The 72089-nt window shown below is 38.4% G+C and overlaps 5 protein-coding genes across 7 annotated transcripts; 3 read left to right on the forward strand and 2 right to left on the reverse strand.

Annotated features, from left to right (window-relative positions):
* The first annotated feature begins 1030 nt into the window (after positions 1–1030).
* LOC131437379 (uncharacterized) lies at positions 1031–4332 on the forward strand. 3 transcript variants are annotated; one of them, XM_058606680.1, is made up of 3 exons: positions 1031–1284; positions 1342–2792; positions 2853–4332. In XM_058606680.1, exons 2-3 carry the CDS (start codon positions 1355–1357, stop codon positions 4085–4087), a joined length of 2673 nt encoding a protein of 890 aa, XP_058462663.1. In that variant the 5' UTR covers positions 1031–1284; positions 1342–1354; the 3' UTR covers positions 4088–4332. The 3 variants fall into 3 exon arrangements, with proteins under 3 accessions (XP_058462663.1, XP_058462662.1, XP_058462661.1); XM_058606679.1 differs by having other exon boundaries at positions 1031–1276; XM_058606678.1 differs by having other exon boundaries at positions 1031–2792.
* Positions 4333–7365: 3033 nt separating this feature from the next.
* Positions 7366–10545, reverse strand: LOC131437419 (uncharacterized). The gene is made up of 2 exons (XM_058606746.1): positions 8872–10545; positions 7366–8807 (listed from the first exon to the last, which is right to left on the reverse strand). Exons 1-2 carry the CDS (start codon positions 10214–10216, stop codon positions 7645–7647), a joined length of 2508 nt encoding a protein of 835 aa, XP_058462729.1. The 5' UTR covers positions 10217–10545; the 3' UTR covers positions 7366–7644.
* Positions 10546–16335: 5790 nt separating this feature from the next.
* On the reverse strand, positions 16336–21666 carry LOC131434233 (uncharacterized). The gene is made up of 2 exons (XM_058600886.1): positions 16706–21666; positions 16336–16643 (listed from the first exon to the last, which is right to left on the reverse strand). The coding sequence occupies exon 1, from the start codon at positions 21664–21666 to the stop codon at positions 16861–16863; it is 4806 nt and encodes a 1601-aa protein (XP_058456869.1). The 3' UTR covers positions 16336–16643; positions 16706–16860.
* A 2036-nt stretch (positions 21667–23702) lies between these two features.
* Positions 23703–28782, forward strand: LOC131435685 (tectonin beta-propeller repeat-containing protein). The gene is made up of 6 exons (XM_058603827.1): positions 23703–26112; positions 26182–26543; positions 26608–26871; positions 26927–27734; positions 27806–28261; positions 28319–28782. The coding sequence occupies exons 1-6, from the start codon at positions 24064–24066 to the stop codon at positions 28358–28360; spliced, it is 3981 nt and encodes a 1326-aa protein (XP_058459810.1). The 5' UTR covers positions 23703–24063; the 3' UTR covers positions 28361–28782.
* A 6220-nt stretch (positions 28783–35002) lies between these two features.
* Positions 35003–36644, forward strand: LOC131437701 (ankyrin repeat and MYND domain-containing protein 2). Its single transcript, XM_058607204.1, has 2 exons — positions 35003–35994; positions 36054–36644. Exons 1-2 carry the CDS (start codon positions 35133–35135, stop codon positions 36461–36463), a joined length of 1272 nt encoding a protein of 423 aa, XP_058463187.1. The 5' UTR covers positions 35003–35132; the 3' UTR covers positions 36464–36644.
* The last annotated feature ends 35445 nt before the right edge of the window (positions 36645–72089 follow it).

Consider the following 72089-nt stretch of genomic DNA (forward strand, 5'->3'; position numbering starts at 1 on the left):
GAAATAATTGTTAAAGTATCTCCACTGGAGCAAATTGACACAAAAATCAATATTACAGTAAAAAGCTCTTTAGAAGGAATGGCAGGAAGCAAACACAATTCTAGTTTAGTACAACTACGACAGGCTACACTATTTACTATGAACGGTAAATATAAAGGTAGACCAAAACTTTTTACGGATGCATCAAGAGGACATGGAACATGTGGCGTTGGTGTATTTAACGAATACACGAACTCGAGGATTACGTTGAGACTTGAAACACAGACGTCTATAACAACAGCTGAAATCATAGCAATAGATATAGCACTCGATGATATTGATAGAAATGAAATTAGAAACGCAGTCATATACACTGATTCAAAATCGGCATGTGAAATGATAAACAATACATTAATTGATGGTGTTGGCAGTAGATTAACTACACAAATTATTATAAAAGCACTACGATGGTCAGTAGCAATTCAATGGATACCTAGTCACATACAGATTAATGGCAATGAAATCGCAGATGCACTGGCAAAAAATGGTTTAAATGAAACTAATATCATATCTAATGTAATTCTTCTAAAAGATTCATATTTATGCATAGAACGTCGAATCACACAAGAAACCAACTCGTGGTATCATGATTATGCTGTAGTAAGAGGAAAAGGAAACAATTTTTTTGAATTTCAAAAATCAATAGAAAAGAAACCGTGGTTCTACGACAAAGGATTGACTAATGAAGAAACAAGGCTGCTGAATAGATTGCTTGCTGGTCATGATTACTCAAAATATTGGCTGACTAAAATGAAAATCGAACTAGATGAAAACTGCGAAATTTGTCAAGAGGCGGAAACCTCGCAACATACAATTCTATTCTGTAACAAGTTCACTCGCGTTCGCTCTAAATATTCGTTTGATTGCAAGTTCCCATCTTTAATTGAATTGTTTAAATCGAAAAACATCAATATTTTTAAAGAAGTAGTCAACTTTATCAAAGAAATCAAATTAGATCTATAACACATATCAATTGTATTAACAATATTCACTGCCACAACATTTTCTCCTAGCACTTTCGTTTCAGGTATATCTTCAACACTATTAATACTGTCCTTGAGACAATAAAAAGTTCAACAGGGCAATATAGTCACAGTCACTCAGCCCTAAATCCGAGTAGCCAACAGACTACTCACACAGAATGAAGAAGAAGAAGAAGAAGTGTAGGTAGAGTATGTGTAATGTTGCGAAATTATACGACTTGGAAGATACATATTTAAAGCCGGCCAACGTTTTGGTAAAATAGTACAACACACAATCCTGCCGGGACAGGAAGTACGAGTAAATAATTCTTAATTTTAGAATAATCAACAAAATGGAATCGATTTGTGATTTTGGATTCTTCGACGATTTTCCCGACAACGCAATACATCCGTTGCAAATTGATATTGAAGAAAGTGAACAAGATATTCAGCAGAAATTAATTGATAACAAAACGAATATATACAAACCGGCAAAAGGCGAAACGTTGCTTCACCGCGCCATTCGAAGTGACGATAAAACACAAATCAATGCCTTGATAGGTGCATATTGCAACGATTACGATAAAGTGCGCGATTATCTGGTGCTCAATTATCAGTGGGACCCTAGTGATAAAATTTGGCTCAGAAAAAGTATTTTGGTAGCAGTTCGTGAGGAGCATTGTAAATCGGCTAAACAGTTGGAAAACCGTCTGCTTTCGAAAGATGACATTAGAAAAGCAGTTTTCATTTTACTACAATCACCAGTACAAGGGGACCAAGTGGCTGTGATTCATCCAGATAAGAATAATAGGCTAGCAGTATTTCGATTGATTTCAAACCTGATAGGTAATGGGTTTCTGTCATTCAATAATGTATCCCCAGAGGTGGATAATCATCAGACGTTCATGGAAATCGCTGCTTCATATGGTCGTACCAATATTATTGATCGTTTGTTTGAGCTGGGTGTGGATATCGCTATTCCTGAGCATAATGCACTTTTGGCAGCCTTCAAACGTTCTCAGGAAAATACCATACGTTGGTTACTAACTAAGCATTTCGACCATTTCGACTGTACTATTAGGGACAATCAGCAATATAATGCATTGACTTTTTTATTACAAATGCGGAAACACAAATTAATAGAATTTGTCTTACACAAGATGATTGCCTATAGAGTGAAATTCTACAATGAAACAGAAAGTGAAGCATTTAATGAGATCTTCCGTTTTGAGAATAAAGAGTTGTCTTGTCTCTCGATACTGACATTTGTTGGAAAGGGGCATTTTTTGGAAAGTATCGAACAGTTTATCGTAAAGTACAAACTGAACTTGTCCTACCAGTGGGAGAATGTTACGATACTACAACAATTGCTGAGTCGCAAAATAGCTCTGCAGTATTGTTTGGATGAAATTCGTAAGAATCCACAGTTGCTAGGTTTAGTTATCTATGGAAATACAATTTTGCAAGATTTTTTCCACTGGGGATACATCGACTTTCTGATGGAGATTTACAAACTAACACCGGAAGTGAAGAAATACTTCGAAACCGACGGTGCCTTTACCACCATGCGGCAAGTAATCTATGCGGCAAACGAAGATGCGTTGAAGTTTATGTTGGAAAACCATTGCACGTTTCTAAAAAGTAACACCGAAAAATTGAGTAACGAGATAGGAAGAGGCCTATCGAATATTTCTGATAATTTACGCGGAATCCTAATGCAATACTTTCCCGAACTTCAAACGTGTATTGAGGAAGCATATGAAACAAAATCCAATTGCTATTACAAAGACGGTTAGTAATGAAACAAAAATAAACACATTTTTTATCAATATTAAAAAGTTACCATTTCAGATATCAAAACCGCATTTCCCAATGTGAATATAGATTTTTCTGCAACTCCTATCAAAGTGGAAAGCACAAAACCTATGTGCGACATTCGGGGAGTAAATGGAGAAACTCTGATTCATTTGGCTGTCGAGAAGAATGATGCAATTTTTTTCTCTCAACTGCTGGAAACTGGCTGCGATCTGGATGCTGTGGATAACGACGGAAACCATGCCGTGCACTACATCTCATGTATCGCCATGCTCGATCTATTAACCGAGCGTCATCCGGAAGGGAAACAATTAATCCTCCGGAAGAACTACAAAGGATGTTCTGTTCTGCATAGAATTAGTTCTCGTTATATAGAACGCAAAACTGCGCTGTTAGAAAGAGTGATAAATGATGGAGTGGATGTAAATCAAGTAGACGAAAACGGCGAATCCGCTCTTTTTGTGGCTTCAAGCTGTAACGTTTTGAATGTATTTTTGGAGCATGGTGTCGAGTTGGACATTGTGAACCACAAAGGCGAAACTGCCTTTCTCCGACAAGTACGCACTAGACATTGCTGTATGGTACGTGCGCTTCTATCTCTAGTTCGAGAGTTTCCTAGTTTCAAAGAACATGCTCACGAGTATCTACCTTTCATGATGACGTCAAGAAGTCGAGACTCATTTTATTGCGATTACCAGTGGTTTCTGGAGAAATATCCCGACACAACTAAACTTCTTTTCGATTCAGTATTCGAACACTCGCGGGAAGAAGCTTCTCGGTTATTTGCCACAGCATGTTACAAATCGATTAATTTTGTAGTGGAAAAGTTCTTAGATTATGACTACGATCTGGATTACAATTTCAAAGATGACGACGAGTACTCCCCTATTATCGGGCTGCTGAGCTACATGGAAGAAAAAAATGATCATTTGGTGAAACGCTTGTTAGAAAAAGGGGTCGACCTGGAAATGCGCAATAACTGGGGACGCAACGCATTACTGACACTAGTGTGGGGTTTCCGATCTGCCAAATGGTACGGACACAGTGTAGCCTCAGTGCAACTCTTGGTGGACCACGGAGCAAACGTCAATGCTGCGGATAACGAACAACAAAATACGGCGCTTCATTACGCTTTTTCACAAGGTGAACTGGAACTAGTAGAAATATTAGTTGAAAATGGAGCCAATTTGAAGGCTAGGAATAATGATGGCAAAATGCCGTATCAGATGGGATCGCGATTGAATGAAGAGTTGTTTTATTTTATGGATTGAACGCGTTGAGTTCTGTGGGTTCGATGCATTCTTGAAAAATTTATAGATAGTATTATTCCATTTAGGAAATTTAAAAGATCCAATGAATATTTTTTATGAAACGATGTTATGCAAGCAATATCGTTATTGCACTTTATTTGAAGGCAATTGCCTTTTCTGTGATATGTTCTTTAGAACCGAATTTAAGAAAACCAGACAGAATAAATTCGCGTGCCTAAATGTACTTAATGGCACAATATCGAGAATTGTCGATTATCTTCAAGATGACATTCCAGATAATCATTTTGTTCCTATATCGCATTATCTTGATTTTTTAAAGTACTCTTGCATTTACTCCAAAGCACGATCGGACTGTTCTAAATTTTTCATGCAAGCACAAAAAAAAAAGATATCCCCTCCTCTTCCCCTAAATGGGATTCACTTCCATCTACCCCTTTTCTTCATTCATCTGGTGGCGTCACTTGAGATGACACACCACTCCCCCTTTTTTTTCTTGTACCTGTCGGATTAGATTCAACAACCATATTCACTGGGTTGTCGTTCGGCATCCTGATGACATTGGGCATCATCAGCCCATCGCAGTCGTTCGATGTTTCATCTGTATTCTGTCATAGATGGTTCACAGCCCATTTTTTCGAAAAAAATTAAGGGTATGGTAATCTTCAAAATCCAAGTCTCGTTACTTCAGAGAACAACCGGTCTAATGAGCGTTTTGTAGATGGTCAGTTTCTGCGAAGGTGTACTTTTCTCGAACGAAATGTTTTCTTAATTCTAAGTAAGCACGATTTCTCTGTTGGTATCATTGTCAATGGTCACCAGTGAGCCCAAATACACGAATACACCTCTATATCGTAACCGTATATTAATCCTTGTGGCAAGAGGCGTCGTTTTTCTTCTTTGGGGCAGCTTTCTCTCATGTACTTTGTTTCCGACGCATTTATTGCCCGTCGAATCTACCTATCTTCGGTCTTTCAGTCCGATGTATGATTCCATCATCATCTCAAAGTTACGTGTCACAATATATCGATGTCGTCAATCTCCGTTTGTTTAATCACACCTTCCAAACACTAACCAAGAGACGTGATAATCCATCACCTTTCCGTAGCCCTCTCCGAGACTCGAAAGGACTGAAGCACGCCCCAGATACTCGGACGATACACATTACTCTATCCATCGTTCCTTTGAAAAATCGCGTGAGTTACTCTGGAAAAACTCGTTTTTGGGCATAATCTGTCTTCTGGATAGATTTGAGTTTGCTATATTCGCGGCATCAGTAAATCCCGCTCGGTCCTCAATTTGTCATGATATATAACGGCAAAAAAATTGTGAGAGAACGTGGTGGGCGCAGCAGTCTAAAGACTGTCCCAGAAAGTATGGACGCAACCCAAAACCGCTGCCATTTCGCAATGGTTCAGAATCTGTCATTTTTTATGGCTGCGTCCTGTTGTTTACACTCTTCTCTAACCATTTGTGCAGTTGTTTATTCGTTTTCATTAGTTTGTTTCGAAATGCGTGGACTTTCAGCAGAACAACGTCGAAAAATTGTGTACAAATGGTGCACAGAACGCGGACTGTCACTGAGAAAGATAGCTAAATGGAAGGAGTAAGTGAAAAAGCCGTGCAAAATGCAATCAGGAAGTTTGGTGAGGATTTGAGGATAAACCGAAAACGGGTCGAAAAAAAGGTCCTGCTAACCCTCAGTTGGATAAACGTATACTGAAGGCGATCGAGCAAAAGAAGGAGGTTTCAGCCTGGATGTGACCATAAAAGTGGGCACTTCGAAGTCAAATGTTCTTCGTCCTAAAGAACGTTTGAATCTTCGAACCTATTAAAAGCAGAAACAACCAAAACACGTAGTCCGAAACAAGAAGCATCGATCAGGCCGAGGGTTCAAAAGCTGTACAATACGATCCCTGCTGGAAATTTGAACTGCATAATCATGGACGACGAAACCTACGTGAAACTCGATTACAAATCCTAGCCGGGACCACAATATTATACGGTGCGAGAAGGGCAAGTGTTAAACCAGTCCGAGACATCGATTGAAGTCGAAAAGTTTGGTAAGAAAGCTATGGTAAAAGACATGAATCCACCAAATTGCCCACAACTTCGACCAATTAAAGAATTTTGGGCATTAACGAAGGCACATCTTAGGAAACATGTCTCGGCAGCCGAAACCATTCAACAGTTCGAAAAAGATTGGAAAAAAGTGTCAAAACTTGTCGCTAAGAAGTCTGTACGGAATTTAATAAGGAACGTTCGCAAGAATGATGTTATTAAAACATCATTAATATGCATCTTAACGATGTGTTGATTGGACTGTTCAGTAACATTGAATTTTGTCGAACCGTATCGGTCCGATCATCGTCCCGATCGTAGCGCTGCAGTTGGGCCGTTGTTGGACGATTCGGCACCATTTGAAGCAACCGGATCTAGTCATCTGACACCGATATCTTAGCACCAGCCATTTGAAAGTACACCGATTACGTTGAGCCCCTCGCGTTTCGGGCCCCAAACACTGCGATGTTTTGATACTCATAGCGACTCTCAAATTGTGAAAATTGCTTTTACTTGATGTCCCAAAACACGATCTGCTGTATTTTAGGGAAACCGACAAGTTATTGTGAGAGAATCGTTCCAAAAATCTCTAATTTTCGTGCAATAAACAAGGTAAACCATAAAATGATTGCATTACTGATTGTTTATTTGCGTTGCAATCATTTGATTTTGAAATTCCGATTTAGATCTCATGAAGATGGCGTCGTGACAGGATGCCGGCCGAGTCAATCTAAGGTAAAGCTTTACGTTTACATTATGCATCGCTAGCGCAGAAGAGTGAAAAGATATCAAACGAGGTATTATCGAGCCGATGCCACCCCGATTCCCGATAGCGTCTGACCCTATGCTCATCGGTCCGATTATCGGACCGATTGAGCACGATATCCCAGTTAACCCATATGGAATTTGATTCTGAATTGATTTTAAAATGGATTCCAAATGAGATGCAACAACAGATTCCGAACCGATCTGAGTCGGAATCGGTTGTTGCATCTGATTTGAAATTCATACTGAATTCCGAATCAAATTTCAGACGCGTTAACTGGGATCGGTCCGATCGTAGCTCTTCAATCGACTTTATCGGACAATTCTGCACCATTTCGCCCAGAGATACGCGAATCTTCTTTATGCTATAGAACTGCTATGCGATTGAGCAACCCTGAAGATGTCGAAAAATCGCACTGCACCATGTACACTCAGCACAATTGACGAAGATCAGTTTTTATATTCTAACTTCAAGTTACAAGTTATATAACTGTTACATTTTGTACACATTAATTGACCAAATCGCCAGGTAGAGAATTTTGAAATTTATTTGACTTTTATGGCGTTTTTCATTGAAAAACACTGGTGGGGTGGATTGTTATGGTATTGTACTTTCGAGCAGAAATGGCAAATGAAACACCGTCGAAAAATTGCACTTAAGTCTTATTTCCATTTAATCTCTGTCTCCAAATTGAAGTAACCCATTTCTTTCTCTGCAAAATTCAACAAATTTGTCAGCTCATAAAGCTGAACAGCTCTTGATTTATTCGAGGTCCTAGCTGATACGGTAACTTGTCGTCGTTGTTTCGTACCCTTAAGTCACCCCCATTACGCACCAATAGTTCCAGCAGCTCCCATTCATTGCGGGCGAAGGCAAAATGTAACGCCGTATTTCCATCAGTATCCCTGGCATTGACAGATGCTCCTCGATCTAACAACACCTGAAAAACTCCGGTCCCAAGTCCATATTGCTTTACGGAAGCAAAGGATAACGCAAAACTTAGCAAGGCATCCCTTCCGAAACTATCCCGGATCTGTACATCGACATTTTTTTCGAGCAACCTTTCCACGAGACGGACATTGCGTTCCTGTGCGTAACTCAACAGCCCAATCAGTGGCGTACATCCGTAGTTAGTTTTACAATTGTAATCCAGATTGAAATCAAAGTCGAGAAATTTTTCCACAATGAAGTTTAGTGATCCATAACAAGCCTTGGCAAAAAGCCGTGATGCGTCCTCCCGAGAGTGGTGATAAACTGCACCGAGTAGTTGCTCTAGTACATCTGGGTATTTAACAAACATTGGTTGATAATCCTTACTAAATGATATTCGATCGTTATTCAACAATTGATTTAGATATTCGGGTGCGTGTTGATTAAACCAGTTTGATTTGTACACTAATGGAAGCAGCATAGTAACCAATGAAGCATTCCGATTCAAGAGGTACCGCAGTAGAGCTGTCTCTCCCTTGCAATTAACAGTGCATAGTTTGATATTATATTTCATAAACAGTTCTAGAATCATGCAATTTCCAGTCATAAAAGCAGCAGATTCGCCAGCTTTTGTAACCTGATTCACATCAGCTCCACGTGCCAATATCTTTTCCAATAGCTGCAACTTTTCTTCGGGATCCATTTCGGCGGAACTTACTTTATGAAGAAGTGTATACCCGTCATTATTGGTACGATGAACTAGATTAATGCCTTTTGGATGAAGCCCAACTAGAAAATCAAACATACTCAAGCTTCTGACATAGTGGATAGAGTGGTTTCCTTTGCTATCTAGTGCGTCGATATCCCAACCGTTTTGCAAACATTGTAGAAAAAATTCGGTATTGTTTTTTTCAATCGCTACGTGCAGCAGAACATTAGTGTTTGATTCCTCACCAGGCTCTAAATCTAAAACAGACGAAATAATGTGTTTTGACGATCATGTTTTTGTTTTGTTAAAATACATCCATACTTTCGTTTGATTGTTGTTCCGAGTAACTTTGATCAGTAATGGTTTCGATATTTGGAAATGAATTAATCAATAACTTAAGTTTTTCAAGGAGCGCCTGATCCGGACGTTCTTCACACAATACTTTTTGTTTGAATCCATCGAAATCTCTTCTTAAATAATCAATGTGGTGAGTAAGAATGAACTCAATCGCGACATAATCTTTTTCCAAAATAGCATTCTGAAGATCAATGAATCCATGATCGGTTTGAAAGTATGTTTTAATCACCGGATATTTGTCATACATTTCTTTCAGGAAATCAAAGTGACCCCAAACGATTAAATTATGTAATGCGGAAACATTTTTAGTTATAATGCCAAGTAATTGATAGTTTTGACGAATTACATCGAAGCAGTAATTCAATGCCAAACGTCGGCACATGACACATACCAGCATAGAACCGCCTTCCCATTGATAGGCTAAATCCAGCTTGTATTTGATGATAAATTCTTCAATTTTGTTTCGTATCGGACCCATTCTAAGATGTTTAAATACAAAAGGATGGAATTTATATTGAATTATTTTTGCTAGTGCCTTCGAATCATGTTCTTTATATCGTATTCGGCGATAGACAATTATCTTATCAAGAACAAACTCAAACATCGCGGTATTTCGTTTCTTCAAAAGTATAAGTAGAGCTTGTTGTTGATCGGTATCCCGCAGAACGCGCTCTAAATGCTCGTTTAACAACCATCGAATAGTGTCTATTTGAAGTGTATTACAAGCTGCCAATAATGCGCTGTGATCTGGAATGGCAAGTTCAACTCCCACCGAAAGTAATCGCTGGATACTATCTATGTTACCACAGGAGGCGGCCTGTTCCATATAGGTTTGCCTGTAGCCTTCGCCTACGTAGTTCCACGTGAGGAATCCATTTGGCAACAGAGAGGTGAGCAATCGAAACAGTATCAACTGATTATCCCATGAGGGAAGAATTATGGCTACCTCCTCCCCTTCTACAGGAATTTGTAACAAAATAAATATAGCCTGACGTATTTCGTCAGCAGTCAGTAAGTTTTTCTCCAGATCTTTCACAGCTCGACACTGGTCTAGATTGATTGCTACTAAGATGGTTTTATTGTGCCATATGGTATCTTCTTGGTTCCATTGATATTTAGATTCCAAATAGTAACGAAACTTGCAGAAATCGTTTTGATATTGTAATAAAAGATCGTCGACACAAATTTGGTCTCCGTTCTGTATTGCAACATGAAGTGCAGTGTCACCTCCATTCACCGGCCCGTATATGTTTGAAACAGAGTTTAACAACTTGTTGCATGTGTCTACTTCCTTTACCTCACATAACATGTCTATCAATATGCGCTCGTAGAAAATTTTTGTCGTATTTTATTGTAAGTTGAGCTTGCCGTTCTCACGGTAAGATATCAATAAACACTTACTGAACTCAATCACGAGTCGTACTGACTGCCATTAGTGTTAAATTACGTTTCATAAACCCTACAAAATTTATCAATTTCACAACTTCGTGAAAATGAAAATTGGCTCTTATATGCTTCTGTTTTGTTCGCATTTAACATCCAAAGTATACGAAACGTTTCTATGAAGTAATAAAAGCCAGAACGACAGAAAATATTGCAAAAATTACGAATATTTACACCCACTATTCTATATTGGAAAACAGCAAAAACATAAAATTTATTATGAACAGAGATGCCAGGTAAAATTTTCAGATATGTTCGAGAAGGGTTGAAAATGTTGAAAAAGTCTGTAATCTCGAAAAAAAAAGTTAGTGAACCCAAGCTCTATAAAGATTGGAGATCAAAATTAGTTTAGCGATCAAAATAAAGGATTTTATAGATCTGAAAATCCTCCGACCTGTCTGTAAAAATCTTTATTCTCAAAAGTCAGGAATAAATCTCCAGATTACTATAGAAATTTGCAGACCTGGCATCTCTGAATATGACATCAGAATGCAGTGCGGTCAACTGTTTTTTTCAAAAATCTGTATTTGGCGGAACAATCTATCTGTACAATATCTTTCTCGAAAAATCAAACATCCATTTAGAGCGGAAACTGATTTTGCGACCAAAAAAAAAAGAAAAAAGGTCACTCGAACTGGCTAACCCCTATGGAATCCAACACAAAAACTAAAAATCGGTATTTATCTGTATGAAAATTGAAATATCGGCATTTTGAGAGCGCATATCTGTATTCCTGTATCGAGTCCAAAAATCGGTATAAATACTGAGAAATCGGTATAGTTGGCAGCGCTGACAGAATGAGGGTTGAAAGCAGAGATGCCATTTATACAGATTTATCTGTATTATACAGATTTTTACATGCACATACAGATTTCATACAGAATACAGATTTTATACAGATTTCCTAAACTCAATACAGATTTATACAGATTTTTCAAAAAAAGGAAAGAATAAAATAATTTTGTTCGCCTGAGCTCTCTTTCGTAGTAGTGACGAGACGAAAGTTTAGTAATCAATCGACGAATCACAAATTGATCTAAAAATCTTTAAATGGTATTGATAGTTTAGGTTGAGCGCTGAGATCAGCTCGGTGGCAAGGGTAAAGCGCTTTAGCCAGTGCTATCGTAACCAACATCTCGGTTCTTCGTGGTTTTCTAGCTGAGAGCTAGATAAACAAATTGAAGAAAAATACAACACATCATCGATTTTGAAAGTCAGTATTACAATTTGGCACCGCACGTTTCATAACGATATCACATTTCTCGATGAACATTAGAAAAGGTCCCAAGTGCAAGTGACAGTTTCTCTTGGTTTACTTTCTCTTTCAATTATTACGGCAAATTCCAGTAATTTCCAACAAATTCTACACTGCATATCGAAAGTTCATGGCTTTTGCTATAATCCTATGTGAAGTATTAGATAAAAAGATTGCTGATTGGACCGTAATACTCGAAAGAGGAAGTAAACAAAGAGAAACTGTCATTTGCACTTAGGACCTTTTCTCGTGTTTGTCTTCATTTATAATCAAGCATATAAAAATCAACTTTGTTTCAACCAAAGACATCATATTAACAAGATATCCAGCTCTCACATTTCCCGAACAAATCATTGGCAACAACATTTTTTTGCGAGCATGGCGTCCTCAGGCGAGTTCGCATCGAATCTCGTACATAGAAGTAGGGAAGAGAAATGTCAAATTCGTGCGCGCCAAAATAGCAGCACTGCGCACCCATACAATTGACATGATATGTTGAATGTGACAACGTGCGATGGCGTTGGTGAACTGAAGATTGATTTCGCTCCAAGCTGACAGGGTCTGGTTTCAACAAATCACAGGTATCAAAGACATCATATTAACAAGATATCCAGCTCTCACATATCCCGAACAAATCATTGGCAACATCCTTTTTTTGTGAGCATGGTGCCCTCAGGTGAGTCCGCATTGAATCTCTTGCATATAAAAAGAGGAGAGAAATGTCAAACTCGTACGCACCAAAATAGCAGCACTGCGCACCCATACAATTGACATGATATGTTGAATGTGATGCCGTGCGATGGCGTGGCTGAACTGAAGATTGATTTCGCTCTAAGCTGACAGTTTGCCATAGCTTAATATATTGTCATCAAACTAGGAATTTCGTGCCAGTCTGCACGAAACAAATGAAGAAATTTATTCTTTGAATGTATCCGATATTCTTGACATTCGACTACTTCAACAGGTTCCAGACACCTTACGGGAAATCGTAGTTACTGACTATTTCCTGCTTGAGAATAAATTATCAAATTATTTGAAGGAAACTTGTTTTTACGGGTGGTTTACAATGTGCACTTAAGAACCTATAATTTTGATCAGAGGAGCTTGATTCCCGCACTTTTCAAGTGTCTTTCATGTTCATCAAATTCAACAAACGCTTTGCGAAGGTCTTCAAATAACAGAACAGAAGTAGATGAGTTTCTCGAATATCTAAAATATGACCGCGTATTGTGTTACAACATTTACGCTGATCAGCAACGAGGGTTGAACGATTTGGAACAAACAAATGGCAAATATACAAAGATTTGTGGAACAATTGAAATAGTTGTACTTTCAAAAGTCATTAGAAAAGAGCAAATATGAATTCGGTGTATTTGTAACTGTATATGAAGTGCGATTCTAAATGGATTAAAAAATAAAGCTGAAATTTTTAAGTATCTTTGATTTGCTGCACTTGAATTTCATGCATCTCGTAGAATAGTACGAATATACCGGATCGATTCAGTTTGATCATTCATATTTTGATAATGAATTTCGATGATTGGACTGATAAAAAGATTCGCAACAGAGGTACTGCATACAAAAGATCTTGGTCACATACGGAAACCTGATTGCGCTGGTCTTACAAGAAACTTTTCATATGTTCGAGCCCCAGCTGAACTAATCGATCCACTGTCCTGACGTCTAATGATGCTGCAGAACTTGTAACTTGCCGCGGAATAAGGATTTTTCACTCGAGGCAGTTAGTTTTGTTTACATTCCTCAAGTCTTCAATAAGCGGTAATACTATGTTCACACTATGAGTTAAAACGTGTTTTAACTCCGATATCATGTTTTAAGCGAAATAACATGTTTTACTTTTGCGTTATTTCATATTCATAAACGTCACATTAAAATATGTTTTCCCGAAATAACATGATATAATCGTGAGTAAAGCACAACCCTGCTAGCATCTTCCTTCACTTTTCGACTACACGACTACATTTCACTCAAAATTTGAGTGATAGTTACTCTATTTTTGGTACATGTTCAAATAAAATATTACTCAGTAAATGAGTAGATTTTACCCAAATATCGTTTCCAGTGGAAGAACTCAAATTTGAGTAACTTCGGAGTTACTCTAAATTAGAGTTGTTCCACTTTTTCTGTAGATGAGTGAGATCTTACTCATTTTTGAGTAACTATTTTTAAGCGTGTATGTCAATTGACAAGCTGTCTAACAACAGCAGTTTTCCATCGAAGTAGCCATGTAATCATAATAAAACAAAACTGGAAACTGGTACAACCATTTTTGTTTTTTTGTATTAAGAGATGTCTTTTTCGGTCATTTGTTGCTCAAAAATATTTATTTCTCTCAAATGGCCAACGTTTTGAAGCAATAAACCGACGACACGACCAGGCACTCAGAAGAAAAATCAGCATTAAAACTGTTCGCTAACGATTCACCGCCAGTTACCACAAATCTAGCGACCCCTTGTAAATGATAAAAATAATCTTCTCGAGCAACACTGTTTAAGTTGCTATGTACTGGTTACCAAGGAACCCCAAAACAAATAAACATGTTTTGAAAGCGGTGGAATATTAGTGTTAAACCGACGACACGACCAGGCACTTCGAAGAAAAATCAGCATTAAAACTGTTCGCTAACGATTCACCGCCAGTTACCACAAATCTAGCGACCCCTTGTAAATGATAAAAATAATCTTCTCGAGCAACACTGTTTAAGTTGCTATGGACTAGTTACCAAGGAACCCCAAAACAAATAAACATGTTTTGAAAGCGGTGGAATAGTTCTATTAGTGTTACTTTGTTCAAATTAAGCAGAAATGCATTTAAATGAACCCGATTTTCGGAATTTAATCGAAACTAAGGATGAAACCAACGAACGAGGACAATGATCTGCTTCCAGCGATTCATCCGTACACTTCAACTGCTAGCTTTTCTGGGCAGTAGGATTCGGTGTAATATACCGGTGTCAAAACTGTTTTGTGTCGGTTGATTGCGCAGAAGTGGAAACAGTATTTCACCTTGTTAGCCACTATTCGAGGATTACTAGTGGAATTCCACAAAGAAATCATTTTACCGTACGTTATGTAGGTACCGCAGAGCACTAGCCTCGCTCAGCTCGTTGTCGGTCATTTCCATGTCTTCCTTCTCACACAACGGTTTCAAGTCAAGACCTGTATTTTGAACTTGGCTTTATAAAAGACATAACTCATACTCCTCATTTTTTACATTCCGCTCGAGTCAGGTAAATCCATTAAAATGTTCCGTAATATAATAACCTATTTGAAATTTATTTTGTTTACATTCATCTTGCCTTCGATATGCAGTAACCAAGGTTATGGTGACTGTTATTCAAAATCAATAAATATATCAACTTGTGCTGCCAGTTTAAAAAAAATCATTAGCGTTTTCGATTTGACATTTCCAGTTACTGAGGGATAGTTAAATTTACGATACAGTTTTGATAGACGAGTGGCAGGTCGTGTCGTCGGTTAAACTTTGTCCAAATTAAGCAGAGATGCATTTTCGGAATTTAATCGAAACTATGGATAAAACCAACGAACGAGGACAATGATCTACTTCCAGCGATTCATCCGTACACTTCCACTGCTAGCTTTTCTGGGCAGTAGGATTCGGTGTAATATGCCGGTGTCAAAATTGTTTTGTGTCGGTTGATTGCGCAGCAGTGGAAACAGTATTTCTCCTTGTTGGCCACTATTCGAGGATTAGGGTAACAGAGGTATTTTGGCCACTTCATATATTTTGGCCCACCTAACAAACTATATGGATTCAATCGATCTTAGGTAACCCATGATGCATCAGTTTGAAGCTAATCACATTAAATTACCTATTGCGGAAGGATTTTTCAAAGATATTAAAACATTTGGTGGATATTTTTACAAAGTGGGCCAAAATAAAATCGATCCTAAAGCGGGCCAAAATACCTCTGTTACCCTACTAGTGGAATTCCACAAAGAAATCATTTTACCGTACGTTATGCAGGTACCGCAGAGCACAAGCCTCGCTCAGCTCGTTGTCGGTCATTTCCATGTCTTCTTTCTCACACAACGGTTTCAAGTCAAGACCTGAATTTTGAACTTGGCTTTATAAAAGACATAACTCATACTCCAAAATTTTTACATTCCGCTCGAGTCAGGTAAATCCATTAAAATGTTCCGTAATATAATAACCGATCTGAAATTTATTTTGTTTACATTCATCTTGCCTTCGATATGCAGTAACCAAGGTTATGGTGACTGTTATTCAATATCAATAAATAAATCAACTTGTGCTGCCAGTTTAAAAAAATTCACTAACGTTTCCGATTTGACATTTCCAGTTACTGAGGGGTAGTTAAATTTACGATACAGTTTTGATAGACGAGTGGCAGGTCGTGTCGTCGAATAAACCTTCGAAACGTTGCCAATTAGCGTGAAAAGGTAGCATCATCCATAGCTAGGAGAAGTACCTGGCTTGTTTCTTATTTTTAGTACGATTAAAGAGTTCGGTTATTTATTACTTTATAATGTGTGTCTAGGGATTGATCGTTGTTTCAAAAATAAGGCTTCAAGTTTCGACGTTCATAAATTCTTAGTATCAATAGAATTATGCTGACCATTGAGAACTAGTAGTGAAAGCTTCCATAGTTTAGTTTGCCCATTACACTGCGATACTGATAAAAAAACACTCATTTTTACCTACTGATGTCCAAGTCTGTCTGTTGTTCCAGCAACGAGAAAGGGAAACTATTTCCGTAATTTAAATTCTTTATTCGCGGTGAATTAAATTTTCCTGTAACATAGTGTAATAATGAATTCATTCTAGGTTATGACACACTTAAGACTCACGTTTTGTAAGTTTCTATATCTTGTCGTCCAGGACAAGAAAGGCTATCGGAGAGCCTCGATGTTGTTAGCCTACATTTAATTAATTCCTTAGAATGATATAATTCAACTCAATATTTAATATACCTTAACGTAGTAGCGCACTGTATTGTAGCGCACGTAGCTAAACCGGTTACAACTGCAGCTTTCTACCGTTATAAACGAATATAATCAAATTAGTCAGTCCAATTTAGTTTTCTTGCTAACTTACTTCGCGGTTTGAGCACGAGTTAATTACCAAAGATAAATTAATATTATTAGAGGTATTGGTACCGTCAATCTTAGATGGTATCAGCACACTTAATTTCCTTTTTTAACGTTTCCGCTTAGTGACGTTTCTCTCGCTTGTCAGTAGTCACCATCAGATCAGGGTTGCTCTTCGTTCGGCGCGTTGTCGCACGAGGGGTGCGCACAACAGTCCCCCCTAGTAGTTGGGCCCTGGTTCAAGTTACTCCTGTTTGCGCCGACGTCGAGTACCGCCAATTTCACCGCCGGCCTTTCGTATATGCCCGTTGCTGTTTGTACTGTTGCGGATCGCACCTGACCATCTTTCGATGGTTTCACAGAAATAATTCTGCCTTTAGGCCAGCAGTTTCGGGGTGAATTTGGGTCCACGATAATGACGATATCGCCAACGGCGATCGGTTTAACGTGATCGAACCATTTAGTTCGCCGGGTGATCGTTGGTAGGTAATCCACTACCCACCTTTTCCAAAACGCGTTTGCCAATATTTGCGACACCTTCCAGCTCTGTCGTAAAGCTGAAGCACTGTCATCATGTGGAACGAGCGGTTTTGATCCGCTAGAGGAGCCGACAAGAAAATGGTTGGGAGTTAGAGCCGGAGATGACTCATGATCGATCGGGACCTGTGTTAATGGTCTACTATTGATGATATTTTCTATTTCCAGCATTGTGTTTCTCAGGACTTCGTCCGAGGGAGGTCGCGTTGGTCTAATTTCTGCTAACACCCTTTTCACCGATTGGATAAGCCGCTCCCAGCAGCCGCCCATGTGTGGTGACGCGGGTGGGTTGAAGGTCCACGAGGTTTCGGGCGTCGTCAACTCTGCAATCATTCTTTCTTGATCCAAGCCAGCTAGTCCCTTTTTCAATTCCTTATCAGCTTTAATGAAGTTTGTGCCCCGATCGCTTACTATTTGGACTGGAGTACCTCTTCGGGATATACAGTTTCTGATCGCCATTATACACGAATCTGCTGAGAGCGAGTGGGCTATCTCAATATGGATGGCACGGGTGGTCAGGCAGGTGATTAAGACACCCCAGCGCTTTTCCGACCGGCGACCGATAACCACTGTCATGGGGCCGAAGTAGTCTACGCCTATGTAGGAGAATGGACGAACGTATGCTGCTAAGCGAGCTTTCGGTAGATTTCCCATTGCTGGTGGCTGAGGACGCGCGGACCGAATCTTGCAGCGTTGACACTCGCGTCGGATTCTCCAGCATGCAACATGAACTCGCGCGATGTAGAATTTTCTGCTGACTTCATTAATAAATGTTTTGTGACATTGATGGTGGTAACGATTATGTATTTCTTGCAGGATTAGGTTGGTAGCCGGATGATCTCGCGGTAGAACAATAGGATGCCTCGTATATTTTCCGGCGTAATCACTTTCATCAATACGACTGTGAATGCGTAAGATACCGTCATTATCCGCAAATGGACAGACTTTATAAAGGACGCTACGTTTGGATAAGTTTTTTTCTCCTGTTTCCTTTTTAGGCGAAGACAAAATTTTCATTTCTGCACTGAAACACTGCTGTTGGATTCGCTTGTAGTGGAACTTCTCAGCGTCCGATAGTTCATCGCTGGTGAGAGGACCTGTTACCGGATACTTTCCTATCTTTCTCCGCCTGACGTTCAACGGGAATCGACGGACAAAGGCAGTTAATCGAATTAAGTGTTTCCAGCTGGAATAATTTTTTGGCTCCAATATATCGCTAATCGGGCTCTCAGAATGATGCAACAGGTTTGTTCGAATCTCCTCTGTCGATGTCCACTCGTTAACCGACGATACGGGCCAGTCGGCGTGCGGCTTCCAAAGAAACGGTGGTGCTCGAAACCAGCGATTACTGTCGTCGAATGATGGTAAATGCTGCCATTTCGTAGCTTCGTCTGCAACGTTCAGTTTGCCGGGCAGCCATCTCCATTCCGTCGTGTTTGAGGATTCTAAGATTTCTCCCACACGAAAACCAACGAATTGTGAATAGCGCCGGTGATCAGACTTCAGCCAGCATATGACGTCACGTGCGTCAGTCCAATAATAACGGTGGGCAATTTCGTAGGTGTGATTCTGTAGGATGCTTTGAGCTAGTCTCACACCAATGACGGCTGCTTGAAGTTCAAGACGAGGAATTGAGACAAATTTTAACGGTGCCACTCGAGTTTTGGAGCCAACTAGTACGCAGTATATTTGATTCTCTGTTACAAAGCGGAAGTACGACACTGCTGCCATTCCGGACTCGCTGGCGTCTACAAACGTATGTAGCTCGATTATCTGTCGGCTGTTGTTAGCGTTAGGGGTATAGTAGCACCTAGGAATTCGCACTGATTCAATGTACGGCAACATGTTCAACCATGAATTCCACTTTGCAAATTCTCTGTCACCAATTCGCTCGTCCCAGCCCGTGCCGGCCCTCCAAATTTCTTGGAGAAGTATCTTCAAAGGCATCATGTAGTTTGCGATCAGACCGAGGGGGTCGTAGGTACACATTAACGTTCTGAGAACTTCGCGTTTGGTCGGTATTTCCTTTCCAGAGAGCAGTTCGCGGTTACGATCAGTTGACAGTTTATATCGAAAAACGTCATTCTCGGTGTTCCACCACATTCCTAGCACTTTCTCAAAGCATGGGCTGGAATCCATGTCCATGTTCTTATCATTTCTTCGTGCAGTACCAAGTGCTCTTAGAACCGTTGATGAATTTGACATCCAGTTTCGCATCTCGAAGCCTCCTTGCTGATGAATGAAACGAACGTTTGACGCGAGCAGAATCGCTTCATTTTCGGTGTCGACGCTTGCAAGCATGTCGTCAACATAATGCCTACGTCTGATCGCATCAACCGCTAACGGAAATTGTTGCTCGAATCGTGTCGCGTTCTCGTTCATGATGAACTGAGCGCTGCTGGGCGAGCACGTAGCCCCGAAGGTCATTACTTTCATGATGTACTCGCTAGGCTCCCCTGCCTCGTCATCCTCGCACCACATGAATCGTTGACAGTGCTGATCACCATCGTTTATAACGACTTGGTGATACATTTCGCGTATATCACCGGATATCGCGACTCGCCGCTCCCGAAATTTGTGCAGTACTGATAGTAAGGATGTTAAGAGGTCTGGGCCTTTTAGAAGGACTGAGTTCAACGAGACGCCTCCTGTCGAAGCCGCAGCGTCCCATACTATGCGTACTTTGCCCGGTTTATTTCGATTAAATACGGGAAATATGGGTAGATACCATATACGATCGTTGTTCATCATGGATTCTTCGCTTGAGAGCTTGCGAATATATCCCTTTTCCAGATAATCATTCATTTTTAACTTCAGTATATTCAACAGTTCGGGGTCGCGTTGCAGCTTTTTCATCAGGCAACGGTGTCGTCGCTCGGCTAGTGGTTTGCTATTCGGTAGCCTTACATCGTCGTATTTCCACAGGAGGCCCGTTTGGTAACGACCATGGCAGAGACTCGTTGTAGAACGGAGAATTTTCAGAGCTCTTTCGTCTTCGGTCGAAAGCATTGCCTTTTGCGACTTTGTAATTCCCAGACTTTCTAATGCAAAGTATTTCTTTACGGCATCGTCGAGAGCGTCATCATTTGACGAATTGCCTCCGTAAGAGTGTGAGCATAAATGAAAGTTAACTATGGGATCGCTACTACGGGCAGTATGCGTCAGACTGGTACCGTAGATAATCCATCCAAGCCGAGTTTTGGTCGCTATCGGTTCGTGCTCGTTCCCTTCGCGACTGTCTAGTGAATGCACGACATGGGTGTTATTTACACCGATTAGTATTCGAGGTTGTATGTCAACGTATGAGTCGACCGGTATTCCCTTAAGGTGAGCATGACTTCTGGCAAGCCTCTCCACTGGTAAGGTTTGAAGAGGCAGCTTCAGCTCCTTTACTGTATAAACATCGGAGAGACGATACTTCTTATCTGCGCTTCGTATTCCGGATACATCAACGGAGGTCTTGATCGCTGAATCTTCATAGCGACACGTATCGGCAGTCCACCGAAGGCATAGAGGGTGCCTTTCTCCTTGAAGATTTAAATCGGATGCTAGACTCTCTTCTAGTAACGTAAGTGAGGATCCACTATCTAAGAAGGCGTACGTATTAATGGATCGCCCTTGATTGTATAGTATTACTGGAATGTATTTAAACAACACTGACTTTTCGCACGTACGATGAGTATTGCAATTGAAGTTGTTTGAACCTAACTCGGTTGAGCTATGCATAATCGATTGTGTTTCAGTCGGTTGGGCATCACTGCGGTTGTGTTGATTCGACTTGTCCTTGGCATCGTTATGAAGCAGCTGGTGATGCTTGTATGGGCACCCGTCTTTCCCGCATTGTTTACTGAATTTGCACAGTCCTTTATGCAACTTTAGACAACAACGACACAATTTGTGGTTCCTTAGAAGAGCCCAACGAGAAGAGTGGTCTTGTCTTAAGAACTGCTTACAGTGACCTACTGTCGGGCAACTACCCTGACAGATTATGCAATTTGTGCCATCGAATTCTTGTGAAGACGGCCCCGTCTCGGTTACCGTATGTGCATGTACGAATCCGTCGTCATTTCTTCCCCGTCGATGATTAGCTTCGGTAGTATTAATCAAGGGAGGCACTGTCACCGCACTTGCTGCTTCTGCTAGCGCATATAACCAGTCGCTGAATTCGATTAGAGTGACTCGTTTCATGTTTTGACGATGAGTCGCCCAGTTGAGCTTTATCATTGAAGGCAATCTATCTACTAAGCTCTGCAACAGGGTAATGTTGCAAAGATGTTCTTCTAGATTGCATGCCTGTATTGTGGCTACCATGTTTCGCACAGCTAGCGCAAAATCGACGATCGAGTTTAGCTTATCTGCTCGTGGCGATGGAATATGATTGATTTTCTGAACCAGTGAATAGACAATAATTTCTGGTCGTCCGAATAACATTTTGAGTGTCGACAAGACGTGCCCCAAATTTGAAGGGTGCAGGAGCTGACAGCGGACGGCGTCTAGTGCTTTACCTCTGAGGCATCGTTGCAATCGCGCCATGTTTTCCTCAGGAGTGTATCCACAAAGCTTTGTTGTGTTTTCGAAGGTCGCGAAAAATAGTGGCCATTCTTCAGGGTTGCCGTTATAGACTGGTAGCTCTTTTGATACGGCGTGACGTGCAGCAATTTGGCTTTGGTTGAGCAATGCTGTATCATTCACTGTGGCTGTATCGAGTAACGGATTCACGGGATTGAGAAAAGGCGCTATTAGCCGCGGCGGTAGAGGAGATGACTGATGCCGCGGTGGCAAGATGGTGCTGTCTGTTCCTAAATTCCCTGTTTTGGTCGTCATTAAAAGTTCATACTTCCTTTGTAAGAACTTTCGCTCGAGCGCGTACTCTTCTTCTAGCAGTTGTAATTGTAATTCGGCTAATTGTACCTTCGATGTACCTGATAACGATGGGTTTGGCATAGGTTGCGGGTCAGTGCTATTGTTTGCCGTCGAATCGTCACCTGTGTCGTGTTCATCTTTCTTGGAATCATTTGCGCACTTCGAGCAACTCCAACTATGATCCTCGATTTCTTGAGTAACACCGACACAGGTAAAGTGAAACCACGCATGGCATTCGTCACAGCTCACCATTCTACTGTCGTCAGGTAAATCACAAGCACCACAGTTTTGATCCGGTACTGCTGATCGTTGGTTTTGTCCGGGCATCATGTAACGGCTTGTCCAAAAACGAAAATTTAAGATGTTGTTCCAGCAACGAGAAAGGGAAACTATTTCCGTAATTTAAATTCTTTATTCGCGGTGAATTAAATTTTCCTGTAACATAGTGTAATAATGAATTCATTCTAGGTTATGACACACTTAAGACTCACGTTTTGTAAGTTTCTATATCTTGTCGTCCAGGACAAGAAAGGCTATCGGAGAGCCTCGATGTTGTTAGCCTACATTTAATTAATTCCTTAGAATGATATAATTCAACTCAATATTTAATATACCTTAACGTAGTAGCGCACTGTATTGTAGCGCACGTAGCTAAACCGGTTACAACTGCAGCTTTCTACCGTTATAAACGAATATAATCAAATTAGTCAGTCCAATTTAGTTTTCTTGCTAACTTACTTCGCGGTTTGAGCACGAGTTAATTACCAAAGATAAATTAATATTATTAGAGGTATTGGTACCGTCAATCTTAGATGGTATCAGCACACTTAATTTCCTTTTTTAACGTTTCCGCTTAGTGACGTTTCTCTCGCTTGTCAGTAGTCACCATCAGATCAGGGTTGCTCTTCGTTCGGCGCGTTGTCGCACGAGGGGTGCGCACAACACTGTCAAAGGTAATATCCTCCATAGCTAGAAAAAGAAACGGTTTATATCTCATTTTTCGAATGTTGCCAATGTACATTATCTTTTTCGCATCAGATCACGGATCGAATAGCAGGAAAGTTGGAGCACTGAATCGTTTATTAATAAAGAAAACGCAGCACAACATTATCTCTGTGACATAGACATGTTTGCACTTTGTTTCTAATCAATTTCAATAACAAACAGTATGTCATGTGTATAACACGTAATCCGAGTGTGAACTGTTCGGTTTTAACTTTATATTACTTTCGTTAAAACGTGTTATTTTCTGATAGTGTGAACATAGTATAACCAAGGTTTCGATAATTGTTATTCAAAATCAATAAGTTTTCAGGTGATTTCATTTTGACATTACCAGTTACTGAGTGGTACTTAAATTTGCGATACAGTTTCGATAGACGAGTCGTCGGTAAGGCGTCAAAGATAAAATCGTTCCGCTAAATCGTGAAAGAAAAAGCAAACAAAGAGAAACTGTCTTTTGACTTTGATAATATATCCGATTCATCATCCTTTTATTGAAGAAATTTTATACAGAGCAATGAAAATTTTATATGAAAATATCTGGCATCTCTGCATCCGACCAAAGCCGATTCAGACTGATGGAAATCAGGGAACATTTTCATAGGGTAAAACTGAACTGTCAAATAACGATGATCCTGGAGAATTTAATCAAAATGAGTAACAATTTTTGTTGTTTAGGTATTGTGGGTTTGGCAATTTTTGCCAATAAAATTTAATATATTGTGCACAAACCGGTGAAAAGTGATGAATGATGTGATAGTTATTTAACGTATGTAGAAGGTATTATGAACTTTGTACAAAGGCCAAAGAAATAAAAGCTGACAATAATGGTTGGCATGTGATTCAGATTATCGATCGGTTTGGGTTGTCTAACGAGAAGAGAATTCACCTCCGAAGAAATATTACCTTTACATACCAGACGACTCATTGCGTATTCTGCTAGCAGCATTTAATCGTATTAAAATGCCGAGCACGTTACTGTTTGCAAATAGTAATGAAGGACGAGTATATGCTTTATCCACAAATGGATCTGCCTGGCGTGAGTTTCTCTATCTGGGCCTGGAGTTCAAGCGAATATCTGTGGTTCCGCACTTCATGTGGGCCATCGGAGGTGATCGTCAGGTTTATGTGCATGTACATGGTCTCGACATTCCAATCCGTGTTAAAGAGGAAGCATACGAGAATGAGCGATGGTTACCCATCGAAGGGTTTTCCAGTAGATTGCTACCAACGGATAGGTATCATTTTTCCAACGTCGACGGCACTGTGGATAGGAATATTGACAAGATTCGTCTTCCTTCAATGGCTTGGCAGTGGGATGGCGAGTGGCAGCTTGACCTTACACTGGACGGTCAACCACTGGATCATGACGGTTGGACATATGCCGTTGACTTTCCGGCTACTTATCACCCGCAAAAAAATTGGAAGTCTTGTGTGAGACGTCGTAAATGGGTCCGTTTTCGAAGATATTGCGCATTGAATTCGTGGTGTGCGGTAGCTCCCTTACATAAAGACCCAACGCAGGAACCATTTATTGACGTTGCGATTAATGGCAGCAATGTGCCGGGTGCAGCTCCTGGATTGCTACTCGTTTGGGCAGTTACCGCCCACGGGCGGATTATGTTTCGTTCTGGCGTAAGTACAACCTCTCCGGAAGGTCTTCGTTGGACTTTGATTAACACTCCGTCTGGTTGTGAGGTGTCTCAAATTGCTGTTGGTCCGACTGGGCTGGTTTGGGCTTCGCTTTATAATGGAAGAGCCATTGTTCGTGCCGGTGTCACTCGGGATGCTCTCATGGGAACAACCTGGTTAGAAGTGAAACCCCCGGGAACCAATCTGAAGATTACTCAAGTTTCGGTAGGAACTAACTCGGTTTGGTGCGTTACCAATGACAACCATGTTTGGTTTCGACGGGGAGTTCATGGCGAAGCATCCGGTATTAGTGAGGATGCCGCGATAGGAAGCGGTTGGGTTGAAATGGTTGGAAATATTTCCTACATTTCGGTGACACCGAACGATCAGGTATTTGCTGTGGGATCGGAAGATCGTGCACTTTATTTCCGCTCTGGAGTATCCAATTCGGACCTCACCGGGAAAAAGTGGCGACTGATTCAATTGCCGTTGCAGATGAGTCGAACTTCTAGCAACTTTTCGCTGTGTAGCAAACGAAGTGGAAGCAATTCTCCATCGACCAAGCACCGAAGTTTGAATAGTTTGTACCGGGAAAAGCTACAGCAAGAGAACATGTCGTTACTTGAAAATCACGATGAAACTTCTCGGTCCGCTCCGACCGCCAACCCTAAGAATAGGCCAGAGTTATGGCATAAGCCAGATATTTCTCCGGATGCGATAGCCGGCGGGAAAATAGAATCGCAGCACGTGGGCAGTTTGGTGGAGAAAAAGGTAACAAGAAATCTTTCGAGTGAAACCGTCGTCGCTTCCAGTGCACCGTTGAACGAAGTATACGAGATTTCCGGGAAGCAGTTGAAAAATTCGCGTGCCTGGAGTCCTGTCAGAAGTGTCGGCTCAGTAGTTGGTACGGAGGCACACCCAGAATCCGACTCCAGTGTGTTCGAAGGGGAAAGTTCTCGGGACTCCGGTGTATTCGGTGAATACGAAGATCATGGCGGTTCGCAGAACTGGGCAGAGTATGAAGTTTTGTGGGTAGGATGTGCCGCAGGAGCAGTCACAGTTGACCCTAACCAACTCCCGAATTGGTTCAACGATAGTTTCGGTAATGCTTCCCAGGAAGAGCTGACACAACCGTGGCGTTTGAAAATTTTAGATGATCTAAAGCTACGACCTCCTGGACCGTTGGAGTGCAGTGAGTTTGCGACCTACGAAAAAGCGATTGAACTTTCATCTTGGGTGAAATCCGGTGAAGCCCGTGCTGCTAAATCGGGTCATCCGTTTGAAGATTGTCTAATCGAGCTGGAATGGGTCAATAACCAGGGCTCTGGGCCCGATTCCGGAACGCTTACGATCTTGAATCCGGACGGAATAACTACTAAGGTTTCTTGTCGTATGGGAGGACTCTTTTGCTAGCATTAGTACAAGAAGATTTTTTGATTTTGTTTTCAGATGCAGTTTTCACTTTCGGAAATTACCAGTATTATGTGCTGCAGTGAACCTGGCTCACCAAGGCTAGCCATTCATGCCCCTAGGCTGCCGCCGGGATCATCTCCGATAAAAGTTCAATTTAGTGGCGATACGGATCTGGAGGACTGGATATCCCACCTAACATCTGTTTGCTGTCAAATCAACGAAGTACACGGCAAACCATCGCCGCGGTCGGTTTGGATTACCTCGAACATGGGTGACGTGTTTGTGTTCGACCCAACTAATCTGGAGGCCGCTCAGTGGCGTTCGGAGTCGAACGTCTTCCAGCAAACTATTGACGTTTCGGCAGCTGAAACGCCTTATCTGACATCGTTGTACAATGGGTTAGAGATTACTAGATTTAGTTTTATCACTTGAGCACTTGAAATGACGTCCTACTTCTTTCAGGATGGTTGTCGGATCTCGACTGGTGATATCTGGTTTCGTCTACGATGACGCCGATCAAATCCGGTTCGATTTACAGAGTCATCCAACGGTGCGGCTGCGGCATAAGATGGAATCACAACGGAATATTCCAATGCACATCAATCCACGTTTCAATGAAAAAATTATTGTGTTTAATTCGATGGAGGCTTCCCATTGGAACGAAGACGAGAAGCGTGAAAGCAGGATGCTGTTTTCACCGGGAGCGGAATTTTCGTTGGAAATAAGGTAGGGGTTTGATTATTTTATTGTCACGCCTTCATTTTTTTCTATCACGTCGCAGAAGTGAACGCGACGGCTTTCTAGTTAATGTCAATGGGGAAGCATACCCCAAATTCCGATACCGTTCCGGATTGACCCCGGACGCGATCTACAGTTTGTACAGCAGTGGACGGGTTAAGATATTCAGCATCATGTACGAAAGTCCCAAGCTGATCCTTCCGTTGAGGGATGTCTTCTGGCGTCAAATTGGTGGTCACTTACGCCGGGTTCAGACCTGTAAGGCGGGCGTCGTGTGGGGAATCGGCTACGATAACACGGCATGGGTTTACACCGGTGGGTGGGGTGGAGCATTTCTCAAAGGGTTGGAAACCAATAATCAGGGTATCAACCCAATGACGGATACGCATAACTACTACATCTACGAGAACCAACGGTGGAATCCGCTGTCCGGATTTTCGACAACGGGATTGCCAACCGATCGGCACATGTGGAGCGATATTACCGGGAAACACAAACGCAGCAAGGAGCATACAAAGCTATTGTCGATGCACTGGCAGTGGGTCAGTGATTGGTTGGTGGACTTCCACAATCCGGGTGGCGTTGATCGCGATGGGTGGCAATATGCGGTCGATTTCCCGGCTAGCTATCATGCTAAGAAACAATTTACGGACTACGTTCGTCGGAGGCGGTGGTACAGAAAGTGTAGACTGACGACAACCGGGCCATGGTTGGAGGTAGGAAATGCAAAAATAATTGACGTTTCGCTACAGCCTGACAGCGACGAAGTAGATTGCAGTATTACCGTGTGGGCTGTGGCTGCCAATGGCGATGTACTCTATCGACGGGGTGTTAGTTTGTCACAACCGGCGGTAAGTGCTCAAATCAGTGTATTTTTCTAGGAGTTCCCCAAACTCATTGTGATGTTGTCTCTCACTCGCAGGGTGCCGGTTGGGAACACGTGACCTGTGATCAACCTTTAGTTAGTGTAAGTTGCTACAAGAACAAGGTTTGGGCAATCGGCAAGAATGGGTCTTCTTATTGGCGCTGTGGAATTTCTAGTGATAATCCGCTGGGTAGCAAGTGGCAACCAATAGAACCTCCCGGTGGTGTCATTTTCAAACAAATCTCTGTCGGCAAAGCCGGCATTTGGACTTTGGACACAGCAGGACGCTTATCAGTGCGGAAGGAGATTACCGCTACCTTTCCCGAGGGAAGTCACTGGCAGCTGTTACCAAACATCCAAAACGATCCTCCCCACTATGAGGGTAACGTTGGCTTCAAAAACGTTTCTGTTGGGGAACACGTTTTTGCCGTTTCGCAATCGGGGTACGTTTGCAAAAGAAGCGGTGTCGGTGCGGAAAATCCTGCCGGAACCGGCTGGACTCTTGGCATACAGGTGTGTACTGTGAATGTTTATATATGACGAAATTTTCATGAGTTCCGATGTTTTCAGGGTAACTGGCATTATGTGAACGTGAATGGGTTTTACAATTAGAAAAAAAAGTCATTCAGCCCAAATCTATGTGTTACAAGTCTACTGGATATGGCATACTACGATTACAACTATTTAACATCGATGCAGTATTTGAACAAATATTCATAAAGCATGCTTCAAATGTTCGTCTACAAATTAAAAATCAATCACAGAATGTTTAACCTAAAAACTCAATGAAGATTGCATTTTGTTTTGTCTTCATCATCTGGCATTCTGTTCTCTATTTGATTAATTTTAAACCAAAAAGAAACCATTTTAGAATTTATTTTATCTAGTAGTTAATTAATGAGAGAACCCAATCTCGGCGTAAATTATAGTTAGTTTTGCGAGTCAAAACATTCATTTAAAAAAAAAATGTGATCAAATATTCCTAGTTTTCAGTTGTTAGACTTCTCGTGATGGTTTAATAAAATAAAACCAAACATCAACTCATTTTCTTAATCCGAATAATAAACAATCCAGCTCTCCCCTGAACTGTGTAAGTTTAACCTGTCCCGAGCCTCACTGTATGGCAGCGCTTTACAGAAAAAAAGGTTTTTCCATGTGTGTGTGTGTTTTTTTTTGTACACGCAAATAATTTTAGTCCAGGAATCAGAGAGGTGTTAACTCAATCAAATTTTAGTGACCTACACCCCTATTCTGCAATCCGACGGATTTATGATACGAACGAATCTACACTTTCGTTCGAGTTCGAAAATTGCATTCATATTCCGTTCGACTTGTATAATTCGTTCGGGAACACTTGAAATTTCGAACACTAACCATCAAAGCTGTCAACACGTTCTAAATTATTTACATACTTTTCTTAGTAAACGAAACCGTCACACTTGTATAAACAAATTAGAACGATTCCAAACCGAACAGAATTAATACGTACGCAAGTCGATCAAGTAATGTCAAGTCGATTCGAACATTGAACAACTCGAACCAATGATATTCGAGTTCATACCCAACTCGAACGGAATGCAGAATGGAATTTGCACATTCGATCGGAATATTTCGAATCGATCGACGTACAGAATAGGGGTGCTATTTTGATCGACCAGCCCCTTCTCACTGCAATGTTTGCATCAAATGGATTCAAGCATTAAATAAAGACTTCCGATCTCTCGCAAATGGTAAGCAATCGACGCATATTCAGTAGTTTTTTTCCGTTTTGTATACACGATTAACATTTGTCGAACTTACCAAAACTACAGTTTGCATCCAATGTCCTATTTCTTACCAATCGTATCCAAATGTTCAGTCTTCGGAATCAGTCAATCTCACTCTTGGGACATAGTATGATCACAGACTAACAGACATGACAGTATGAGTAAATTCTTATAAAAATAATTTTTCGTGATGCACTAGTTCCACCTATATTGTACTGCGCGAACTATTTACTATCTGTACACCCCTTGTGTTATGTAAAAGTTTTTTTACTAGTTGGTTTCCCCTCGTTTGTCAACACCGATCAGCTGCTTGCAGGGATGCCTGATTTCATCAAAATATTTGAAAATGAATCGTCACAATAAATTATTTAATTACGTTGATAATATATTTAACTTTTTCGCGATGTTGGAAGGTAACCATTTATTTGACTCAACGTTGTTCTTCTAGACTATTTTTTATTGTGTTGGTAGTTTTCACCCGAAATTAAGTGGCGGCAGATCAGAAGCAAGTAAATATTGTAACAAAACGGGTTCGATTTTGTATTGCGTTGGAGGATGAGAAGTAGCACAATTCTGTTTTTAGTTTTAGCAACATGTATTAAATCTGTATCTTGAATGAAATTCGCATGGACGTATACAAATCAATACATTACAGGTAATTCTGTATGAATGGCAACTCTGTTGGTAAATGAAAAAAATAAACACAGTCTAGATGACAGATAGGATGTTTTTGATCAGGTAACGTGGCGCCATCATGACACATGTGAGTACTGTCCCAAATAAAGGAATATTCGAAATGACCGTTAAAATGATTAAAGAATCTAATTTGAGTGTCCTGTCTGTTAGTCTGTGGTAGAATCTCCTCCTGTCAAGTCATAGAAATCGCTCTAGCCAGTGTCTCCCCTCCATGTTTAAGCAGCTCGCCTGGCAACTGGTCATTACCCGCGGCTTTGTTGTTCCTCAGCTTGCCGATCTTCTCACTTATCTCCGACAGATCAGGTGCTGGGAATCTGTCGTCGGCTGAGCGTGCACCAGATTGATTCCTGAGTCGGTCTCTGTATCTTGTGCTTCGCCATTTCCAACAACAGTTACTCTTATGTTTAAAACGCATTTTGTTTATTCGTCGAATTATTTACGGATGAGATGTAATATGCTAAATGAATGCAAGGATTGTAACAAACGGTTTTTATCGTAACAAGTTGGTTAGAAGTGTATTATGGATAAATTGATGACCACATTAAGGGGTATAAACACTTCAGAAATAGGACGTCAAGTCGAAATAGTTGACCTATTTTAATGTAGTTTAATATTTTTTGACATTATCGATTTACAACCCAGATAATCGGCAGAAATTTATTCGATTAGTTTCAAACTAATATTCGATTAATAAACTAATCGTATAATTCGAACAATCCAATAATCAAAAAAGAATATATAATCGAGAAATCGATTAGTTTTAAAATTACGATCTATTATGCACGCTAATTCTTGTTTTCGTCCCTATCGGCCATACGACGGACGGACACTTTTGAATGAATACGAATAAATCATTCTTGCTTCCACTCGAATGAATTCGAACGAGACTCGTTTGTCACAAAATATTGAAATATTAGTAAACCTTTTTAGAATAAATGCTAAGCCATGATGAAATCACTTCTTGAACTACCAATGAACTGCCAATGAATCAAGTTCACCTTTTGACAGCTATCAGTGGTTTGTTTACATATCTATTAACACTTATTCAAATCAGAATGAACGCAATGAACACATAAACAAACCACTGATAGCTGTCAAAATTGATTTATTTTGTTCATTTTTTTGAGGTTATGTTATGTTCGTGCAAAACCTAATACAATCGAATATACAATCCGCTAGTTCTATTAATCACGATATGAATTACCATCACAGTGCATTGGTGTAATTAGTAATAAACAGAAAACTAGTCTCGTTTTTGTATATCTTCATTTTACCCCAGTTTCAACTGTAGAAGTCGTTCACCTAGGTATGAGATCTATTTATTCCGTGCGGCTCCTTCTTTTGAAACATGGAGACGCATGGTATACAACAACAAAAAACACAACGCCCGTTACAATGATTCATGATCAACCACGAGGCTCCTCCTATAATTAATGTGCGAACGCAGAGTGTTAAATATATTTACCAGTTCGTTTCAACCTAAAATATTCATGATGGCTTAACCATTCTAGATTATTGTTTAATTCACATTTCGCTTGTAATCTTGATTATCAGATAAAAACTGTTTGTTTATTTTTTTTTCACTATAACAAACAGTAACTATGGTAAACTTGTGCTTATCCTTCAGCTTTGCTAGTTTTATAGAAAAATCGTTAAAGTACATTGTCATTCTGACAGTGTATCACAACTCATACACAACCTGACAGAAATGAGCCTGTTTCATATGTGTTCCACTGAATTCAGGACGGCGCTAGTGTAACTAAACAATACGGGTGCAATGAATTACGAAACAAAATGTTTACAAGCGAAACCAATACTTCATTTCGTTATTTACGGGTACTGTGTATGGTTCCCGCAATATATTTAAAAGGAGCATAATTTTCATATTGTGACTCACGAAAGAATTCCTGAATGAAATGAAAATATGGCGATTTTTTCTAACAGCGCTGCTTAACAACAAACTCATCCATAACAACCCATAATAAATCTACAAACATGCGTATTTTGTAATTTCACTCTGCCCAACGTTTTCGCTTTGTTCTGAAAAGATAACTATTAATAGTAATTGATAGAATTAGAAATGAAGTGTTTTTTGAAATGTGGTGTGTTACTAAAGAGTACCTAACGTATTTAGTCTTATCAATGAACACGCAAAGAATTAGTAGCCATTTGTAGAAGTGTTTGTTATCACTGGATGATCTTCTAACGACTCGGATAAAGATAAGGGAACCATAGATTTAATCTTGGTTTGCAAATTAGTAGTATTGTTCTTCAAGATTCAGTAGAATAAAATACCTCACGTTCATTGTTCATTGAAATTGTGATGAACTACTTTTAAACCTTCTATTGATGAATTATACTTATACTTATACCTTCTATTGATGAATTATACTTATAGAAAAATTATACTTATACTAAACCATAGTAACTTATTATCATAATTATTTAATTAATGTCAAAAAATGCTAGCAAAATTTGTATTACTTATTTTAATATAAAAATTTAAACCGCAGATTGTCGAAAAACAGATGCGTTATTTCCAAATGTTATTCCATTTACGACGCCATTGTGGAACCAGAGAACCAAAACTTTTACTTATATTCTCGATGTATGGGAGCAGTCAAGTTGTCCACGGGTTGGTGTATCATGACAGTGTACCACAGACTAACAGACAGGACACTCAAATTAGATTCTTTAACCATATAAACGGTCATTTCGAATATTCCTTTATTTGGGACAGTACTCGCATTTGTCATGATGGCGCTACGTTACCCTATCAAATACATCCTGTCTGTCATCTAGACTGCGTTTTTTTTTCATTTACCAACCGAGTTGCCATTCATACAGAATTATCTGTAATGTATTGATTTGTATACCTCCATGCGATTTTCATGCAGGATACAGATTAGTTACATATTGCCAAAACTATATACAGATTTGTGCCTACTTCTCATCCTACAACGCAATACAAACCCGTTTTGTTACAATATTTACTTGCTTCTGGTCTGCCGTCACTTAATTTCGGGTGAAAATCACCAACACAATCAAAAATAGTCTAGAAGAACAACGTTGAGTAAAATAAATGTTTACCTTCCAACATCGCTAAAAAAGTGAAATATATTATCAACGTAATCCAATAACTTATTGTGACGATTCATTATCAAATATTTTGATGAAATCAGGCAACCCTGCAAGCAGCTGATCGGTGTTGACAAACGAGGGGAAATCAACTTATAAAAAAACTTTTACGTAACACAAGGGGTGTACCGATAGTAAATAGTTCGCGCAGTACAATATAGGTGGAACTAGTGCATCACGAAAAATGATTTTCATAAGAATTTACTCATACTGTCATGTCTGTTAGTCTGTGAGTGTACCGCACGATGCAAAATGTGTCCTTGAAAATTTGTTTAAGCATTCCGTATTATATTTTTTTTGGATTCTTCAGTTTAATATTGCGAATCAACCGTTGAATACATTGAAAACAGTTTAACTAATTTCCAACAAATTTCTCTTCGAATGTAAAGGTGATTTGAAATCAAATGATAAATTTGATTTTGAGTAAAATATATAGTAAGTATAGCAGTCTTATGTCGTTTTTCATTGATCCTACTCACTCGGTTGTTTCGCCCTGAAAGTCGATCAATGAAACGGTTTTTTATAGTTTGGTTTGCACGCTTCTTGCTCGGAAAATTGAACGGGAGCAAACTAGTTGCCTGCTAATTGCCCCGAAAGTGCATTTTTTTCGTGCGGGACTAATCAATGAAACACAGTGCACCTGTTTTGATTGCTCGGCTGCACGAATCGAGCAAAACACGAGTATTTTCAATGAAAAACGACATTAGTAAGTTGTTTGTTTAGTTCTAGTGAGCCTTCGAATATATGCGAAGATCCAAATTTTTACGCATAAAATTTTATCATATCTATTAAGTACTTTATGGTACGCAGAAATATTTTTTTAAATACATATGAAAACTTAAGCCAATTATAAACTTGAATGGAAAGGTGTTTAAAAGCTAGAGATGCTCAATAAATTTTAAATCGTCATAACTATTTTGAATGTCATATACAAGTGAGGCGAAAAGTCAATGAAATTTAATCCAATAGTGTTTAATCGTGCTCTCACTAGAAAAACGTAGTAGTAATCACTTTCAAATCGATTTTATTGCCCTCCGAGCTAACTTTTAATTCTGATATTCATTTGTATTAATGAATAAACGAAAAAAAAATCGTCGCAAACCAAAACTGCCGATATGAAAATATGTCGGATGAAATTATTATGTTTATGCGGTTTGCTTTACGTACACTCAGGCAAATTGAGTAGTGAAAATCATAAGGCAAATCTTATGATGCATCAAAAATCACCAAAATCGAAATTTCATAAGATAAATATGAAAAATATACCTCTGCAATATACATCTTATCTATCACTATTATAGTTTTCATACGAACAACTTATGAACTTCACAATATATGAGAGAAGTTATGTTTATCATAGAATTTTCGCACAATGTTCCTAAAAATTTCGTATAAATTTCATAAGGCGTTTTATTGGAATTCCTGTTTTCGGGATTTCATAAGGCGATCTTATGATTCGCTTACGATATTCTTGTGGCTAAAAATCATACGAAATCATTATGAAATTCCATATATTTTTTGCCTGAGTGTATAGTCCAATTATTTCTTTTGCCATTTTGAAAAATCATCATTCAAAACTATTACCCTGCCCTATAATCTGGTACTCCCTTTATATTGACAAGATTCAAAACCAGTCATTAGCTGTCAATTTTTCCTCTCGTTATGAACTGAAAAGCGCATGTTTACTTTCTTGCTTGGTGCGTTTCAGATAGAAAATAACTTAGTTTTCTTCGCATTTCGATTCAGTTTACAGTGATATCGCACAACAATAACTGACGCTAAAAATGTCCGCTAAGGATGTCGCTCAGGAACAATCGGAGAGCCTTGCCGCCGACCGGGTGAGGAATGCTGCTCCAGAGGTACCGAAAGTGATACTTTCCGCGGAACAGAAAGCTATTTTCGATTGCATCTCAAAGAATGAAATCAGTGAGCTTAAGCTGGCGTTGGCTCAGTTCAAACAGAGTGTGGATTATGTGGACGAGAACGGAATGACCCCGTTACAGCATGCTGCCTACAAGGGTAACAAAGAAGCAGTTCAACTGTTGCTGGATCAGGGCGCGGATGTGAATTCCGGCAAACATGAGTACAAGTACACAGCACTGCATTTCGGAGCCCTATCGGGCAATGTTGATGTCTGCCTAAAACTACTATTGGCGGGAGCTAATGCACACGCTACCAATTCCGTTGGAAGGACAGCTGCTCAAATGGCCGCCTTCGTTGCTAATCATCAAGTCGTTGCCACGATTAATAATTTCGTTCCTATTAAAGAAATAGAATGCTACACAAAGCTTCAGGGTTCCCAAACGGAACCAATGCTTCCGGTGGTGCACCTTGATGGATTCCACAAGTTTGTAATGCAAACCAATATTCACCCGGTGCGGATTGCGTTAAACTTACAAAAGTATGGTCTGTTTATCGACGATTTAAAGCGCATCAAAAAGGTTTTGGAAGAGATGGTAGAGCGAGAGATGAAACGAAGAACCGAGGTCAACGAGGTGATGGCGTTCAAGTATCACTATTTGGGATATTTTGTGAACGAGATTGGAAAGTGTCGTGACTACTTTTTAGCACGGAAAGACGGCAATAGTACCAAGGATCAAAAAAGCGATTTTGTTGAACTTTTTGCCAGGAGAGTTCTGAAGCCGGGTATTTTGATTTTTCGTATTATTATTTCGACTCAAATATATAGGTTTGATTTGTTTTAGGGAAAGACGGTTCTCTGGAGTATATCGAAGCCACGATTCGCGAGTGCGTACGAGAGTTTCCCTTTCGAGAATGTACAGTGTTTCGACAGGTTGTTACTCAACTGGCCAGCAAGGAGAATGTAGCCAGCGCATTGGAAGTGATCAAATCGGCCATCAATGGACAGCGTGGATTCGTGGATACTATTTCCTACTGTAGTTCATGCGGGGAAGAAAAGCCAGACAAAAAGTGTTCCAAATGCAAAGAGGTGCAGTATTGTGATCGAGAGTGCCAACGATTACACTGGTTCATGCACAAGAAGGTTTGCGCTCGACCTTCGTCTACGGCCACTTCTAGTGGAATCAAAGATGCCAAAAAAGACATCGATTCCGCGGAAATAAGTCAACAGTTGAAAAATCTGGTATCGAGCTAAGTGGGGTAGCGAGTATAGACAAAGATACTAGATTTACCCAGAAAAATACATTAATCTTATGCTAAGAGGAGAGAACAGAAACATAATGTACTAATCAAGTGACAGTAAAACTTTCTGTGTTTTGTAGCATTCATGTCATTTGCTATCTTTTAGATGTCAATAAATCTAATGACTTAAACAACTGTTTCATATCGCCCAGAATTTTGGGTATTTACAAAATTTGGCAAAGCAAAGTTTTTGCATTACATTCCTTTTGTGGAATTTGGTCTTTTTGTTTTAACAGACTTTGTGGCCGATTCTTAGCGCACAGAATCATTGCATGGCTAACCTTTTCTGATTTATAGTATTACCGACTTCTTATTCCTAGACCAAATTCTAGACAATGGAAACTCAACGATTCTCAAACGTTATCGAACATTTTGTGCCCAAACGAACTATTCTACGTTCCTAGAACATTTTTTGACACAAATTTGCCGATTCTATAAAGGAACAACGAAGCGTTCCAGTTCAGTCGACATAACATAACACATGGATCAATAAGTCCCGAGACTAAAGCAGAGATGGCGCTCGTAGTAAACCAGTAACCACGCCTCTCTAGAGTACTAACCTTTGCTTGAAACGGGTCAAAATTTCAAGTCGATCCGACCAGAAACAGCTGAGTTATCGAGGTTAGAGTAAAGTCGTTTTGTAGTTTGTTTAAAAAATGGAAAAAACATTGTTTTTTAATGGGTAAAAACACCGTGCAAGTGAAACAATGGATTGAAAAATGTTATCCGGACTCTTGTTCATCAAAAGCAACGATTTGTCGGTGGTTCGACGCGTTTAAACGTGGTCGTACCGACACAAATGACGCGGAACGCTCGGGTAGACCTGTGGAAGCCGTTACACCGGAAAATGTGAGTGAAGTGACAAAAATTATAATGAAAGATGGTAAAGTGAAGCTCCGTGAGATTGCTGAGATGACACAGATATCATATGGAAGTGTATTTACTATCCTTCATGAAAAATTGAGCATGAAAAAGGTTTTTTCCAAGTGGGTGCCGCGATTGCTTTCGATGGAACAAAAACAGCAAATTTAAACAGCAGTTTAAATTGAACGAATTAGGCTTTGATCTACTTCCCCACCTCCCATACTCGCCAGATTTAGCCCTCAGTGACTACTGGCTCTTTGCTGATCTTTAAAAAATGGTCCAGGAAAAAAGATTTGGCTCAAATGAGGAGGTCATCGCTGAAACTGAAGCTTATTTTGAGACGAAAGATAATTTTTTTTTTATAAACATGGTATTGAAAAATTGGAAAAACGTTGGAACCATTGTATCACCCTAAAAGGTGATGTTGATGAATAAAAAAAAATTTTGCAAAAAAAATGTTGTTTCCATTGTTAGTCTCGGGACTTATTGATCCAAGTGTTAACTGTCGCGGAATACCTTCACTTTGCGCTGTCTCAAAGTTATTTGAAAAAATTGTTCTTGACTTTTTAACCCATAATTGCAACTACATATCTGAAACGCAACGCGGATTTATGCCTAAACGATCTACATCTACAAATTTAGTATCCGATCCTTACAATCACGCAAGCAGGTCGACGCAATTTATACTGATTTCACGGTAGTGTTTGATAAAATACACCATCAAATAGTAATAGCCAAACTTTACAGACTTGGCTTTAATGGCGGTTTACTGGAATGGATGCAGTCATATCTAACTGGTCGTGAGATGTCTGTGAAAATAGGAAACAGGATAACAACACCATTTGCTGCTAGTTCTGGAGTTCCTCAAGGAAGTCATTTAGGACCGTTCATATTTTTACTCTATCTCAACGATCTCAACTTCACTGTAAAATGTTTCAAGCTCAACTTGATGCATTTGAAAAATGGTGTCATGTGAAAGCGCTAAACAATTTTGTATGACTACAACCTATCGCAAAGCATTCTCAAACGTAAATCGTTTGTCTTCCACCATCTTTTTGATGACAAATTAGATCTACATGCTGATTCTAATCCCGTTCGTAAAGTTCGTTCGTTTAGCACCCCCTCCACCAACCCTTGTATACCATTTACCTAACCACTTTTCTCCACTCTCTCACCTTTTTAGTAAGAGCACTATTACTGACCTGTTATGCTTGGTGTTTTCAACTAGTTATAGTGCTATAAATTTAGTTTTGATTGTAGTGTTAAGCCTAAATGCATCTGTTGGATCATTGTAATCTGTTGATATAAATAATGAGGAGGTTATATGCCTGCTGGAGAGAGAGAATGCAAAATTTCATCTAAATTGGGCTTTTCACTGCTACCAAATAAATCTGCATGCTGATTCTAATCCCGTTCGTAAAGTTCGTTCGTTTAGCACCCCCTCCGCCAACCCTTATATAACATTTACCTATCCACTTTTCTCCACTCTCTCATCTTTTTAGTAAGAACACTATTACTGACCTGTTATGCTTGCTGTTTTCAACTAGTTATAGTGCTATAAATTTAGTTTTAATTGTAGTGTTAAGCCTAAATGTATCTGTTGGATCATTGTAATCTGTTGATATAAATAATGAAGTTTTATGCCTGCTGGAGAGAGAGAATTCCAAATTTCATCTAAACTGGGCTTTTCCCTGCTACCAAATAAAAAAAAACTAAACCAGTGTAGACAACTTTTGTGAGGTTAGGCGCTAGGCATAGTTGTTTGAGGTCATTTACAACCGGATAGAATTTTCAACCATGGTCAGTAGTTAGTTTTTGTGCTGACAGTGTTCAAATGGCTAACGAAGTCCCGTTCGTCTAATATGAAATATATCTCACTTTTGCAGTAGTTAATTTCAAAACCCGTTGAAAGACCGCTATATGGTTAAAACCGGGTATAAATAAACGATAAATTAATAATAATGAGGTCTTATGATTCTATTTGGCAATCCTTAATTTTACCCGGTTCCGAAATTACAGGGTTATGGGTGTCACAAGTTTCAAAACTTCAAATAAAACTCACCGGTATGTACACTCGCTGCTACGGAAGAAGAAAATACAACACCGCCTCTACGGACGAAGCACGCTGTGTGCGGAATTCGATTTCGTCCACACGAAAAGGAAACGAAAAACTACATCGAAGCGCGGTTTAGAAATCACATGCGAGTCCATCTGCACCGACCATACATGATCACGAGTTTTCAACCGTTTTGAAGAAATCAGAATCACGGTGCTGGGACAAATGTCTGTTACCGGTGTGTGATGTATGTTGAATATGGTACAGACAAATGTTAATGAGAAAGGCAAATGTTAATGAGACAAATGTTAATGAGAAAGGCCTACAGAGATGGCATTTCACTAGAGTGATACATCAGGGCGTAGGTTTCAATTATACACTGCGGATACATTTGCTCCGCTCCACACAAAGAGGAAAGCGTACTTCTTCTCAGTGTCCAGACAGACAGACTTTGAGTGTGTGATTGTGTTGAAAGAAGCTATTGTGAGAGAATAACATTCTCTTCGCACGAATCGCTCTCACGTGCTCTCGCCTAAATACACCCAAGTGATCACTGGCGCGTGATGGTGAGCGAACACTTCTGTGAACTTCAATTAATAGAGAGTAGATCTGGCCTTGTTATGAAAAATTTGCAAGGAAAACCGAAAATTTAACGATAAATTGCAAACGCTTCTTCTACGCAAACCATACACCAAAGTGCTCACCGGTGTGTACACCTCTGTGAAAGTATCTGCATCCACCTCAGAGAATTTATTAGTTAATGCTCTAGCACTTTGGTGCGATTCAGTGGAGGAGGTAAAAGGAAATAAACAAACGCACTCATGATGCGTGCACACTTTATACAACAGTTGTGTATATATGTGAAAGAGAAGAGCTCTCGATGAAGTTGTCAGTGCGAGGGGAGAAATTTTGCTTGCTCTTCGTCATAGGAGATGGACATCTCTGCACACCTAGTGGATTAAAATAGGTTGTTAAGTTAAGCAGCAATAAAGTGGATGTTTTAAGTAATTGTTGAACCTCTGGTTGCTTGGGTACACAGCATTGTAAGATCGTTTAAATGCAAAAATCAAGGAAATACGACCTCATATATCGAAGAAAACAACACTGTTTCACCAAAACAATGCACCGATTCTCAAGTCGATGGTAAATCCTTATTCGCAGTACCTATAGTGAAGCACACCTTATTCACGTCAAACTTATTCTATCATTCAATTGAATAAGACTTGGCGGAAGAAATTAAAAATCTGGCCACCGAACTGTACACAGAGAGGATCACATTACTCTTAGATTTTTTATCGTGACGTCACAAATGAACAATCATTTATCCTTGACAGTTCAGCGGTACTGTTTACAAACAACCTTAAACCAAATCGAGGAACACATATCAAACAATCATCTTTAAACTTCACAACTAGCCACTTTTATTTGATAAATCTCTGAAACGGACCGTATCGAATCGTTAACAAATGTTTTGCAACTTTATTCAGGCGATATGGACCGTGAACGATCTCATCCGTTTGTCAATAGACAAAAAAAAATCTGTTTACAAACAGTACCGCTGAACTGTCAAAATGTGCTCATCCGATGAAGGTTAACAGTGACGGTAAAAAACCTAATTAGGCTCTCTGACAGCTCACTTACAACCACAAATGCAAATGAGATTGGTTCGTTTTCATCAGGAAACGAATGCATTAAACACAGTTCAGACGATCAATCAACTTCGGTCGACGTCCAGATTGGTTTATTAATTTTATTTAGCCGAATATTGCTCACGTATCCGACGTTGAAAAGTTCCGTGAACTTGACGTAGTGTCCTTTCATATGAATTGCTTACAATTAATGTTGTTGTTCCGTAATCGTTCCATTCAGGTGATAGCCGCTTGATGCTGCGTGTGACTCGCTTTTACATATTGTTTTGTTTTCATCAGGAAACGTGTTGGTCACCAATTTTTCAGTAGAGCCACCGTTCATTTTTCATCGGGCATAGAAACCTCAATTGACACTACTCTCTTACCAGCCGCTATCTAATTTTAGGTCAAAACCTGCCCTAAATCAATCAAAATGCCAATCTACCCAATTTGAGGTAACGAGTAATGACCTCAAAATTTAGGTAAATGTAAATAAACCCAAAGTGTTATGCCATAAAAAAGCACGCAAGTCAAAGTTTGAATAGATAACGACCTAATTTTGGGTAGCTTATAGAAGAGCTCGACAATTAGTGGTTTCTCCGCAAAAAATAGATAAAAATGATTTTCAGTGTAGCATTTCTATTAAAGAACATATCAGCTGTTTTTCAAAGAAGGACGTATCTTATAAAAGTAAACAAATCGAGGTTCTCTCTCCTACCAATAAATGCTTCAAAATCCTACAATGTTGTCTGAAAAATCGTATTCTACAAAAATTTCAATCTTAGTAATACAAAGAACTATAAAAGGCGAAACTGCCATTCCATTTGTTTACGCAAGTTTCGCCCTCCGTGTTCCATGCCAACAAAAAGGGCGATACTTAAATTGCTAGTAAGGAAGGGCGAAACTATTTATTTTTTTTATTTTAGATGGTTACCGAACCTTTTATTACTGGAAATAGTAAAAGAAAAAATAAAACTGCTCACAGATTTGTCTTAGTAGCGAAAACCAGCCAATTTCATGAAAAATGCGCAAGGGCGTATCTTCATAATTCACACAGGAAGTATAAAAGTAAACAAATCGAAAAAGGGCGAAACTCTTTTTATGTTGATTTATTCAGTGGATATAGAAGGAAAGTGGTAACATTTGCGTGCCTTTTGAAGATAAACTAACAATTCATCGACAAATCATAAATTGATTAGAAAATATACGATAATTCCTAAACACGATTTGAAACCAAAGTCGAAACATTCGTCGATGATTTTCTCCATTTGCTGTCAATGTTAGATTCGCCGTTCTTTGAAAAACAGCTGATATCAAATATTTTTCTGGATCGATTTTTGAATCTTTAAGAACCGAATTGTTGAATTTTCTTGAATAAGTACGTGTATAAGTGGAATGCAGAGCTTATGTTGCTGAAAATGGTTGAAGATATTTGTCACTTTTCGGGACGAAAGCAAATCGGACAACAAACCACGAATTTGTGCGAAGGGCAAGCAAGCGTGATGAGCTTTCCTCATTGATTGCAAAAGTTCAAGACATTCCTGATTATCTCACACTGTAGATAATTTAATCATAAATTGCTGATTATATTTCAGATGGAAGATCATTACTACCAATAAGTAAAATTTCAAGGCCAACGATTTACTCTTAGTTACACAGCAAAAAAAGAATTGTGACAATCTCGATGTGATGATCAGTTGATGTGCAAAAAATTTAGACGCACTGAACATCAAATGCAATAATTTTCTGTATGGTAGAATACTGTATTTTTTCTGATATTAAATTATGCATCTTTTCGTGTAATATTACTACCTTTAGAGCGACACCGAGATTGTTGTGATATTAAATCGTAATCGCTGCACATCAGTACTAACACAGAAAGAAATTATGAATTTTACAGGTGACATAATTCTACAAAGGATACAATTCATAACTACTTAACTTTTCAAATGACGCAATTTACTGGTTCCGAGTGTAATTTGTACTCGGCTAGCAAGTGAGACTGTATCAACTTTTATGCACGATTTACCAGCCAAGCAGATATGTGCTTATGTGGCTCAGTCGACTAACTGATGTGCTTTGTGATCTAATGTTTTTCGGTTCAGGTCGCGTTGTTGCTGTCGATCTTTTGATTTTTATTCCATTCGTTTTGAAGCCATGTAATTTTCAAATTACACAATTTTTCAGCTTCTTGAATATAAATTTGTGTAAAATATGACGCTCTATTTATGTGCATCTGATAAGATGTAAAATCACAAGAATTTTTCGAACTGTGAAGTAGTGATGTCTGATGTGCAGCAATTTTGATGTAATATCACAAATGTGTTGGTGTCGTTCTAAAGGTTGTAATATTACAAGAAAAGATGCATAAATTCCTGTTAGAATCGTATACAGTATTCAGTCAAGCTGATGTAATCTACTCAATACGTTGTTTCGACGTAATAACGTGTGATTTACTTGCAATATTTATCGAAAATAGACAATTCTTGCATTTGATGTTCAGTACGTCTAATTTTTTAACATCAATTGATAATCACATAGAGATTGTTACAATTCCTTTTTTCCGGTGTGTTTGTTTTTATCAATTTCTTTTATTAGAATGTACCAGTTCGTTGGTGACCCTGGGGAAATTGATACTGTGAATATAGCACGAATTTTGAACCTTCACATTCAATCATTTCCATGAGTAATTTTTGCTAAGGATTGAAATTGTAATTTCAACATTCGTACAATTTAATGAAAAAAGCTATGATCATGTAAAACACCTTGTATATCTTATAAATTTCCGTCCACAATTATAGATCAATTTGATGCATTTAGAAAAGTCTCATACTAATCTGTAAAAGAACATGTGTGATTTACGATTTTTCGGTATCTTTTGAGGTAAAGCAAAATTTGAAAACGTTCCTTCTGGAATTAGCTCTCACGACCTACGTTGACCTAGCGTTACTTCAAGGCGGCTCTTTACATATTCATTCCGAATATGATTCGGCTAATAAGCACTAATTTGTGGTTTCGTCTAGTGATGCTCTTCACTGCGGTATAATGTCTTTGACAATTTTCCCAGCTATCTTCTAATGGTGTTTGTGAGAAAAAAATAACATGTTTCTCAAAAAGTTCACTTAAAATTCAATTACCGCTAGGAAACACCAATTTCAAGTGACGAACATTTGAAAAACACACCAGAAAATGTCTCAAGGACCTCAAAAAGGAATCATGCAAAAAAAAATGTATTTCGATCGAGTAGCAACTTCCGACTTCACCGTGTTTTCCATTCTCTTCGCTTCTTGCGTGGCCTGCGGGTAACTTCTGCTCGAATTTTGTTTGTTTTATTGACTGCATTCTTCTGGTACAGAATCGAAACGGCCTATTGATCTGAGCCTTCATCAATCACTTGGTTTCGTCCCGCAATGGACGGCAATGACGAAAGTGTTGTTAGTTTTTCGATTCTCTACCGTCGTTGTTTCCCCGGCTATGTCTGGATAGCCGATAGTGCCTTTTTTTTCGCAAAGTCATAATTATAATCTTTTCCGGGATCAGCCCACCGACCACCGCCTAGAAAGGAATTGTTGGTACGGCGCCCCGGTGCCATGTTCAACCGCTTGTTTGACGAAACTCATTTCCTCCATTGAAAAGACATTGCTGTCGGATGGTGGTCACATGGCACCGGAATCGACGACCGTGGCGTCATTTAGTTCAAACTCAGCGAGGCTCCGAAAATCAACAGCCGAGGAGAGGATTCTAACAATCGTTGGATAATAAACTAATTTCCAGTCGTGAAAGATATTTATGAAGTGCCCCTGGGGAACTTTTTTGCCACGTTTTGTTTGCTTTCGTTCAAGTTTACCTTGTTTAAATGTTTTGTCCCTTTTGTTATACGGATGGGATAGAGTTTTTGAACATCCATCCCAAATGACCATGTACCAAAGCGATGCGAAATGTATTGACAAGTTATTATGCAATTTGGCATGCAGATTAAGTATGTCACGTGACAAATGAGCTTACCTCTCCGAGCTTATAATTATAAGCTCATTGATAAAGATCTTGGTTTTCTTTTTCAATAATATAGACAAAGCGGCCAATATTTTGTCGGTGATATCTTTTAGCATGCATGATGTTTGATTTGTGTGTGTCTACACGGAACCACCCGCGATCCCATTTTAACCAGAATATTAGTTGATTTTCTGAATTCGATTGGTTAAAATTTGGTACAACTAATCGATTGTTGTTTTAATTAAACTGTCATTTTTGTTTTTCGATTAGCAGAAACGATGGTTGAAACCTAAAACAAGACCTGACAACTGGGGGGACTGCTTTTGTTCCAAAATGGACCAGTTTCTGATTTTGATGTTGCTACCTGCACATTGTGAAAAGAAAAAACTTTTGCAGGGTACGCGAGCAATGATGCCAAGTATAAAGAAAATCAAAAAACAAGTTTATGAAAATGTATAATTTTAGCTCACCAATGAAAATGAAAATTTTCAGAAGATGTTTCACTTTTTTCCAATCTCATTTGTAATAAATGTTTACAGTGGCAGCACTGTGTAATTAAAATCAGCATCAAGCCGTTTTTCTTTTTAGTGAATTAAAGTGTAACCAAAAAAGATTTGTTAAATTAGTGTAAACTCGAAAGTGTGTTTAGTTTTACGAGAAGAATGAACTGTTGTGGTCCACACTGTGGTCACACTAAGCTTTTCTATCCCAACTTGACTTTTTCCGGTTTCCAAAAGATCCGGTAATACGTCATCAATGGATTCGATTTTGCGTTCAACATGAGATATTTCGTGTTTTGTCATCAAAGCTCGAATGATTGTTTTTAAGCATTAATATATAATAATATAATGCATTCACAAAACCATTTTTCATGTTTATTTCAAATCAGAAACCGAGTCTAAAAATTTAAATTTAATAAATAGTTTTTTCCTAGCATAAAGTTATTAAAAAATCTGTAAATATGGCTACACTGTAGCCGATACGTTGGTATTTATTCTACAGGGCGAAAATGACGAGAAGGATGATTCGGAAGGAAGAATAAGAAGCCAGTTGTCAGGTCTTGTCTTAGGTTGAGACAACTAATTTAACTGTTTGAAAAAAAAATGCTGTCAATTAGTGAGGACACATACCTTTCAATTTCAACAAATATTTTATTTGAAATAACTGGTGTTGTTATTAAAACAAAATTCTGTTAGTTGAAAAATAAATCGGTTTTATTTGTTTTAGACATTGCAAAAAGTTGAATCAACTCGAACAATGTTATTGATTTGCGAAAATAATCAAAATATACTTACTGATATACGTCATGATCTATTTGAAATAAGTTCGGTATGTTGAGATTCATGAAATAAATATCGTTGTTAAAATATAAACAGTATTTTACATTGACAAGTAATATCATTATTGCTGGGAAAACCACCGATCACTGCTGATTTCAAGTGATCTGAACCAAGGAATAAATTATCATTACGGAATCAGAATTGATCTGATCCCTAAGTGATTTTGATTTTTGTATGATCATGATCATGTCAAGTTGAGATCAGTAAAGATCTAAATTCAAAAAAAAATACTTCTGATTCGATCGGAAATGATTGATGTAGAAAAACGTTTTTAATCAGCAAAAGTGCCCGGAGGGGCGCGTAAATAAGCGAAATTATTAATTTACCTAAAAAATGAGTATTGAAAGATGATGCTTTCAAACGGTTGAACTAAAGTTATGCACTGATAATTTAAGTCAATTTATATGAGCTTGGGTGCATCAACCGCTGGGAATTGGAATTTTGCGACGGCAATTCAAACGCGCCATTCAATCGCAGCGCGTTCTGTGTGTTTGAAACCCTTCGCTCCTGTTACTTTTATAAATTAAATTCATGTCGAAAGCGTTTCATTGCTAATGCATGAACATCATCATCGGTATCAAACAGCTGAAAGTAAAACAGTCTGCTGGAAGTAAATCAATGATCGAATTTGAAGCATACAATTTTTGCGCTTACCTGAAAGATCTCGTAATGATCATTCATTAACATTTTCTAATTTGTCACCAAATCTTTTTCATCTTAAACAAGGTTAACTTTACACAACACCGCTATTAGATAAACACTTGTTATGGAATCATAAATTTCTCAAATCGAATGAACACAATTTCACCAAACGCTAGATGTTGTTTTTATGACTTTTTGAAGCGACGCGAACAGATTTCAAATAAAAAAGTTTATGATTTTGCATTGCGATTATTGTTTTGCTTTCAACTGTCTCCGGCATTTGACAGCATTCAAAGCAACATATTTTTCAACTACATGAATATATTCAAATCAAAAACCATATTGGTTGAATCAAAAAGAAATTAGTTAAATCAACTATCTCAAAAATCAAAAACTGTGATATCGCAATTTTATGATCGAAAGGTTCTCCGTGTACCAACTATTGTAGCAGAACTACCGCCCATAGCACTGGATCGTCTTCAAGCACTACCGACTAACCTTGATCAGTATGTCACTGTATGAAGGATCAAAACGGGATGTGGTCGACAAGCATTTGAGTATAAACGTGTGACATTTGATTTATTTGGGGACGGGCGTAGACTGATGAGTAAATCTATGCCCCTTTCACGCAGCCTGCCTGGGCTCGATTCCCAACCCCGCACTGATTCGAATGGTATATGGCTGTAAGAAGTGATGTTCTTTCAGAAATTATTGTTAAATCAATATAAATGTGAAATTGTTGTGAATTCGAAAATACTGCCATCTTTCAATCGCAAGGAACAAAAATAGAAAACGTCTTTCACTTTGCTCCCAAGCATCGCTTTTAAATACAGTGATCAAAACTCTTACTGCTGGAATAGAGAAAAAAGTCGCTTACTCAAATATATTCATATCTGCGTTAAAATAGACCTATTTTAACAATTTATGGCTTGTTACAAAGTCATTCGTGACAGATATTGTCAAAATTCCAATCTCAGAAACATTCAATAGCGTTCAGGCCGCCGAAGAGCCCTTTCATTTGTGTCTAGTGTGACAGAAATCGGTCCAGTCATCTTTGAGATCTCGACCTTTTTGTCAACAATTCAGATGCAGATAAACACAAATACCCACAAACATACACACACGGGCATTTGCTCAGTTCGTCGAGCTGAGTCGATTGGTGTACGATACCTCCAGATTTAGAAATTCGCTATTTAACTTTGCCATCCTCGTAATTTCAATGTTGCATGACTTCATAATTAGTAATGTTCACTTTTTACTTGTTTAATCAATGAAAACCTTCAAAAATGTGAGATGAAAATTTTCACTTAATTCACTTGATTGTGCTTTGATTTCATCTCATTTCGTATCGGAAGGTTGCCAAATTTGCTCATAATGTCATGAAAAAAAAACATATGTTTTCTTCTTTTGATTACAATCAACAAGTATTTTTTTTGGGATCCGTGATATTAGTGCAGTTATATTATTGATATTTGAATTTTAATAACACTGTTTCCGCTTCAAATATTACTAGAAAGTTCGTGTTAAATTCTAATGAAATAACCATTATGGCAAACCTAGTCGCACTGGTTTCATTCCGATACATGTCAACATAACCCTGTTATGTGTGCGTGTGTTTCATCAGCCGTGCACCAGATATTTTCATATTTTTTAATGGGCCAACCCAGTCTAACATTACAGTGAAACTTAAAATGTAAAACGAAAGGAAAGTAAAACAACGCAATAATTTTGAAAAGTTTGATTGATTCTAATGTGAAACAATTCTTAATGTGGAGTAAGTCGAATTAAGCAGAAATATGAAGTAATAATATCCGGGTCCTTACAAATAAGATGAAATGGGGAGCCCTTACCCTAAATAAAACGTGGCGAAATTTTCAGCGCTGAAGGAGGAAACATTTCAAAACAAACTGCTGTTGAAACATTTCAGATCCGGCAACAGTAAAATAAACAGTCGGTCGCTATTGGCACATTGTCGCAAAGCTGATTTACCGGTAGCGACACCAGACAATGAAAAATGGAACCAAGAAAAGGAGGATTCTTTCGGGAGTTTTTATATCGGCAGTAGTGATTTGTAACATTTTTATCGTTTATTCAATAGTACAAATAGATATCAGCAATAAAAGTACACTCGGAGTAGAAGAAAATCGATTTCAAAATGATTACTATTACTTTTATTAGTGTAAACTGTTACGATTGAACATGGAAAATCTTCAGAAATGTTGAAATTGGGTTAGGTTTTTTCGGATCAACAAAAAACAAATATTCCAAATAAATGTAATCTTAGCAATAGTCTTTACCCCTCACAAACATCATCAAGTTGTTTATCGATAGTTTTGCATCATGATTTGCTCGATCGCATTCGTTCGCTGAAAGAAGTGTGACCATCTTTCTTTCTGCTTTATGTATTTCTGCACACGTTCCCTCGGGACCGACGATCAGTGCACGCATCCCAATTCCCCACAAGACGTCCTATGGGTGGGTTAGGCGGCTGACATTAGCTCTCTTGATGATGATGGGAAGAACAAACATTCTATTGTCTGCGCACAGCATGCGGCATGGCGCCTCGGAGCTACTTTTCATTAGACGAAAGGAAGTTTTCTTTTTTCTTCCAGTTTCAGGTTTGTCCTGTCCAGACTCCGAACTATATCATTCCGGAGCAGAGAGGGAGGAGTCGATCGAGATGTGATCATTTCTGGCGACCTGCATATTTTTACGGTTTCAATAACCACTTTTTGACTTCTCTGACATTTCTGATCGCAACGGGAATATTTTTTGATGCGGATGAAAAGTTAGGTGATGCGTGGGAAATTCTAATCACTGGAATCGTTTTTTTTCTTCGAGGAGCAAATTGCCCTTTACGGCTGCATCAACCACAAAGCATCGATCGGTTAATCAGTTTGTTAAGAACAATTCCAGATCGACAGATAGAGGCCTCGGTAAGGTCGATGTGACAATAAATCTATGACCAAAATTCTGTCAAGTTGTCACCGCTTGGGCTCTTGCTCTATCCATCGGCGGTAGCATTGGTAAACGTGGTTCAGATGACTGATGGATCGTAAAAACATGGAATTGAAAAATTCGAATAATTTAAGATTCTTCTATATCTTTATTCTGATATTGACTGCCATCATTTATGTTCAATTTTATAGTTCCCGAAATATTTACAACTTTCCTTTATTTTCACTTAGGCATCTTGGGATGATCAAAAATATAAATATAAGAGTGAAGAGTGAAGAGTGAAAAGTGAAAAGTGAAGAGTGAAGAGTGAAGAGTGAAGAGTGAAGAGTGAAGAGTGAAGAGTGAAGAGTGAAGAGTGAAGACTGAAGAGTTAAGAGTGAAGAGTGAAGAGTGAAGAGTGAAGAGTGAAGAGTGAAGAGTGAAGAGTGAAGAGTGAAGAGTGAAGAGTGATGAGTGAAGAGTGAAGAGTGAAGAGTGAAGAGTGAAGAGTGAAGAGTGAAGAGTGAAGAGTGAAGAGTGAAGAGTGAAGAGTGAAGAGTGAATGTATATCAAAAGATGAGTTGCGAGTAATGAGTGATGAGTGGTGAAGCAAAATGCACAGGAAGTAGAAATGAGTAACGAATGTAGAGTGTCGAAAGATGAGTGGAGAGTTTCTGGTGATGAATGAAATTCCTATTTTTCAGTTATTATAAGGTCGTTTTCATTAAAATCATTCGCAGGATAAGAACATTTCAGAATTCTGCTTTCAATTATATGACACCCGAAAACAGTTTTCATCTCATCGATCTTAAGGGAATGAGAGTCCCTACGTCGGGATCAACTCGCGCAAATAACGTAGTGACAATCCCCCAATCGATAGAAGAATTCCAAAGCAAAAAAGATCGACTGCATCTGGGCTCTGTTGAAATGCCCGGTTGTCAGCGCTGCCATAGTCAAACTAATTCATGGATCACGGATCCCGGATCTTATCGATGAGCTTTTTTACGACCCATCGAAACAGACGACGAAACAATCAAGACCTGGTCCACTGTTAGCACGAACTGATAAGGAAGGCGTTAAAATCAATTTTATGACGTATATTATTTTGGTTTTATACGCGCATTTTTTTCTGTTATATGACACCTTAGTTCGATTCTAGGAAGCAGCCTCCGGAATTTTTTATGTTCGCCACCGAGTCTTGTGTGGATCTCATGGCACCCCATAAGCTGCAATACATATGGAGAAAATCGAGAAAAGCTACTGATGAAGAAAGTTAGATAAGATTATATTACCTTTCATTGAGTGTTGTGAGAGAATATTGATTTTATAGTTGATTTTTTATAGTCTAACGTCTAACGCTTGTATGGTGATGAATGCAAGAGATTTCCACTTTATTTCGGTATGAATCATTGTTTCACGGCATAAATTGAAACCGCCAGAGTGAAACTGTTCACGTTCCAGCTGACATTCTTGAGTCAGTAGAATTGTCTTCGAGTCTTTGCTTAGATCAAAATCTGATGCTTTTTTCGATGAAGTGCTCGATCTGCTATAAATTCAAAACGCCAGACTGTGGAAAAATGGTAGCCAGCATATTTATCTAATAAGCTCGATTTCCTCTAAAGTATCAAATATCAACGAATTTTTTCTCACTTTTGAAATCAGCAAAAAAAAGAAGCTCTCTGATTGCAGCAGAAGGAAGAAAACCTTCTCTCGGCATACCCACGGAGTAACATCCACTTTGTGGCTTTAGATTCGACCTTTCTGATAAGTGGAACCCACGGGCAACACTTTTCCCCGTCATGCTGTGCGCACCTTCGATAGTCAGCCGAAATCCCGAGCCGAAGAGAAAAAAAAAAGCGAAAAGCAGCACAGATGACTCCGAGACGAGAGTATCATTTTATGGTCTTAATTTATTGGCTGTTGGCTGACAACGACGGCAGTAATAACGGCGATGAGCGCAACGAATGCCTTCTGTCTCGTTCCCGGCCGAAGTCATGAATCTAGCCGACGATTCAAAAAGCCGCAGGTCAATGAGAACTTCCCGTCTAACAAACCATTTACACCTTGGACAAGAGAAATGGGACACTTTCGGCAGAAAAGGAATCGTCGTACTTCGGCTCCGAGGCAACGCAGACGCAGGGATCGAAACGACAACGACCATTGAAAAGATACTGTTTTATCACTTTCCGCACAGTCAGAAGCTGATTCCAATTGGTACCGTTTACGTATCGGTTCTGGAGGATTGGGTTTCATGGGAGAGCAGATCGGTCCTTTGAATGTTACAGTATTTCACATCCCGCATGATACGATCGTATCCGAGCAACGAGCCGACTATAGATTTATCATTAAACATGTCGTTTCAGTTGGGTCCCCTGATGAGAAGGACTTTAATCAGACCGATGAGGCATCTCATTGGTGACAAGAGTTTGGTTGAATTTATTGTTTGAGAACAGGTGACTGTGAGATCTCACATACAACCGCATAGGTGAATGCTTCCAGCTTTGAGAGGAACTATTTTATACCTCTATATGAGATGTGTACGGAATTTTTATGCCAATGATTAATACTTATTAACAACATTAGTAAGAAAATGCGGTCGGTTACAACTTTTCGAAAAATCCAACATCTGTAACACACCCAGAGAAAAAAAAATGGTAAAAGTAATCAAATTTGGGTTTCACACGATTTATATATAGATATATAGTTTGATATAGAAAATATTGCTGCTTGAAACTAAAATACAATGTTATTAATTTTCCTCAATGGATTAGTTTGTTTCAATCAATATTTTGATAAAAAAAACAAATATTTCAAAAATAAAAAAAAAAAACAAATATTTCAAAAACAAATCAGTTTTCGGTGACCGAACTTTAAATAAAGTTCATAATTATAGTGCTTAGAATTTACAAACTTTTAAGTTGAAATAAATTTAAACTATCAGTTAGTTCAACTAATGACTGTGTATACGAATTACAAAGCCTACGATCGCAAAACAACTAAAATGTTAATGTTTTTAAATTTTTGTTGAATAATATTTTTTTTCTAAACCGTCATTTTTTATTTATCGTGCTTGCAGTTTAGCAAGGACACGCACCACGAATGGGTATGGAAACGTTATAGTTGAGCGATGACATACACCCTCAATGAAAAATGAAACTTTTCAATGAGGTGTCATTCGTGCAACTAAGCAATGATGAGACACTTTCAGCAAAGTTACCTGTATGCATGTGAGTAAACTATGATTCAGTTTTTTCAATCAATTATGCAGTTATTTGAAATAACGTCTATTACAATAAATACCTTTTCACTGTTAGTCTCTTCGGAATGTGTCGAAATGTGATGTAATAGGATACAATTAGAGACTATACAATTCTGGAGTGATCAAATGTTTAAAGAAATATTGCCCAAGTAGCTGCTTATAGGGTCATATCGCCGGAAGCCATTTCGCCGAATGCCATTTCGCCGAAAGTCGTTTCGCCGAATGCCATTTCGCCGAAAGTCGTTTCGTCGAATAGGTCATTTCGCCGAAAGGGTAATTTCGGCGAAAGGGTCATTTCGGCGAAAGGGTCATTTTGCCGAAAGGGTTATATCTCCTGCATGTTACGTCTCCTGTATGACTGATGTGGCGCAGCCACATCACCGAAGTCAAGATGGCTTTGCAGCACAAAGCGGCGACCACTTGCATACAAACCTTTAACCGCCTTGTTTGTCTACTCAAAGCTAGGTTTCTTTGCTTTAGTTAGGTCCGAACGAGCAGTGGCGAGGTCGGACAGCACATGAACCAAAATGATGTGGCGTAACCGCATTAGATATTTTTTTATTTTCACTTAATAAACGAAAAATACCACCTACATTTTCCTGGTAGATACACCTACGCAATTGCTTTGATGCTTAGTAGCTAATAGTCAACAAGTTTTCTTGGGAATTACTTTCTGAGGTTCATGAATCAATCTTCATTCAAGAGTACAACAATCAATCATTATTCAAGAAGTACAATGGTAGGTCAACGAAACGGGCGTTAACGCTATCATCTTTCGTTTGTCTTTAATTTAAATCAATTCTTATTACGATTTCAGGATTCGGCGAAATGTCATTCGGCGAAATGGCATTCGGCGAATCGGCATTCGGCGAAGTGACCCATTCGGCGAAGTGTCATTCGGCGAAATAGCCCTTTCGGCGAAATGGCTTTCGGAGAAACGGCTTTCGGCGAAATGGCCCTGATCCGCTTATAGCTTTAACACTAAACTTACAGATGATATAGAAATGTAACAATAGATTCTAATTCCGAAGATGGAATTAACCAGCAAAATGTTAATAGGGCATTAAAAATATTTTACTTCATTTGCAGAATGGCTCGTTGGAAAAGCATTTCTAATTTCGTTTCCTAGAATGTTGCTGATAAGCTGAATGCTGGATATGCACTTTTAAGAAAATACAACTTCCGGTGAAACCCTCAACGAGTGAACACATTGTTTCGTGTAGTTTGGAAAACCCGTTTAAGTGTCCAGTTCTTGAAGAAAACATGCTTTTAAACGATTCTTGCGTTGCAAAATCCATGTCCGGTTTCTGCTCTCAATGTTTTTATCCGATCTTTACATTCAAAAATACTTAAACGGGTTTTCCAAAATAAGTTGCACTGATCCGATTTTTTCTTTCAGCCGTTCATAAATTGTTGATACTATTATTATTATTATTATTATTATTATTATTATTATTATTATTATTATTATTATTATTATTATTATTATTATTATTATTATTATTATTATTATTGTTATTATTAAAAACGAAATATTATATTTCCTGCAGAACTACGACGAAAGAAGAGCATAACTTACACTGCGGTTCAACTGTTATGCATTGTATCATAGCATATTATTTCATATATTATCTTCTGTTATGCTATATTATGTTGTATGGTATTATACTGCATTGCATTACAAATTTGACAACCACAGTGAAATTCCAGTGTTGAAGTTTTATCGGGTGAACAATGTGATTAAATAACGACTACATTTTGTGAGTTAATTAATGGAAACACAAAATTTACTGCTTGCTTGTCTTGAAAAACGAAGCGATGATTTACAAAGCATACGCAAGAATATTTCAGAATTTAGTGCAAATTTTATAACTACTTCGAAACAAGATATTGATATTGATCAAGATATTATGATTGTCCAACACATATTGAAATTAGGGTTATTATTTCTGAGTTATCCAAACAAAATAATACATTCTTAATTAACAATAGCAATAAGATAGTCCCGGGTTGGCGGTTCAATGCATGGTTGTCGTATGTTCGAGCCCCGACCTGGAAGGATTCGTAGTGTCAGTAGAATCGTAGCACCAGCTATGCACTGGTTCTGTACACTCTGAATCGGCTGCGAAGTCTGTTGAAACAGAAGGTCAAATTCCACTACAGGAATGTAATACCAAGGCTTTGCTATGATACTCAAGTACGTCTCGAATATCAAGTATTACAACACAACGATTTTATGATACTTGCGGAGTTGGAAGGAATGTTGAGAATGCAATGCTCTTCAATTGCATAATCTTTTTTCTCCTAATTAAATTACTGCCTGGCGAGAAACGCATCCGAGGTGGTACCCAACAGATATTCATAACGAAAGCACGGCCCAAACACAATGTTTTGATGCTGTCTTATACACTCAGGTCCTATTTACGAGGGCAACGTACCGCATAAAAAAAACGCGTAAAAAACGCGTTACTTCGGAAATCTGTGTAAAAAAAGACGTCAGGCAAAAAATCCACAAAGAAAGAGAAGTGCTTGAAGATATAAAGTTTTAAGCTTGTAAATTCTAATTTCGATGCACTTTCATAAAATAGATTAAGAATTCGTAAGCATGTAGAGGTCGTCGAAAGCTTCTACTGGTTTTTTAAGCTTCTTTCCAAAAATCCAAAAACCGAACATCCTACTAAATCAGGGATGACTCGATTCATGATAGCGTACCGTCGTCGTCGGTACTTTAATCTTTATCTGTACAACTCCTAAATGCATTTATTATCTTCAACACGATGCATCACACTCCAGCTTCAAAGTGCAGTCCGATGGTGGCGCCTAGAAAGCGGGAACCAATTTTACTGTCGCCAAATTGCATCACATCCTAGTCGGTTTGTAGGATCTGTCGGAAACCGATCATTGTTTTCTCACTGCTTCACCATTCTCGTAGCATTAAACCATACATAGAAAAAGTGGTGATCTACTTTTGCGAACAAGTGCAATGCAGGAACCTAGACCGAGACACATCATCATCTGCTCGCAAAGGGCAGACGGTGTTCGACAGAAGCAGCCTCCTCATGGTTCTGTCTGTTACTTTACCGCTTGCCTTGAATAGCCGACCGACCGAGCTGGGATGGCGCTGGCAGTCTCCAGAAGTGTCTAGCCTAAAATACGTCACACTTGTTGTCTTTTTCGCAGCCCGAACTGTCACATTTGCACAGGTCTTCGACGCCGAGCCGACCGAAAAGAAAAAGGAGACCAGACCACAACCACTCATCGGATGCTGTTCTATCCTGGTGGCGGGACTGATCATAATTTAGGAGGCGGTAGTGTTGATTTACGAGTCTCTGGTCTGGCCAAAACGAGTGTGACGGCTAGGAGAACTTTTTTTTCTAGTGAAGGAAACGCATTATTAACCATATCAATTAACGTTATGATTCCACAGATGGGGTAATGATTGACTATTTTGAAAAAGATACCGATGTAATAGGGTGGTGAAAAGAGACCTATTTGAGAATAAAAAAATATGTTTATTTTTTAATTTTTCAAAATTTTATTCAATGTACTCTTGTACACAACATAAAGCAAACAATTTTCTAACTTTTTATCCCGCCCGACATTAGTGACGAAATACTGAAAAATGTTTTGAACATAGTGGAATTAAATGGAACTTATTTTCTTTAAAGACGATTTGGTTCATTCCACTAACCCCTCTAGAAAAGTAATTTTTTGTAATAAAATACAATTGGTTGACATTCGAAAAAAATTTCCTAACCGATTTTCCTTGAACATTTGAAAAAATTTTCCTAAACGAAAGTTTCCTAACCGAGGTCTTGAAATTCTTTGAAAAGTTCTCGAAAAGTTGATCCAGGTACGACTTCCGGTTCCGGTATTACAGTACGATTAGTGAAAATTTTCAATTTCATGAGTATTTTTTCACAAGCGATACCGAAATGAGGTTACTGCCGAAAGTTACTGCCAAATTCATCTAGTTGGCAGATTTTGTTAGTTAGTGAATATATAAAACTACTTTGGGACTACTAGCAAATACAAATAATAATACCCCTAGGTCTCATATGAACGAATCGTCAATGTTTGGTTCATAGAATGAACTAGTAAGCCTAGCCCATATTTCCGTTTCATTGCGATAGAAAAATTCTGGCAACGCTGCTAACTAGTTGCTACAGAGTAAAACAAGTTTGTTTATTTATGTGTATTGTTACTGTAAAAAAATTTCAACTGTCAAATGAAATTTGCTACATAGGATTTGGTAAGTAATTAATAATTATAATTGCCGATATGAATGAACGTTTCTATTTAAATTTGTTTTCAGATGAAATAGCGTTTTAAAACTTCGTATATAATCACATCACACAATAAAAAAGTTTTACACTTTGTGTTGGCAATCCATATCCACAATTATTGCATCTAAACATTTTTATGATAAAGCTACGCACGGATTTCGGAGATTTGAGGCCGACTCGCACTAGGCCGATTCAACCGATCCGAGCTCTCCGGTACCGACTTTTTTTCTGCTTCGGCTATGGCTGAGCAGCACATTCACACAGCTGTATGTGCAGTTCAGCCATAGTCAAATATGGAAAGAAGGTGGTACCGGAGAGCTCGGATCGGCCTAGTGCGGATAGATCTAAGTCGACGTAGAGCATCGATTACACGTTTTGCAAATTCTATTGTATAATATATGATTTTGTTCATTTCTGTGTAACGTTTTTGTATATCACACCCTACCAGTTGTATACTATTTCTTGGAAATTATCTTCTAGCTAAGCACTGCAGATATAGAAGATACTGTTAATACTCAAATTTTGTATAGTAAGATGTCAACAATTCGTTCTCTATAATTGAATGTATGTTTCTCTTTCTGATATAGATCAATGCAATTGCTGTGAAAGCCATCTTTTGAATCGAAGCCTCAATTCGTCGGGATCGCAAAATGTATATGTACAGGACGATGAGAAAAAAATCAATTTGATAAGTGTTTTTTCAAGTGACGTGGTAAATAGGTGCGAAATCTTTGAAATTCGTGAATTTTGAGGTACTACAGGGTCCGGCACTCGAAGTGTAACCAACTTCAGACCTTCGAGCCTGGCGTCAAGGTAAATGCGACATATTATCGGGAAAGTATTCTGGAGGTTGCTTTGAAGCCGTGGGCAGACAAACATTTCGGTGGCAGACCATGGACGTTTCAGCAGGACTCGGCACCGTCTCACAAAGCTCGAGTGAACCAAGAATGGCTGAAAAACAACGTTCCGAACTTCATCACGTCCACACAATGGCTCTCGAATTCACCAGATGCGAATCCAATGGATTATTCTCTTTGGGCCATTTTGGAGAGCAAAGTCCGAACTAAAAGATACACCAGTCTCGAGGCGCTGAAAAAAGTTATTGTCCGCGAGTGGGCCAAAATACACCTGCAGGTCACATTCGGGCAGCTTGCGATTCGTTTTTTGACCGTCTAAAGGCCATAGTCAAGGCAAAAGGTGGTCATATCGAGCAAAAGTGAATTGATTCTGAATTTTGTATTATTTTTACACATTTCGTACTTTGAATTAAGTAAAAGTAATTTTCCAAACTGAATTTATGGCCTTTTTAATTGGTTACACTTCGAGTGCCGGACCCTGTACTAGTTCTCCATTTTCGTTACCCCAAGCTATGGAAGTAGATGTAGTGATAGTGGGTGTAAGCTCATCACCCTAAGCATTTGGCTAGGGAGAAGAACAGTTTTAAGCATATCCAATGTCTCAATTATTTGTAATCGGCTCAATATTTAGTGATAGCATTCTGAAAACTTAATTCATTCTCACTTAGTTTGGAGATGCTGAAACGATTCTTATTTTGTAGTGACTATGACAAGGTTGTTGTGCTCAACTGGACAGTTTATTGTATAAAACTAGAACGGTTCGCGTTGATGGTAGCTGTTTGCGTAATTTTGTCGATTGTTGTAGTACATTTTCCTGTTTAGCGGCCAGTTCTAGTGATTATGGAAAATGCTAATAGCATTACTCCCTTCTGCGAATCCCATACGGGGAATTTGAACTAAAGCAGATTATAGATTCGGTTTGGAGTGACCCGTGCAGCATCACAAAACTTTTAACATGGATTCTGTCTTTTGCCCATAGCTCCTGAATGTCTGAAAACAGATTAATAATTCAAAATATACAATAATGTACATCTACCGCAGATTTTTTCGGCATTATTACAAAACAATCAACAGTGTCTATGGAAATACTGCTTTTAGGTATTTTTTATTAAGCGTTGCCAATTGTATACAAAATTTTTTAAAGTACACTGTCACTCTGGCAGTTTACCTAGCCAGTGTACCACGTATCGTAAAATGTGTCCTCGATAATTGTCGAAGCACTCCGTATTATTATTTGTATTTGCTACTAGTCCCCAGTCTTCGCTCACTTTGATTTCTCAACAACGGCTAAACCGACTTTCACGATTCATGATTCAAATTGCAACTCTCATTGTCTTTGAATATACTGTGCAATTTCATCCAGATCCGACTTACAGTTCCGAAATTATAGGGCGATGAGTGTCAAAACATTTAAATCGTCATTCAAAATGACGATGCAAAACTAGCACGCGACGGTACGTGCGGCTTTGCTCCGTTCGCAGCGTGCTTTGTTCAATTTCTTATAGCATGCAGGGTTGTCACATTGAAATTTATATTTTCTAGGTAAAAAAATTATAAATTTTCGTGCACGTTGCAAGAAATGGTAAAATTCTTCTAGACTTGGCTTAAAACTGGCTCAATTTGTAGACTATATTAGTTACTTACTAAACGAACCGATTTCGACTATACTGGTTCCAAGTTCCTGGTTCCAAAAGTACCGGAAATAATGGCCAAAAGTTTAAAATGAGCCTCACTCAATTTTCTCAGAGATGATTTAATCGATTTCCACAAACAGGCTCAAATAAAAGTTCCTGTAGTCTCTTAGGTTCCTATTTAATTTCATCCGAATCGGACTTTCGGTTCCAGAACTATAGGGTGTAGTGTGTTTAATCATTTAGTGCAACGATGTGAAATAAACAAAAATTCTAATTAACTTGACATAACTGTTAACAAATTGAAAACGTTATTTTAGTTTATACCCAAAGGAAGTTTCTTATTTTATTTAAGATTGAAAAAAAATTCTTCACAGAATCTTCTAGTGATATATTTGAAAATATAAGTTATATGAGAAAGGCATCATACACCATTAGGTGGATAAAAAAGGTTTATGATTTCATCTCATTGTTCGTCATTTTGACACCTTCTTATGTGAAACTTGGAATTTTGCAAATGCCTTTTTCATTTTTAGAAATGTCGTAATCAAATTCACGTTGGATGCGTGTTCTAAGGCTTGTTCGCAACAAAATCTGGACACCCGTGAATATGTATATCTTCGGCAAAACTTCATCAGCGCGTGAAATATTTCACAGACTGATAAAAGTATGTCTGTTTATTGTGCAAAATCAATTTTTGGCGATACTACAATTTTATATCGAAGATGGCGTCAAAAGAAGAGCAGGCGCGAAAAGTAATTGGGTGTGGTTGCATTGAGAATCTGTCAGTAAAAAAACTTGCAAACAAATTTTTCTGCAAGTACCGTCTATAATGTTCCTCAATATTTCGATACACAACAGATAGGAAGGCTGGGAGCGGATCTCAGGAAAGATACCAAATCACAACCACTCATCGGATACTGTTCTATCCTGGTGGCGGGGTTGATCATAATTTAGAAGACGATAGTGTTGGACGCGATTGTGAAGTAAATATTGTAGAAAAGACCCGATCTTTCGGTACGCACTGGGACTAGAAAAATAAAAAATGTCTTGAATTTTCATGCATATTTCCATGCACCGGCAAGGTATAAAGTCATTTAAAGTGAAAACTGTACCGAACCGTAATGATAAACAGAATGTGACGGCTGAAACCCGGGCTGAAAAGTTGTATTGCGAATATTTGAAAGACTTTAAGCAGCCTTCCGAAATGCCATGCAACGGAACGGCATAGAGGAACATTTCAAGACGTAGAAAAAGGACAGTTTCCCCAAAAAAAATGGTTTGGCAAGCAATATGCAGCTGTGGTCGAGCAAGCCAAAGCTTCATCACTACCGGAACAATGAACAAGGTAATATACCGTGAAGAAAGCCTAAAGAAAGGATTGTTACCATTTCTACGTAGCCATAATGCTCCTTCGCTATTATTAAACTGATTTGGCATCTTATCACTACACCAAAGATGTTTTGAAATAGTATAAAGCAAATGGAGTCCATGTTGTATCGAAAGAGATGAATTCTAACTAACCTAACTGCCCAGAGTTGCGACGATTTGGGTTCTCGTGAAAAGTTAACTACAACAAGCTACAACTATAGGAAAACTTTGGACAAAAGCAACTAGACAGGAGTAAACAATGCAAGTTCGTAGCAACTAATAATAGTTTTAACATGACTAATAATGCACAATTGAATGAATAAAAAAGCACCTTGGATTAAACCAAAGGAAAATTTGTTTTATTCCAAATTTAATCTATCCAGATAGGTTGTTAGGTTAATTTTCTATTTCATGAAAGAACATTCAGCTTTTTTTACGATTTTTTCAGTGTATTTAATCGTTTTTCTTAAATTTCTTGAACACCATTTTTGAACAATTACCGATTTTCAGAAATTACCAGAAAAAAAGCATTCGTCTTATTTAAAAATTAGTCTTGATCAGCATAGGTCTCTCGTTCAATGCTTAGCTAATGTTTTCATGATTTTACCATTGTTTTTGCTGTTCATTTCTGGAATTGCTTGTTGGAACCTCCTCAATATTTGAATACATTTGACCTAGTATTACTACATTGAAGCAAAACAACGAATTGGGCAAATCCGTTGCTCTATAAATTGTATGAGAAAGTATAGTAATTTTGAAAGTTGAGTACAACTAAATAAACCTATAATTGGAATGCGAGCTCCGATCAACTGACTGGGAATGGACAACAAATCATTGGATATGTTTCGTAAAAATACACTGGAATACTGTGAAACATATGCTGTTCTTTGTATCACAAGAGAAATCTAGTTTGAGTGTTCCGGAATTCCCGTCGACGCATAGCTAATTGCCTCTTCCGTAAACTTTTGGAACCCTCGTCACCGTTGAACCGTTCCCGGTGTTCACCTCAAGCCTTTAATTATTTCGGAGTAAAACAAATAATTTGAAAAGAAACACAAAAGACCATCCATTCCGGCAAATTTAAGGACTCGGAAAGTCCGCCCGCCAATATGTCAAAAAAGCAAGACCCAAATCTCACGCTGCGCCAACGCATTTACCTATTGAGCTGTCTGCAACAAGTTGGCCATGGAATGTATTTCTTCCTTCCTGTTTCTTTCTTCTCGTTCCATTGTCTTCGGTTGACTTTATCATTGAAGTAAAAGGAAAATAAACATCCGATTCCGATTTCGAAATAATGCCTAGGAAGTGCCTATTTTGTCTTATTATTGGTTTTGCTAAAAAAAATCACCCACTGCCACAGAAAGGAAATGCTGCTCGGACAAGTGGACGGACGGATGGACGGACGATGACGAAGGTCTTTCTGTTGTTCTCATGCAGTCCCCGTCTGTGTTTCCAAAAAAAAAAGCTGGCTGGCGCTGGTGATGACAGCTTTGGAAATTCCGACCCTCTAATTCCATCCACATTGCCCCCTTCCTGTTAATGCGTTTCCTCATTCTTCGGTGGTTCTCACGTTGCGTGCCAAAGTCATCGCAAAAATATGTGAACAGAACCACTTGAAAGGTATTAGTTTTCTCGAATTTTTGTAAAAATTGCAGCCCCTGGCGCCATCCTCGACATTATCCATAGTGTTTGACCATTTGTATTGCACGCCCAGGGCATATTGCTGGCTTGTTATTCTAATCCCTCTTCAGGTTAGTGGGTCTGGTCATAAGTCAGTCAGGAAGTGAATAAAAAAAAATGATAATTGAGTCGTCGAAAGCATTTAAAGAAGCCCCGGATGCGTACGCTTTAATGGTTGTTTATGCATAGTTTTGCTATCAATCTGCTGCGAGTGATTCATGTGTCTTTCGAAAGTAGGTATTTACTTCGTTCCAGAATGTTTTACACGAGTGCTTGGAAGCACTGTAGGTTCACTTGTACTTGAATGACTATTTGGGAACCTATCCGTTGTATCGAACTAAATATTGGTGATAAAAAGCATGGGAAGTTGATATCTGGCTAATGACGCATTTTAAATCAACATGACAAACTGCCTAGAAACTGTTCCGAACAATGAATCAGGATGCTCAGGATGTCCTAAAAAGTTGGAAATTCCACTAGATTGTTTTGGTTTAAATGCTCTACTAACAATAAAAACCATTTTCTCTGTGAAATAAATCTGTTGTTTATCTCGTATTACTCAAATTTTAATAAATATTACTAAGAGATTCTAAACAAATGTTTTTCATTGAATCTTGAATGAAAACAGAAAAGTTCATTTTGGCATCTTTTCAATTCGTAAAGTGTGTGTGTGTGTTTAACCTACCTCATACTGTCTGGTAGTGATTTACAGTAAAAAGTCTTCTCGGATGATGATCGTTTTGATTCCGGAGTGATATGATAGATCCATGTTTCATTTATTGTCACATATCGACGCAAAAAATCTAATTTATTACTGCTCTGAATCGTCAAGACGATGTGGTTTTTGATCGACTGTGAGTGAACGCGGCACCTATTTTGGAAAAAGCTTTCTCACTGTGCAATGTTGGCGCATAATTGTAAACCCACTGCCTCCTGATACCTGTACGGCCTCAGCTATCTCACATAATTTCAATTTACGATTAGATATAGACGAACTTCTCGTCAAATCGTACTCGCAGTTGGCAATACTCGCTCAGATTTGAATGAAACTTTCTGAACATGAAGATATTAAATTTGATCTGGAAAAATGACATGCGAATGCAACTATGTAATGGAAACCGCAAATATGTTACGGCTGAGACGGGAAGAACCCGTAGCTAACTCATAACCAGGGAAATTGTTTTGGAAATGTGAAAATATATGAAGAGACAGCCCAATTGACTAGAATATCTAGGCATGCTTCATTTTACTTAACCGTCACAACATTCAATTATAGTCCTATAGACTTAGTAAAAACATTCACTTTGCATACATCGTTTTTTTTAAAACTGACTGTATTTTGAAAAAGGTCAAACCTTTGTAATCAATTTTTTCAATTGTTAAAAAATCCTACAAAAAATGTTGTACTAGTGATTTTGACAAAATTAGTCAAATTTTTGAATAATACTACTTAAAAAATTGCTATTTGAGTCCCACACTGAAAAAAATTTACTCTAAAAAATTAAAATCGATTTACAAAAAAAGAACACATTTTTGATTATGATCAAATTTTTCTCAAGATGTTCCCTACCAACCGTTCATACATCTGATTTTTTTTATCTATAGTCATTTTATCGAAAACTAACAGAAAACATCAGTGATGTATAAGAAAAAGTGGATTTTTTTTAGAAGTGCCCCTATTGTAACAGAGAAAATAATTACCTACTTTGGGACAGAGCTTCATTGAATTCGGAAATGGTGTTTTTGCCTTTCGCATATAGAAATGTTATGTATGTAATCACGTTGAAAACCGAATTTTGAACTAAGGCCTGGAGGGCCGAGTGTCACATGCCATTCGACTCAATTCGTTGAGATCACAAAATATCTGTGTGTGTGTATGTATGTCTGTGTGTTTGCGACAAATAATGTCACTCGATTTTCTCAGAGATGGCTAAACCGATTTTCACAAAATTAGATTCAAACGAAAGGTCTTATAATCCCATAGCTTGCTATCGAATTTTATATTTAAAGAACTTCCGGTTCCGGAAATACAATGTTCCGGAAATAAAAGTTCCCAGATTGATCCAGATCCGACCTCCGATTCCGATATTACAGTGCGATAAGTGAAAGATTTTCATTTTCATGAGTATTTTTTTACAAGTGATGGCGAAACGAGGTACAAGCTTTTATATAACTTACTAGTAAATACATCTAGTTAGTAGACCTTGTTGTTTAGTGGATATATAAATCTACTTTGGGACTTCTAGTGCTCGGTTTCCGCTTCCGATAGCACCGATAGTAGTGAAAACCAGCTCCAAAGAACGGAACTTACTTCGATTTCTCAGTAATGGTTAAACAAAATTAAACAACGGTTTTCGCAAATCATGATTCAAATTTAAGCTCTCATTGTCTTAAATGATAATGTGCAATTTTATCCAGATTCGACTACCGATTTCAAAATTATAGGGTCATGAGTGTCAAACCTTTCAAACTATACAAAATGTTGCAAAACCGGTACGCAAGAAGAAAACACCTCTGCTTAGCACACAACGTGCTTCGTTCAATTGTGTATAACGTGCAGGGTTGCCACATTTAAATATATATTAACTTGACATAACTGTTTACAAATTGAAAAGGTTATGGTAGTTTATACCAAAAGAAAGATTTGGATTTTGTTCAAGTTTAAAAAAAAACATTCTTGAAAGAATTTTCTAGTGATGTTTTTGAAAAGATAAGTAATATGAGAAAGGTTTTTGCCTTTCTCATATAGAAAGATTATGCAATCACTGTGAAAATCGACTTTTGAACCGAGGCCCGGGGGGCCGAGTGTCATATACCATTCGACTCAGTTCGTCGAGTAAGCAAAATGTCTGTGTTTGTGTATGTGTGTGTGTATGTGCTTATGTGTGTATGTAACGTTTTTTGCACTAACTTTCCTCAGAGATGGCAGAACCGGTTTTCACAAACTTAGATTCAAATGAAAGGTCTCGTGGTACCATACAAAATTCCTGAATATTGTTTGGATCCGATTTCTGGTTCCGGAATTATGGGGTAAAATGTGCAAAAAAATGAAAATATGTGTTCTAACTTTTCTCATAGACCGATTTTCACAAACTTAGGTTCAAATGAAAGGTCCTGTGGCTCCATACGTAATTCCTGAATTTCATCAAGATCCGACTTCCGGATCCGTAAATATAGGGTAAAGTGTGTCAAAAATTTTATACCATCACTGAAAAGAGCGAAAAACCGTAAAAAGTTTTCTAAATCGACCTCAAATCTTTTCCAATTGATAGTTTTTATCAGTAGACGGTCAAACAAATCAATTTCGGTTATTCTTTTAAGAATCGATGGAAAATAATTTTGAAGAATACCACAGTATTATATATGATAGTATGATTGATATGAGAAAGGCATCATTACACCACTAGGTGGATTAAAACAGGTTTTTAGTATAGGATTCGATTAGACGAATTTGGCACCCAATTGTGTTCGGATTTTTCAGCACCCTCTCAGATTTGAATGAAACTTTCACAACATATAGACTTTATCACAAAAAAGCCACTCTGCTTACTTTGTTTTTCCAAAACTTGATGATCTAAAATCTTTTTTTTGCAAATAAAATATAGTCGGAAAATGACAAATTCTACAAAAAATTTGTTGTTGTTGATATTCACAAAATTAGGTGAATTTTTGAATGAAAATACTGAAAATATTACCCTAAAAAACCCTACACTAAAAACAATCTTGAAAATTTGAAGTCAAATATCATAAAACACAATCATTTATTGGAATGAGATTGTCCCATCATAGGAAAATTATGTTCCCTGTAAACCTTCCATATGTTGCCAGAGGGACATTTTGAGGGAAAAATGTTTTTCTAACAAAAACTTTTTTTGATCCATCACATCAATTAATTATTAATATCACCTTAACATGTTGCTAGTTTCCCTATATTAGCAAATAGTATCAGTTTGCTAATATCGGGCAACTAGCAACGTGTCAAGTGGATATTAATAATTAATTTAGTATTTAGTGTAATTTTTTCCCAAATTGAGTTCCATTGGAATCATGGATGATAATGGCTCTCAGTTGAGTTTAGTTGTCGTTAAAAGGACACTAAACAAAAAAAATCAATTTGTATGAAAAGTAATCTTTGTAGGAGAACTTTTTTTTCTTAAAAGTATTTATCTTGCAATATATAAACAGTTTGTAGGGAACATAATCACCCATCTTGGGACAAAATTTTATCAAAACAAAAAAAAAATGGGTTTTTTGTAAATCGATTTTAAATCCTCAAAGTCCTCAATTTTTTTCAAATAGTTGTGATGGAAAAACGAAAAATCCTACAAATAAGTGTTGTGAATTTTTGAGTAAAAATACTAAAAAAATCTTTATCGAGTCCTCCACTGAAACAATTTTCAGTGTAGGACTCGATAAGATTTTTTTTCAGTATTTTTACTCAAAAATTCACAACACTTATCGGTAGGATTTTTCGTTTTTCCACTATAACTATTTGAAAACAAACAGGTTAAAAAAAGTTTGGCCCTTTTCAAAAGACAGTGTAAATCAATTTTGGAAAAACAGTGTATGCAAAGTGGCATTTTGTGACAAATCCTACATATCCAGAAAGTTTCATTCAAATATGAGAGGGTGCTGCCAACATTTGTTCGAGTTGGTACGAAATTCTTCTATAACCAATTTGTGAACTTTTTTATGTGTTCTGAAATAACTACCTCAAGTGCACGACCAGAACTTTCACCATCATCGGTATCTGTTGGACCCCGTTTAACTTCAGCAAACTAATCACGAATCAGAGTTTGGATAACACTTTTAAAGCCATTGATGAGCTCGAACTGAATTTTGTTTTCCATCAAGAAGCAATGATAAATTAACACACGAAGTTTTGAATCCATTGTTTTGAAAATGGCAAAAGTTGCTTCACTTAAATGACTGCCATTTATTCTGATTAGTTGTAAGGTCATGATATATCACACATAGCCTTCTGATAACCTCTCAAATCATCGAAATGGAAATAGATAGCATTATTCATAGATGATTATTCTTATGTAACAAACTGTTGATATCTAATATTGCAAATCCAAGAAGTTTACGTTGGAAAACTTTTTGATTTTACCTAATTGCATGGAATTTATTCATGTAAAAAATTTGTTTTTTTATTTATTTTTCCTAATTCATTCGACAATAAAAGGTCCTAATAAATATAATGTAGTCAAGTTACAAAATAGTGGATCGTAACACTTCTTGCGCGAATTTATGTATAGCTTCGCCGAAATCGAAGAGATGCATGCTGTTATTGGTTCACAGAATCTAAACGTCGTTCGGTGAAATCTCGGTTGAAATAAACCAGTGTAGCGGAAATCAAGACTAGATAAAAGCTTCGGAGATTCAATATCGCCGTTCAATATTTTCGCAACAATAATCGCTTGATGAATTTTTCTGCTCCGATCCAGTGTGTCCAGACTAATCAGACGGCAGCGATCGGGATACGGTGGAAGATCTACCGGATTTTGCCAGGGAAGATTTCTTAGAGCGAGTCGAACAAATCTTTTCTGCACGCGTTCGTAAACTCCAAGCTAGCTGATACGGACTTCAAACTATGCTAGCATTTTCAATTATAGGCCGAACTAGCGAACAGTATAATGCCTTCAAACAGTGTGGATCCTGAAAATCACGTATGATTCTAGCAATAAAACTTTATTGTGGAGTCCTTTTGTAATTAATGTAAGCTAAAAGTGATTTTGGAATCCACTCCAAGATCATTCACACGATCAACTCTTTGAAGCGTTTGTCCGTCATTTTTATAGTCAAAATGGAATAACCTGCCATTTTGCTATGCTAAACCAGTTCTTACGAAGTTAGGTAACAAATTCACCCTGAAGCTTTTCAAGACGCACGCAGTCGTCAATAGAGCGTACCTCAAGGTAAAGTTTCAAATCATCGGCGTAAACTTATTTGCAGCCCCTACCGAGCAACAAAATAGCGTCATTAAAAACAGTGAGAATAAAAGTGAACCCATGTTGCTGCCTTGAGGTACACCTGATATGTTCTAGAACGAGGATGACATACAGGAATCAAGTCTGACGCGTAAGACTCTACCACTTAAGTAAGAGTATCTTGCATAAAAGAATTCGGTGATCAATTCGACCGAACACCACTTTTAGATCAGTATATACGGCATCCATTTGTACTTTCGAACTCCCGAGCATAAAGTCGTGTTGATCAACTGAGATGTAATGTTATGTACGAGAGAACAACTCATTACTCACTATTATTTCGAAGAGCTTTGAAACAGTAGGCAAGTCCTTACATTGTTACGATCACCGGTTTTGTACACGGGAAACACATAAGCAAATCAAAGGCTTGGCATTACATTCCTTTTATGGAATTTGGCCTTTCTGTTTCAACGGACTTCGCAGCCTATTCTTAGCGTACAGAATCATTGCATAGCCTGTACTACGATCCTACTCACATTATGAATCATTCCAGGTCCATCCTATGAATCATTCGGCTCGAACATATGACAACTGGCTTGTAAGACCAGCGCCGTATGCATTGAACCGCCAACCCGGGCAAAACACATAAGATTGCTTTTCAATCATCGGGAAGATTCCTTCCTTAAATGATTTGTTGAATATCATGCAGAGAGGAACGGCTATAACAACAGCAGTCTACAGCCATTGTGGAAATGTTTTGCACAATGGCTGTAGACTGCTATTGGTATACCATCTGGCCCGGTCGAGAATGAACGTTTCAATTTCTTTGACGCTGCAACGACCATTTCAGACTCTGCTACAACCATTTTACAAGCTGAGAGTGTAATTTGAACTTGGCTCTAAATTGCAAATTCATTTACCAGATATGTGCTTCTGTGGCTCAGTCGAACAAATAGCGTGTTTTGTGATCTAATGATTGTCGGTTCAAGTCGCGCTACTGCTATCGATCTTTTGTTATTTATTTCATTCGATTTAAAGCCATGTAAATTTCAAATCACACAATTTTTTACATGGTTTTGAATATAAATTTGTGTAAAATACGACGCTCCATTTATGTGCATCTTATGAGATGTAAAATCACAAGATTTATTCGAACTGTGCTCATTTCAATGATGCACTATCTTCTTTATGTACCAGAGATCGATAACCGCTGCTTCAAATGACAGCCACGCAGGAAGATTGTGTCAGCAAAAATGGAGGAAACAATCTACCAAGTGAACTGTTTAATTATCTTTTCTATCTATAAAGTGGCAGCAAAACACATTCGGTCCATCTACAAATGGCTACAACTTCGCTGTAGACCGGAGGATACACACATTTACTGTCTCTGAGATCCATCACATTTTGTTTTTTTTCTATTTTCTAAAGGCGTCTCAGGAAGTGGGTTGATTATGGCCTAGCAATACCAAGCACACACACATACATACATTAGCCACATCTCGACTAAGTACAGTCATTTCCAGCAACAAACCACAATGGATTCTAATCTAACGGGCAACCATTTCCCTCGATAAGGCGGTAAGTTTGATGTCAAAAGTTACCCCGCCGGCCAGGCTCAGAAACCGCCTTCGGTTACCCATTCATGCCACACAAACTGGGTGCATGTGTGGATTGCGACGAGCACGCTAATGATTCATCCATTTTCCTCGGCCATTTTTCAATTATCATTTCCCCCTTCGATCATCGGTGCTGATGTTCTGTGAATGGGAAGATGAGCGCGCGCGCCAACTTCATAACTTTACGACGTTGGCTGGGTTCCTATCCTATCGGGCAGGAAAGGAAAGCTCATCTCCTGACTAACAATACTCAAAAGACCCGAACACTTCGATGGCGAGTAATTATCACATTTTGATTATGACGCAGCATTTTTCTGCTAGCCTGTTTTTCCGTTGTTTTACAAAATCATCATCAGATCGATAAATTCTTCATAACTCGGCACCTCCTCGGACTCCTCGGTTAGATGAACGTTCGGATGCCATCCTGCCGAACAGGAATAGCAAATCGATTATACCACCATGAAATAGTTAAAAGTTTCAAGTCATTAGGCTGATTATCTGTTTCTGATTCTACAACTATCCAGCTCCGTTGGTTGCCCAAACCGTGGTTTTGTATCCCAGCGGAATCGAGGTGACGGGAATTTTACTAGTTTGATATTAAAGCAACTCTGCTTTCCATCTAACATTTCATGTGCGTTCCAACGAATCGGCGGGGATGGTGGTGGGCTTTTGTTTTCCGCCGTAAGATCGTATTTCTTCATTAAAGCCAAACCCACGGAAAGAGGCATCTGTTTCGGATCATTTCTTGGAGGCGCCAGCGAAAGCTTCGACAAAAACACGCTCGTCGTCGAAGTCGTACGCGGTCTTACAATATTCGGTTTTGGTCCCATTCTTTACCTCCCCCCCCCCCCTCCCATTCTGTCATGATCATTAGACTGAAATTGTATTGGCTTTTGGGAATTTTCGCTCATGTCGGTAATGACTTATTTACCTGCTCTTTCATATATTTAAGTTGTGAGGGTCATTTTCTCTAATTTCAGCTTTAGTAGTTTGTTTGTACTAAGAGCAGCAGGAAAGGTTTGTTTGATTGGACCTAAGTGAGAGCCTCAAAAGACTAACGTAAATTACTGTTTTGAAGTACCTTTTTGTGGTACGCTAACTATGTTATACGCTGATGCCATCTGTGGAGTATAATTGGATGATAATTGTCTGACAGGGTGGTCCATGTCAGCTTTTATTTTCAGCATGAACGACGTCCATCGCTCAAAGGGTGTTGAATGGGAAATGTTCGTAGTCCATGAAAACGGCATCGGCTCACTGATGACAAGTGCGGAGAAGTGTGGTTATACTTTTGGGTTGTACGGTGATTAGTTGACGACAATGAATAACTACTTCGCGTAATTGATACGACCGGATGATTGCGAGCTCTCAAAAGCGGAAGTTTACCTTGTCAGTCAATCGGGACACTGAGGATCACAGTCAACTTGACAATCAGAAGCAATGTTTTTAAGTTCATCCTAAGCTCGCAAAATCCGCAAAGACCGCA

Source organism: Malaya genurostris, chromosome 3 (assembly GCF_030247185.1).
Source record: "Malaya genurostris strain Urasoe2022 chromosome 3, Malgen_1.1, whole genome shotgun sequence".
Classification (NCBI taxonomy): domain Eukaryota; kingdom Metazoa; phylum Arthropoda; class Insecta; order Diptera; family Culicidae; genus Malaya; species Malaya genurostris.

Coding starts and splice junctions, on each gene's coding strand:
- LOC131437379 (XM_058606678.1), top strand. CDS start 1,355: ATGGAATCGATTTGTGATTTTGGATTCTTCGACGATTTTCCCGACAAC. Junction 2,793..2,852: donor CAATTGCTATTACAAAGACG/GTTAGTAATGAA, acceptor TTACCATTTCAG/ATATCAAAACCGCATTTCCC.
- LOC131437419 (XM_058606746.1), bottom strand. CDS start 10,216: ATGTTATGTGAGGTAAAGGAAGTAGACACATGCAACAAGTTGTTAAAC. Junction 8,808..8,871: donor GGAACAACAATCAAACGAAA/GTATGGATGTAT, acceptor CGTCTGTTTTAG/ATTTAGAGCCTGGTGAGGAA.
- LOC131434233 (XM_058600886.1), bottom strand. CDS start 21,666: ATGTTATTCGGACGACCAGAAATTATTGTCTATTCACTGGTTCAGAAA.
- LOC131435685 (XM_058603827.1), top strand. CDS start 24,064: ATGCCGAGCACGTTACTGTTTGCAAATAGTAATGAAGGACGAGTATAT. Junction 26,113..26,181: donor CGGACGGAATAACTACTAAG/GTTTCTTGTCGT, acceptor TTTTGTTTTCAG/ATGCAGTTTTCACTTTCGGA. Junction 27,735..27,805: donor TTAGTTTGTCACAACCGGCG/GTAAGTGCTCAA, acceptor TCTCACTCGCAG/GGTGCCGGTTGGGAACACGT.
- LOC131437701 (XM_058607204.1), top strand. CDS start 35,133: ATGTCCGCTAAGGATGTCGCTCAGGAACAATCGGAGAGCCTTGCCGCC. Junction 35,995..36,053: donor CAGGAGAGTTCTGAAGCCGG/GTATTTTGATTT, acceptor GATTTGTTTTAG/GGAAAGACGGTTCTCTGGAG.